A 60,973-nucleotide genomic window follows, 5' to 3' on the forward strand; every position below is an offset into this window, starting at 1 on the left:
GTGGTTTGCTACTGTAGGATACTCTTTAGAGGCGGATTTACTGAGGGAGGTATAATCAATAGTGAGGTGGGATGAGCGGTCTGGATTCAGTGAATTAGTCTGGGATACTGTCGGCTGACTGTTCCCTGCTTCTCTCAATCTGTTACTGTCACAATGACTGCCTCCTCAGCCCCAGCTTTAATGGGATCCTGTGTGTGTGGGGAGTGAGATCTTTACAGGATCCACAGATAATAACCCACATTCCTGTTTGAGTTCCCCACACTGCTGTTTGGGTCCTAGCTATAACTCCCCAGATTCCCTGACTGTTCCAGTCTCCCTGCAAGGTAACTACCCTGGAGATGTCGCCTCTCCTTTGCTTCCTGTCTCAGGCCTGTCCAGGTTGTTCCCATATTACAGTTCAGGTCTCTACATCAATAGTTGCTCCGAACTGTTCTAAAATGGCAACTCCCAGAATGGTCCCTTCCTCAGTTTCACACTCCCATATCTGAGTATATTTTGCCATATCGGTGATCTGCATCGGATTATTTTATCCGGCTTCCTCGATTCCCTCTCCAAATGCTCTCATTTTAGTAATTGAGAGGGTGGGGGCAAATCCATATCGGTAACTGATATAGCTGCTCCTGTATTAATATTTATTAATACAGCAAACACAGCATCAATAAATATTCATGGGCTCTGCATGTGCCTACGTGAGCACATGCCACACACAATGTGAACATCTATCTTCCTCTCTCTGCCTCCGTTCCTTGGCTATGTGCCCTTTCCTGCTTCCCTTGTAACATTGTGGGTCTGATTACCCTCCCTGTATTGAATCTATTCTTCTGTGTTTCTGCGTTTGCCTCAGCTCTCATGACCAATTCAGCATTTGGTTAGAATTATCTCCCACTGGGAGTCCCATGTTTATAATTACAGTTAAATGGGGTCCCATGTCATCTTTTAAACACATCAAACCTATTTCATCATCACACTTTGGGGTTTGGTAATCCCCCGTGTTCCTTACACACCTCAGGCTTCCTCTCTGTATGATTCTTGATATTACCCTTGGCTCCATGAGTCACCAAGGTTATTTTAGACCATTCAGCCTGTCCCCTCCCCAGTGTGTCCCTGCAATATCTGTAAATGCCTGGAGGCACTGGTCAGCTGTGCACTGGGGGGAACCGGCTCACACCCTCACCCTCTCATTGCAGGGACAGCTTCTGCTGTACACGTCAGGGTATCTTGGCCTGAGAGATCTTGGCTGACACCATCATCGGTGAGACTGTGTACCTCAATTAAATAATCCATATTGTCTCAATAAGGCCCATTAATACCATTTCTCTATCAGGCTGGGTGGACATTCACCAACACCTGTCATTCAGCCGGGGAAACGGTTCAGGTTTGGTTTCTGTCAGTTCCCTTTGTTGCTCCCTACTGTCTAGCCACGTTGAGCTTTGATGCCGAGCGGTGCCATGGACACGGCCTTCTGGGCCTTACAGGGCAGTGGGTCATCCCACCCATTGCCGTCCCTCTGTCCATACGTGGGCGCTTCACCATCTAACCCGTTCTACCCAGTGTCACCATCCTCACTGCCTTCTGAGGAGAGCGGGGCACTAGGTACATCCCCCACTGTGACTGCCAGCTGGCCCTTTGGCTTTAAGGCCTCACGTCTGAGAGGCACCACCTTCACTTGTTCCTGTTCCCCATAATAATGTAACACATTCTGTCCTTCCAGGAATAACACAGAACAAAATGTGAATTTGGTTTTACTTGAAATATTTATAACTTGACATTCACTTTACAGATCTATAGAGGTGAGAATTGTACTGTGATTATTTAAGTGAATTTAACATGATCATACAGTGAAAATAACTCTTAACGTCAACGACAATGAATGAACTGAATAATATGTGATCATTTGTACCAGTTCTTGCAATGAAAATTCGATTTTATTTTAATCGTTGTCACCCATTACACCATGGGCATTGTTATTAGGGAATAAAGTAATGGAAGGATATCAGAGAAAATAAATAGACTTTAATTTTAGCTTCACTGCAATAATGAACCAAAACAATATTTGGAAATATGGTTAAACTACATAACAAAGTTTCCAGTGTCATTATTGACATGAAAACTATTTTAGTTTGCAAGTTGTTTGGCTCTAAGAATAACTGGAAATGAAATGTGATTATGAATTGACCATTTAAAATGTACTTTGAAGAGAATAATTAGATATATTTTTGGAGGAAATTAGGGATTAATAGTTTAAAAATGTTTGGAGGTTGACTGGGATTATTTGATTGAGAGAGGCTGCATGATTATAAAGACTAATTCACCTTTTTCATTGCATTGTTGGTTTCACTAGAATCTGTTGTGGTCTAAGCTCTTGTTGTGTGCAATGGACTGTCACTAATAGCTTCATTAACCTGCGAGTCTCAGATCAGGTTTCCTTTGTCTGTAAGTCAGTCTGTAAGTGCGCGACACACCTGCTTTTCTGAGGGGAAACAGAGACTCTTTTCAAAGGAAATAAGTGGCAGTTCACACACCATCGGCAGGGAAGGGTTTTTCTGAAGAATTTCATTGTCTATCTATAAACCGATGGTACCTGTGTTTGTCAGTTTGTGGAGAATTTAGCCCCTTTGTTCTCAGCTGTTTTATACAAGCAGTTGTTTCATTATGTCTTTGCCAAGAATGTTGTTTACTTTCCCCTTTTACTGTGATTGTGCAGGTTAGAATATTCTGTGAATCAATAATGTTCAATAACTGAACATTGAATAGTTTAGACTCTAACAGAGCAGTTGCCTTGTTTTCAGCTAATTATTCATTTTTTTTATTTCCTGGTTGTGTTGAATGTTACAGAAACAGGCTCTGAGCAATGTTTCCATTCACTTGTGTTGGAGTCACTGACAGCCACGTGGTCAGTCAGTTTCAGGCTGATGGATCAGTTTCTCTGTCCTATTAGATGGTGCTCACTTGCTCAGTTTCCGATGGCTCACCTCAGCGTCAGTCCATCAGCTGCTGAAACCCTGCATCCAGCATTTGTTCCCTCTCACCGAGACTATTCCAATACAGTCCCAGCTTGTCTCCCACATTCTACCTCCATTACCTCATGATCACCTCAGATTCTACTGTCTGTGTCCTTGCAGCAAGTTGTGTCAGACACCTACCTCAGTTTTAACCTGATCTACATTATGTTCATGAAGAAAATTTCAAAATTTGGTTCACTGCTTTTAAACCTACCCGGGCCTTCACCCTGTCCTCCCTGTGTAGTTCCACACCTCCCTGGGGTATCTGCACTTATCCAATTCCAGCTGTGTGAGGGTTTCTTACTTTGTTCTCCTCCCTGTTGGTGGCTTTAGTTTCAGTTGCCTTGAACCTAAACTTGGTCATTCTCTTCCCCCATTCCCTTCAACGCTCCTTAATTCTCCCTGTTTGATCAAGGTTTTGGTTCCCACCCTTTGTAGCTCGGGAACAGTCCTGTGGTATCATTGCTGAACTGTTAATGCAGAGACCCAGTGAATATTCTGGGGTCCCTCATTCGAATCCCACCACGACAGATGTGGAACTTCAATTTAATAATCATCTAGAATTATGAGTCTATTGATGAAATTATTCTCGATTGTCAGGAAAAACCCATCTGGATCACTGGTGTCCTTTAGGGAAGGAAGCTGCCATCCTGACCTGGTCTGGCCTACATGTGACTCCTGACCCACAGCAATGTGGTTGGCTCTTATTTCCCCTCTGGGGAATAATGCTGCCCTCAGCCAGTGAATGAATTTTAAACAAAGCTCTCAGTCCGGGGATCATGTGAGAGAGAAGCAGAAGGTGACCATTCGGCCCCTCGAGCCTGCTCCACCATTCAATAAGACCAGGCCTGATCTGTTTGTGATTTGTATTCCATCTTCCGCCAACGTCCCTTAACAAGAATCTATCAATTTGTGTCTTAAAATACTCAGTGAGCCCACCTTCTGGGGCAGAGAGTTCCAAATTTGCACAGCCCTCTGATGGGAAACAAATATCATCATCGCTGTCCTGAAAGGGTGAACCCAATTTTAAAGCAGTTCCCTCTAGTTCAGGAATGACCCACAAGTGGAAACATCCTTTCCACATCCACCTTATCAAACCATTCAGGATGTTAGATACTTCAGTCATGTCACCCCTCACTCTCCCAAACTCTAACTGTAACAAACCTATCCTGTCCAACCGATCCACATTTTATTTCTGTCACGCCGGGTGTGAGTGGGGTTGAAATGTTATGTTATGTTTATTATGCAGTGAATGTGTTGCTTCACTGTGTGGGGTCTAAGAGTCAACATGAGCCATACTAGCTTCCCTGTCTCACTGTATTACATATATCTTACATCACTGTCGTGTTTCCATCCCTCCCTACCACAGCTAACTAAAAAGAATGACAAAGATCGAGAAAAGTTGTTAGAAAATTTGTTGTTGCATAAAAGGTATTTGGTCTGTTTGTACAGATTGCATTGTAATTGTAGTAACCAGTTAATTAAAAGTTACTGACAAAATATTTTAAGAGGATCTACTGTTGGTGGTGGAAATGCTGCTGGTTCATATAAGAGAGGGCTGGGGTGAATACTGTACTTGGTTTTGATGAGAAAGTTGAGCAAGGTCAGATTCTTTTATCTTTTTCAATAAGGGGCAGAGATTGCAGCTAGGACAGTGTGGAGCTGTTTTGATCTTGCAGACATTATAATAATATTTATTTGATGTGATGTGGGTGTCACTGGCTGGGCCCAGCATTTATTGCCCGTCCCTAGTTGCCCTTGAGAAATTGGTGCTGAGCTGTCTTCTTGAGCCGCTGCATTCTACCTGCTGTGGGTATACAGCACAAAACTGTGAGGAAAGGCTGAGGCACTTGGGTCTGTTCTCATTGGAGAAAAGAAGGTTTAGGGGAGATTTGATAGAGGTGTACGAGATGATTAGGGGTTTAGATAGGGTTGACTGTGAGAACCTTTTTCCGCTAATGGAGTCAGCTGTTACTAGGGGACACAGCTTTAAATTAAGGGGTGGTAGGTATAGGACAGATGTTAGGGGTAGATTCTTTACTCAGCGGGTTGTGAGTTCATGGAATGCCCTGCCAGTAGCAGTGGTGGACTCTCCCTCTTTATGGTCATTTAAGCGGGCATTGGATAAGCATATGGAGGTTATTGGGCTAGTGTAGGTTAGGTAGGAATTGGTTGGCGCAACATCAAGGGCCGAAGGGCCTGTACTGTGCTGTATTTTTCTATGTTCTATGTAATACCTTGGGGTGGGGATTTCCAGGATTTTGACCCAGCGACAGTGAAGGAACAGCTATATATTTCCAATTCAGTGTGATTAGTACCTTATCGGGGAACTTGAAGATAGTTGTCTTTCCATCTAGCTGCTGCTCTTGTCCTTCTCGATGGAAGTGGCCATGGGTTTGAAAGGTGCTGGTTAGTGAATTCCTGCAGTGTATCTTGTCGATAGTATACACTGCTGCTACGGAGCATCAGTGGTGGGGGTGGGGGGTGGGGGGTGGATACTTGTGGATGCTGTGCCAATCAAGCGGGCTGCTTTGTTTCGTATGTTATCAAGTTTCTTGAGTGTTGTTAGGGCAGCACTATCCAGGCAAGTGGGGAGTATTCCATCACACTCCTGACTTGTGTCTGGTAGATGTTAGACTGGCTTTCAGGAGACAGCAGTTGAATTACTCTTGTAGCCACCGTGTTTATGTGCTGAGACCAATTCAGTTTCTGATCAATGATTATTCCCAGGATGTTGATCGTGGGTGTTCAATGATGGCAACACCAGCGAATGTCAAGGGATGGTGGTTAGATTATTTCTTATACGTGATGGTCATTGCCTGCGTTTGTGTGGGATGTATGTTACTTGCCCCTTGTCAGCCCAAACCTGGATATTGTCCAGATCTTGTTGTACTTGGACTTGGACTGCTTCAGTAGCTGCGGAGGGAATTAATTATTAACGTTCAATAACCATGGAATTATGCAAATTCCTTTTTCTGTCAAATGTCATGGACTGTATCTTGTTGTCACTCTGATATTCACTTTGGTTATCTCCTTACTCTCTTCCTGATTCAGACACAAATGTTGGATCATCGATCAGGATAAAATTACATCAATTTCTCCTTCTTCACGGTGCACTGATAGATTTTGAAAATCTAAGTGTTGCTAACATCTAATTATTGTTCCGTTCAGTCAGGGGTATATTTATGCTCAGTAAATGCAATAATGGCTCAGTACATGAAGTAATGTGAAGATATGGCAGTGTACAAACTCACAATGATTGTGAATATCAATTTTTATTTTAACCATATAAACACAGTTGGATTGTTTTAATTATATTTGACTTCAATGCTCACATTCATTGTATTTCTGATCACAATAAGAGTGAACTATTTCTTGTGACAAAATTATTTAAAATTCATGTCACTTTTTTATGGACGCAAAATCGAATCAACACCCGTTTGTTCTCTCCTTTACCCATCGCAGTCAAGTTTGAATTGTACAATGCTAGCTTGATACAGCACGGAAACAGGCCATTCAGGCAGCCCGGCCAGGTTCCCTAAACTAAACTAGCCCCATTTTCCTGTGTTTGTTCCATATCCTTCTGGACGTTTTCTATCCATGTAACTGTCTAAAAGTCTTTTAGATGTTATAATTGTACCAGCCAACGCCTTTCCTCTCACATCTCATTCCGTGTGAGCCAAACACACTTTGTGAAAAAAGTTGCCCCTCAGATCCCTTTTAAATCTTTCCCCCTTACCTTAAATGTAATTTACACTGTAGAATCTTTATGACTGCAAAGTTATTAAAAGTTGAGAGGTACTTAGAAGCAGCATAATAACATTCATAGTTTAGTCAGTGAACGGAAGCAAATAAATTCAAGATATTGTGAACATTACAATGAACAACGGATACAAGTTGAGAAAATGTTGGATTGAAAAATAATTCAGTAGACACTTAGATATTTTCTAATCAACTCTGATGTGCTTTGACACATCTCTGTTGAAGTTTAGAATTGAATCCATACCTCCTGGTCTTTCAGTACAGACATTACCAGAGCCCTACATAATGTTCCTATGCAAGAAGGGCAGGACTATAATCACATACTTACGGTGGTTACTCACAGGGAAAACTGCTCAAATATTTATTGTGATAATCAGACTGGGTTGTATTCGACAATTCCAGTGTGTAATGGACTGATAAAAGGAATTAGTAATTCATAAAAATGTTGGAACGAAGCGACAATGATCTTAAACAAATATAAATCTCATGATAATCAAGTAATTAAATATGTTTGAAGCAGTCATTTATGTACTCAAAATTAAACTGCTTTGTAATGCTCATGACTTGGAAGTAAAGCATTAGTCATTCAATGTGACTATTAATCGAAAGATAATTTCCCTCATTTTCACAAAATTGTGATTTCTAAGAATTCAAGATTTATTGTAAAAGAATAGAGCAAACATTTGTTAATTCTGGTTTGTATACACAAGAAACACGTGAAATTAATACAATGTTTAACATGAAAAATACTTAGCTCTTATTGTAATAATTAGAAATATAGAAATGTTAGCATTGAAATGAAATACAATTAATACAAGGACGCAAAAAACTGTGGATACTGGAAATCAGACACAAAAATAGCTGATAACAAATTTAAGAATGATGAGAAACCCTTACTGCAATGTAATTGTACAATATGTTGGAAAGAACTGAAATATTGATGTGAAAACTAGTTAGTCATCTGTTAATTGATAAGACTGATTAATGATCATTTAATTAATATGAGAATTCAAATGAAAGAGAATGAGATAGTTACTATGAGTGTTGGGTGAGAAAACTTTGCTTGATTGCAGGTGTGTTGACCTGAAACGAGTGTAAATATTTCATCATGATACTGGCACTAAGAAATAATAGATTCAACTCTCATGATGGTGTGATAGTTGAAATTACAATTAAAGAATAATTAATGTTGGAACTAAACACTTAAAACGATTCAATATTTTCACAGCAGTTTGTACTAGATATTCAATAAGATCAGTAAACTGAGAAATAAAATATTGGGTTAATTTCAAAACAAAAATCACACCTTCAGAGATTATTCATCAGAATAGTTTTGTCATTGAAAGAAACCTCATTTATTCAAGAATTCTGCATTTTCCTCATTTTCTGTCTTTTTCCCACAGGGATCTGCACTGGAACCCTTCTGTTTGCGGGACAAATATATATAAGTGGCATGGATTAAAATCTAATTTGGTGAGTTAATAAGTTTGCAGACGATACAAAGTTCAGTGCAGCTGTGGATAATGTAGAGGGTTGTCAAAGAATGCAGCAGGAAAAAGATAAATTGCAGATATGGGCAGAGAAATTAAAGGCAAAGTTTAATCCATACAACTGTGAGGTGTCTCACTTTGGGAGCTCAAATATTAAGGAAAAGTAGGTAATGGCAGGACCCTGAACAGCTTTGTTGTTCAAAGGGATCTTGGCGTTCAAGACCATGGCTCCCTGAAAGTGACCATGCAAGTAGATAGGGTGGTCAGGAAGGCAAATGGCATGCTTGCCTTTATTGGTCAGGGAACTGATTACAAGAGTCAGGATGGCATGTTGCAACTTTATAAGACTTTGGTTAAGGCATACTTAAAGTATTGTATTCACTCCTATTCGCCACATTATAGGGCGGGTATGGTGGCTTTGGAGAGGGTACAGAGGGCATTTACCAGGATGCTGCCTGGATTTGGAGACGTGAGAAAAACTCAGGTTGCTTTTTTGTGGAGTAGCGGAGGATGGAGGAAGAATTGATGCAAGTCTATACAATCAGGAGATACGTAAATAGGGTTGACAGTCAAAATGTTTTTCCCAGAGTTGAAACGTCAAAAGTATGTGACATGCGTTTAAGGTTAGGGGAGACAGTTCAAGGGGCATGTGAGGGGCTATTTGTTTTTTACAAAGGGAGTGGTAGGTGTCTGGAATGAACTTCCAGGGTTGGTGGTAGAGGCAGATACATTAGGGCTTTTTAAATGTTCATTTAGATAATTTGGAAGGATATGGACCAAGGGTAGACCGAAGGGGTGAGTTTATTTTGCATTATGTTCCGCACAACGTTATGGGCCAAAGGGCCCATTCCTGTGTTGCACAGATCTTTGAGAGAAAACTCATGTCTAACACATATGACATTTAATCTAATCAATATTTAGTCACTGGTGTCAAAAATAGGAATAAAATAAGTAGAGAATGAACTTGACTCTAATCTAAAGATATATTTTATCATTTGGTATTGCTTTGGTATTTTTTTCTGAATTATCAGCTTTGATGGAGATGTGTTGAAAATGTTTGCAGTTACTGATCTGCTGAACCAAAATGACCCCTTTTAAACTGATGGTTGGACTAGAAACCTTTTAGAAAACTTGAAAATATTCGGTAAGGTGAGATGCACATCATAATTTAATCCTATATTTCTTATTGACAATACTCCAAAAAAACTTTTTTTTTACGTCTATACCAAAAAGATTGATTTTCCATCCCATGCTCATTGGAAATATCTGAATGCCACTCATTTCAACAATCAAAGTAACCGTGGCCTCATCGATTCAGAGATATCTAATGACATTTCGCCAATAATTACTGTTTATTTTGGCACATTGTATCTTCAAACAGCAATGTGAGATTGCTCTGTAATATTCAGTACACTGACAGCATATTAATAATTTAGTTATTGCTAATATCTAATAACTGATCAATCCAGTAAGGGATAGAAAAGTGGAATTATGGCTCAGTACATCAACTGATGGAAAGATATTGCAGTGTTCACTCTCCCAATTATTGTGAATATTGATGCATATTTTGATTTGATTTGATTACATTTTTCTTCAACGTGAAGGCTTATTGTATTTCTGATCTCAGCAAGGGTTAAATATTTTAAAGCTAAAAATATTCAAATTTGTGACTTTTTTTTGTAAACACGAGAAAAAAACGTACATGTGTTTGTTCTTCCCTTTATCAATCAGAGTACATTTTGAATTGTTGGAAGTTGTACATTTGTGGAAGGAAGGGGAGCTGCCTGCAGCTGAATAGTCAAAGTGAATAATTTTTGTTTTGGTGATTCCACCTGGTGCTAAGCATTCTAATTATCTTTTCATTATCAGAAAAAATGCTTTAAACATATTCAGCAGTTGTATTTTTCATGAATTTACAATAAGCGCATGATATATCTATTTATTTTTCCTTCAATTGTCACGATAGTAATTTTTACGTAAGAGCCTATATACTTAGTACCATCATTATTGTGAATTACCATTTCATTCTCAGTCCATTGCATAGAAACAGTCGAATTAATTCCCAGCCCAATTATAGGAGTGGACACTGGTTAGTTTTCATTTGAGTAATCACAATTAATTATAATCCCACCCTTCCTTGGTGGGAACATAATGAAAGGAACCTGTGGAACTCCAGTAGAGTGTCTCCCATGAGACCAGGAAGTGTGCGTTGAGTTCCCATCTTCAACCGAGATGCACCAAAACAGCTTCGAATGGTGATTAGAAAATATCTAAGCAGAGTTTGAATTGCTTTTCAATCCAATTTTGGATTTGCTCTGTCTGTTGTTCATTCCAATAAACACAGAAGCTACAATTTATTATCTTCAGTCATTAATAAATGTATGTATCACATTACATTGTCTCTAAATTTTAGATTTGAGGACACTGTAGTTTTTCAAATTTAAAATATCTAACTAATGACATTCATTTTATTTAATCAAAATACCTTACTACTTCCACTTATCTCACTTTGTGTATGATGGCTTCAATGCATTTTGCTAAGCAATTCTACTCAACATAAAGATTTTGTTGACTTTAAATAGTATCTTTAGCACTCGCTTATCAATCTATTCCTAAATCAAAGAATCATGGAGTCATAGAAACCATACAGTGTTGAAACAGGATACTTGGCTCAACAAGTCCACACTGACCCACTGAAGAGTGACCCACTGAAGAGTAACCCACCCAGACACATTCCCTTACTCTATTACTCGACATTTCTCCTGACTAATGCACCTAACCTACACATCCGTGAACACTATTGGCCATTTAGCATGGCCAACTCACCTAACCTGTAGACTTGGATACTATGACAATGTTATTGAAATCAATGCTCACACAAAACACTATTCATAAAGCCAGACAATGGTCTCATGATCATTTAATTACTGTTCAGTGGAATAATCTGAGTAACTGTCTTATTGTTCCTGAGATCAATCACCACAGTAAGCATCTGATTATCATTCCCTCCAGTAAATACAATGAGTGTCTTCTGAAATTTCTGTTCTGTAATTATCCAAGATACGTATTGCTCACAGCAGTGTTTATTCTTCATTACGAGTGGCCAAGGATCTAACAGCCATTGATCTTGATCTTATTGTTACTGAGTGCAGTAACCACAGTAAACATTTGGTTATAATTCTCGCCAATAAATACAAGAGCTATCCTCTTACTTTTCAGCCCAGCAATTACACATGATACTTGTTACTCAAAGTAGTATTTATTCTTTATTACGATTGGCCAAGAGCACTAACAGCAAGACTTGTCAATAGTCCTGATTTGTACATGTTTTCAAACAGGTTTTCAGTCCAATCATTTCAAAAAAAAGAGTCATTTGACTTAGTCCAAATGTAGATGTAAACATTTTCGGATCATTTCCATTCAAAGTATTTATTTGCTTATTTGGACCAATCTTGAATTTGCTTCTGTAAATTCAATTTACTGTGTTTTCCATTCATGGAAGGACTCGTTAACTGGTCCTCATTTGCATCTTAAATCTGATGCAAATTTGAAATACTGATTACAGTGAAGATTATATGAATTGTGGGCGGCATGGTGGCACTGCTGCCTCACAGCGCCAGGGGCACTAGTCCAATTTCCACCTCAGGCAACTGTCTGTGTGAAATTTGCACATCCCCCCCGTGTCTGTGTGGGTTTCTTCCGGGTGCTCCAGTTTCCTCCCGCAGTCCAAAAAATGTACAGGTTAGGTGAATTGACCATAGTGAAGGGGTAAATGTAGGGAAATGAGTCTGGGTGGGTTGCTTTTCGGAGGGTCAGTGTGGACTTGTTGAGCCAAAGGGCCCGTTTCCACACTGTAAGTAATCTAATCTAATCTATAAATGTGTGATCTCTAAAAGAAAGCCATGGAAGGCAAGATAGAATTCTTGAACAGCCTGTATATTTGAATGAAAAAAACAATTCCTTCCAAAAAACAAAGTTAAATAATCACACAAAACCAGGTTATAGTCCAACAGGTTTATTTGGAAGCGCTAGCTTTCGGAGTGCTGCTCCTTCAACCAACTGATGAAGGAGCAGCGCTCTGAAAGCTAGTTCTTCAAAATAAACCTGTTGGTTCATAACCTGGTGGTGCTTGATTTTTTTAACTTTGTACAGCCCAATCCAACACTGGCACCACCAAATCATTCCAAAAACACTCTACATATGTACCTTTTAACAATTCAACAATCCTGCAACAGGACTACAATTCTCAGTTTATCTATTTTAATAAATATCTAATCAATATCTAACAACTACTGGAAAGCATAAATCATTTTATCTGTTAAAACACAAAATTTAATTATCAATTCATTGTTATCACGGTATGTGAACTATATTTTCACTCTCCAGTGATGTGAAGTGACCCTTGGACAGAAATTATACATTTTAAATTCACCTACAGCCAGATAAATCGGGACAAACACAAAATTAATCAAACTAAGTCAAACAGCAGCGAGAATCAATCAGTTCCAGGATGACCCAAATTTTCTTACACCTTGACTTCCAGCCAATGCCTGAGCATTATATATCTCTCTTGAAAATGTCAACAATGAAGGGTTTTGGCACCAACACATTGAATGCTTTGAATCCAGCTAATAACCACATGTAGACATTTGTCATAAAGTTATTAATCATTAGGCGGCGCGGTGGCACAGTGGTTAGCACTGCTGCCTCACAGTACCAGAGACCTGGGTTCAGTGCCCACCTCAGGTGACTGTCTGTGTGGAGTTTGCACATTCTCCCCGTGTCTGCGTGGGTGTGCTCCAGTTTCCTCCTACAGTCCAAAAATGTGCAGGTTAGGTGAATTGGCCATGTTAAATTGCCCGTAGTGTTAGGTGAAGGAGTAAATGTAAGGGAATGGGTCTGGGTGGGTTGCGCTTCAGTAGATCCGTGTGGACTTGTTGGGCCAAAGGGCCTGTTTCCACACTGTAAGTAATCTAATCATTTTCCAAATCATGGAAAATATATCAAAGGTCTTGAACTCAAAGTAATCACTGCACATAAAGCCATAAGATGGTCTTCAAGGCCACCTGATAATTGTTCAGTGAAAAACCTTTTGTCAGTTTCATGTTGTTCTCAGGATAAGTAAACACATCAGACATCACGCTATCACATCATCCCAAAGATATGCAATAGATACCTTCTTATAATTTACACACCACATATTCCCATGCCAATAATCATACTTCATTATTTGTGACTGAGGATGCTGATAGTAACATGTATCGGGATAAAGGAATTCCTAAATATAGGCGAGTTTTCTGATAAGTTCCCTCCAGTCATCATGTTAAGAAAATGTAATTGTGGCTAAGTACATTGTGAACAGATCCCCATTAAACCTTTTCACGTGTTTACTCAGAGACACGATTGAAAAATTTCCTCTATAAATGCTGTTGACTGTATTTCGCTGTAATACCCATGTTCCTTATCGATTTATTTTCTTTGTAATGCTGACACAAATGTCTGAATATTGATGACATGGAAAATTGAATGGATTATATATTGTATTTCTACAGAAGAAAAGGTGAGACAGCAATTACAGATTGCAGGAGTATCTGAGAATGTTGAATGACAAAACAGTTCTGATCAATAATCACTGCATATCGAATGTAATTTCCAAACCATCATGCCAGCATTCTAGTTCTCAGCTCACTGATACTAATTACTGTGTCATCGATATCAGAGCAAACTCGTTTGGAAATATTGAATCATTTAATGTGTCAGCATTCTAAAATAAATTACCAATTCATTGTTAGACCAACATCACACAATAATTCTGTTTACGTTTAGCAACAAATATCATGAGATTCACATTTCAATTTAAACCATTATTTCTTCGTGCCAATTTTACAAAGGAAAATGGATCTTTTTTACAGGTCAACACATCCATGAACCAAGCAATGATGCCTCATCCAACACTCACAGGAAATATCTGATGCCTTCTCATTTGAATGTTCACAGAAATCATTGGATTAATATTTGGCATTAAAATGAAGATACGTCTAATTGTTTTAGACTCCAATAATTAATGTTCATATCTACATGTTACAGATCGCAATATGAAGTTTCTAATTATTTTAAGTTTGCAGTGACCTGTTTTAAGACAAATTTTTCCTTATATCTAATATTTAATCACTGATAAAATCCAAGTATATTTGGCTTTAAGTGTGGAATTAAGTCTCAGTGACGTAGGCATATTGCACGCTATTGTTCCCTAATGGTAGCGAATGCAGATTTGTATTTTAATACTGAAATCCTGTTTGATTTGCTGTTGTAGGGGTGCCCTGCCCCATCTGGAATAGAATGGCCTGTGTTGGTTCATACAAAATGTCCGACACACAAAAAGACGCAACCTGCTTTAGAATTAGAACACAAGATGGCGGAGGAGAGATAAACTAACAGTTTGCTCCAATCTTGATGAAAGAAAATAATCTTTTGTAAAATCCTACTCCAAGTCCATCAGTATGCCAGTCCAGACAGTAATATTCCAGACAGTAATAAGAACATGCCAGATACAGAAAAACGACCAACCCTGACCTTCATGAATGAAAGAATAATTGTCCCAGTGAATGAATAAACACCAGCTGCAGGATACAGCCCAGTTAACATTCACAGCAGCTATCAGGGCAACAGACAGGGTTCATTTGTCAGAAACAGTTACTATTTTAAAGTTGCTCAGAACATTAAAAAACTTCTAATTGCAGATTCTTGAGAATTGTGGACAAGGCAGAGTGCGAGGCTGGAAGGAGTGTAATAATTAACTTTGTAAACTGAAGAAATAAGATACATTGAGAGATACCAATGCCAGGAGATTTTAGGAACTTTTAAACATCATGAAACGATACGAAGCTGGAGCTATCCATAACAATGTCCATCTGAGATTAGGTGTTCTACAGAATTGGGTGTCTGTATAAGGAGGGAAGGACTGTAACCAAATTGCATGTGGCCATTGTAATACAGCAAGTGTGTAAAATTACTGCTTTTTACTGTACACGTTACAGTGTGTCAAGGACCTACATTCTGAGATTGGCCTTGGGGGATGATCCCTGCAAGGCATTCGATAAGGTCCCCCACAGTAGCCTGTTGTACAAAATGCAGAGAAATGGGATTGTGGGAGATACAGCAGTTTGGAACAGTAATTGGCTTGCTGAAAGAAGACAGAGGGTGGTGGTTGATGGGAAATGTTCATCCTGGAGTCCAGTTACCCGTGGTGTACTACAAGGGTCGGTGTTGGGTCCACTGCTGTTCGTCATTTTTATAAACGACCTGGATGAGGGCTTAGAAGGATGGGTTAGTAAATTTGCAGATGACACTAAGGTCGGAGGAGTTGTGGATAGTGACGAAGGATGTTGTAGGTTACAGACAGACATAGATAAGCTTCAGAGCTGGGCTGAGAGGTGGCAAATGGAATTTAATGTGGACAAGTCTGAGGTGATTCACTTTTGTTGGAGTAACTGTAATGCAAAGTACTGGGCTAATGGTAAGATTCTTGGTAGTGTAGATGAGCAGAGAGATCTCAGTGTCCAGGTACACAGATCCTTGAAATTTGCCACCTAGGTTGACAGGCTTGTTAAGAAGGCATACAGTGTTTTAGCTTTTATTAATAGAGGAATCAAGTTCTGGAACCATGCTGCAGCTGTTCAAAACTCTGGCGCGGCCGCACTTGGAGTATTGTGTACAGTTCTGGTCAACGCATTATAAGAAGGATATGGAAGCTTTGGAAAGGGTGCAGAGGAGATTTACTAGGATGTTGCCTGGTATGGAGGGAAGGTCTTATGAGGAAAGGCTGAAGGACTTGAGACTGTTTTCGTTGGAGAGAAGAAGGTTGAGAGGTGACTTAATAGAGACATATAAGATAATCAGAGGGTTAGATAGGGTGGACAGGTAGAGCGTTTTCCAAGTATAGTGATGGGGAGCACAAGAGGACATAACTTTAAATTGAGGGGTGATAGATATAGGACAGATGTGAGAGGTAGTTTCTTTACTCAGAGCGTAGTAAGGGTATGGAATGCTTTGTTGCCACCTCCAAACGGACTCCACCACCAGGGATATATTTCCCTCCCCTTCCCTATCAGTGTACCGAAAAGACCAATCCCTCCGTGACTCCCTCGTCAGGTCCACACCCCCCACCAATCCAACCTCCACTCCCGGCACCTTCCCCTGAAACCGCAAGAAATGCAAAACGTGCGCCCACACCTCCTCCCTTACTTCTCTCCAAGGCCCAAAGGGATCCTTCCATATCTGCCACAAGTTCACCTGCACCTCCACACACGTCATTTATTGCATCCGCTGCACCCAATGTGGCTTCCTCTATATTGGGGAGACAGGCCCCCTACTTGTGGAATGTTTCATAGAACACCTCTGGGACACCTGGACCAACCAACCCAACCACCCCGTGGCTCAAAACTTCAACTCCCCCTCCCACTCCACCATGGACATGCAGGTCCTTTGACTCCTCCATCGCCAGACCATAGCAACACAAGTGTTAGAGGAAGAGCGCCTCATCTTCCGCCTAGAAACTCTCCAACCACAAGGGATGAACTCAGATTTCTCCAGTTTCCTCATTTCCCCTCCCCCTACCTTGTCTCAGTCAAATCCCTCGAACTCAGCACCGCCTTCCTAATCTGCAATCTTTTCCTGACCTCTCCTCCCCCACCCCATTCCGGCCTTATACCCTCACCTTGACCTTGTTCCATCTATCGCATTTCCAACGCCCCTCCCCCAAGTCCCTCCTCCCTATCTTTTATCTTAGCCTGCTGGACACACTTTCCACATTTCTGAAGAAGGGCTTATGCCCAAAACGTCGATTCTCCTGTTCCTTGGATGCTGCCTGACATGCTGCGCTTTGCCAGCAACACATTTTCAGCTCTAATCTCCAGCATCTGCAGTCCTCACTTACTCCTATGGAATGCTTTGCCTGCAACTGTAGCAGAATCGCCAACTTTAAGTACATTTAAGTTGTCATTGGACAAGCATATGGACGTATATGGAATAGTGTAGGTTGGATGGGCTTCAGATTGGTATGACAGGTTGGCGCAACATCGAGGGCCGGAGGGCCTGTACTGCGCTGTAATATTCTATGTTCTATGTTAACTGGTTGCAGCATAGATAAACATCTTCCAATTCCCAGAGTTCTGCCTGCCTTCTGAGTCTTAATTCAATGGAAAACACTTCTGCAGCTATGACACTTCAGTTCAATACAAACACTTACTTTGTGTAAAATTATTACTTTCAGAGCAATATAATTTCCATGTTAAAATTGTTTTACTTTTATTGTGTGCAAGAAAACAATGTAGGTACATCCATTTGTTCTTTAGTTCAACTAACACTAAATTTTAATTTATTGGAAACACTACACTCGGGTGAAAAGAACGATTCTTCAGATCAAATCTCATATTAAATGGCTGTTTCTATTTTTCAAATCCTATGACCTCCAAAACAATATTTATTTAATTTCATAAGAAGAAAAGAAAACTGCTTTTGAAATGTTGAGATAGTTTCTTTTTCTTCCAACATGAGTTGTCAGTGAACAATAATCCCACAATTATCAGTCATTTGGTACAAAATGACTTCTGGGACCAAATGTCATTAACTCGACCTTTCCTTCACAATAATACTCACTTTCCTGGCCTAATTATTTCTTCATAATTCTGACATAAATGTCTAAACATTTATCATCGTAAAAATTGCATTAATTAAATAGACATGACTCTACAAAAAAAATCAATTGTTGCTGAGTGTTTTTTAATGATTAAAGCCGCCTTTTACATTTTACTTTTCAGTTTATATGTATTAATGAATATACAATCAACATCAGAGCAAAGTGCATTCAAAATATTAAGTCAATTTATCTATCAGGATTTTAGAAACAATTATCAATTACAGAAATTACACAACACTTTAGCTTAGAATTTGTAACAAGCATGTGATTGTCGCCTTGCCCATTATGGTTGGGAACGTTATGAAGGAATCTTGTGCAGCTCTGTTACGGTCTCTGCTACCACACCAGTAGGCACAGTTTCAATTCCCACCTTGTACAGAATTCTGATTCGAAAATATCTAAGAATCAATTGAATTGCCTTTCAAATTAATATTATCGATATGCTTCCATCTGTTGTTCATTCCAATAATCACAGTATTTGTTATTTACTTTCTTCAGGTCACTAATAACAGAATGTATCTAATTCCACTCAATCAATATTCCTTGGAAAATATTTGAGAATGTTGCAATCATAAAGATGAAATATACAAAGTAATTATATTCATTGATTTTGTTTTGTTCTGAAAAGCTTAGTTCGGACAACACATAGAACTTGATTCTCCAGTGCTACAAATATTAGAAGATAATATTGTTCTTCAGTAAAATAAACAAATGCCACTTGCTATTATTTATCAATTTTTAGTTATTGATCTGTTTGTGAATTGTGTGAAATGTTTAGTTTTCCACTCACCTATTTATGTTGAATGCAAGATTGAAATGCTGTGAAAATATCAGGGTGTGTTCATTTGAAAATTGACTTTACATATTTCTCACTTACCTCATTTATTGCATGATGTCTTAAGTGTGTTTTGCTCAGCAATTCTAGTAAATATTTAAAAATGTCTAATCTTAAAAAAGATCCTTCACACCCAAATATCAGTCTGTTCCTAATTCATGTAAATACATCAATTTTATTGAAATCAATGTGAACACAAAACACTGCACATAAAGCAACACAAAGTTCCTTATCACCACCTGATTACTGAGTAAATACCTTATTGTTCCTGAGACTAATAACAACAGTAAGCATTTGTCTACCAATCCCTGCAGTAAGTGCAATTGATATCTTATATTTCAGTCCAGTCGTCAACGATGATTTATATTGTTTAAACCAATAATTCGACTTTATCCTGGACATTGACTTGAATACAAGAACATTGGGAACAAAAGTTTTGTCATTGTAACAATTTTTAAGCTTTTTGTTGTGTGCAACACACAATTCAAATTATAACCATTTTCGTTGAAAATTCAACAAACGCTTCATTTCAAATTCGTGAAATTCCTACATTTTTGCAAAAAGGTATGTTTCATATTAAAGGACTGCTTTTACAAATCATGTGTGCTACAAAATGATTATTGCTTTCATTTCATTGTAAGAAAAGAACAGCTTTGATCACGTCGATTGTTTTTTTTTGCCGTTTCTATTCCGACGTTATTCATCATTGTACAATAATGACAAAATTATTAAGATTGCTTGATATATCATGTGTTGTTGACTACATTGTTCAATTTCCTGGTTACTTTCATAATCTACTAATTCTCTTCCTAATTCTGACACAAATGTTTAAACATTCATCATAATATTAATCATATAAATCAATGTAACACTTCTCTACAAAGAGTTCAGTGGATGGAAATTCGCAATTCTTGTAGAATGTATATTTTTGTGCTAAAAAAGAAGTTGTTCAATAATCACTGCATGGCTCATTGTTTTCTTCAGTCCATAAAACTAGGTCCTATTCCTCAGGTTACTGATCTTAATAAATATTCAATCAACATCACAGCAAAGTGCTTTTGAAATATTGAATCATTTTAATTCTTCACGTCCAACACTAATTATCAAGACATTGTCATTACAATAATGGCACATTTCTTAAGAAAGCCTTTTGAACAATAATAGTAAGATCCACATTTAAATTTAATCCATTGTTTCTTGGTACTAATACTACAGTGTGAAAATGCATTTATTTTGCAGGTCACCTATCCCACAATAGAACCAATGACTTCCCATCCAACATCATTGCAAATATCTGATGTTTGCTCATTAGAATGATCAGCCTTAATCTCAGCCTTAAAATACAGGGAACTGTAATTACTTTTCACTGAATTAATTCCAGTTCATTTCCAGACATCGCTCAGCCCCATAGCAAAATGAGGTTTCTCGTTATTACTTAATACATTGATAGACTTTGATGATTTAATTGTTGTTGTTATCTAATAATTTTTAATATTCATTCAATCCAGTACATTGTGCAAATGTGGAATTACGGCACAGTACTTGAACTACTGTAAAGATTTTGCAGTGTACAATGTCACAATCATTGTTAATATCAATTTTTATTTTACCTGTGGAAACATAGTTGAATTCATTTAATTATATGTCACTTCAATGCTAAGATTTATCATGTTTGGAATCACAATAAGACTTAAGGATTTTTCATGCAACAAAATCAAATGATAAAGAATTAACATCTCTTTATTGTTTCATTCAAAAATAACAATAAATTTTGGATTTTTGTAAGTTATATATTTTTGGAAAGAAGGAATGCTGTCTTCAGTCGAATGCTCGCATTGAATCACTAATTCACAGTATCTGCTGTTTATTCTCTTCGAATTTTCAAGAAAATAAATTAACTAGTTCTGCTGTTTCTAAATTCTTGGATCATATTTGAGAATGTTGTAGTCTTAAAGGTGAAAAGGCGAAGTGATCGTAAGTGATCAGTTTTTTTTGTTCAAAAGAGCTTGATTCAAACATTTCGAACACATACATTGTCATTCTGCAGTATTTCAAACGTGTAAAACAAGTCACTTTCTTCATTTGTAAAATAAATATATGCCACTTCCAATTATTCATTAGTCAGCTAATTACCTACGTTTGTTATTAAAAATTGCAATTCGTCTAAATATTGTTATGACCTTTGATCAAATTAAATTTCTAATTAATGTTTAGTCATGATTTTTTTTTTGTTTTCCATTCACCTATTCATATTGAATGTAAATTTGACATGCTTTGACAATATCGGAGTGTGTTCATTTGAAATATGTCTTTGCATATGTATCACTGATTTTACTTATTGCATATGGTTGCACGGTGGCTCAGTGGTTAGCATTGCTGCCTCACAGCATCAGAGATCTCAGTTTGATTCCATTCTCAGGTGACTGTCTGTGTGGAATTTGGAAGTTTTAAAACTGTTATATTCAGACATCTTAATTTATTTTCTTTAATTTTATTTGCTGTGCAAAAAATTTCAAAAACATCTTAAAACCAAAATTTACAAACCTTGTGTTACAGATAAATGTTAAATAAAATCCATCAAACCATCCCTCACTGAAAACTGATGTGGAAGTGCAATCTCCTGGAGAATCCCTGCTCACTCCTTCCTACCCAGGCTCCATGGCTATATACAGACCTGGGAGTTAGCAGCAGGAGGCCATTCAGCCTTTCAATCCTGCTCCACCATCCAATGGGAAACAGCTGACCATCCAGCTCAGTCTCCTGTTCCTGCTGTGTTCCAATCCCCTTTCATGACTTTACCTCGAAGAACTATATCTCAGTCCTCCTTTGGCTTCACTGCCTTTTGTACCAGTGACGTTGCGGTGTTACTGTGTGGGTGTAGGCAGGGGTAATGTGATGGTGCTGCCTCCTGGAGGATGCACTCAGCGTCCCTCATCATCCTGCAGTAACATCAACTGGGTTTCAGCAACTAGAGATAGAACCCATTTCCAGGATATGGGCATCACTGGCTCAGCCAGCATTTATTCCCCATCTCTAGTTACCCTTGAGAAGATGGTAGTGAGCTGCTGTCTTGTGCCATTCACAGTCCATTTGGCGCAGATAGACCAACAATGCTGTGAGGAGAGTGTGCAGGATTTTGGCCGAGTTATTCTCCATCTGTGGTTCTTCAAATGCTGGGTAACTTAATCACAATCTGCACGTGATTTTTAGATTTCAGTCTGCAAACCTTCACCATCTAGCACCCTGTATAAAGGAATATGTACAGGTTAGAAATTCAGAACAGACAATTCTAGTTTCTGTGGAATATCTTTTTCCCCTTTCTTCCCCCAAAGCTGTAACCCTCCAGCCCACTTACTCTCCCACCATTCTGACTCTGCTACCCCGTAACGTACACGCTCCCCATTCTCATGGAGTTACTGATAAACAGATCCATGCCACCACTTCCCGTCCCTGGTTAGACTCTGCACCCTTTCTGGGTTCACTTCCTTTCCCTTCAGTTGCTGCAAGTCAATAATGTAACAGCAGAATGAAACAAAAGGAAACAGAAAGGGAGGTGTCAGATCCTGGACAGAAGAGGAACCTTCAGTCTGGGAGAATGGGTCAGATCCTTCTTTGTTTCCCATTAGTTGATTCCCACCATTACAATGAATTGGGGATGGAGAGTGGTCCTACGTGGGAGTGGTGACACTTTGACCCCCCAACAGATCAATAATTTAAGTAGACGCATTCCTCCTCCAGCCAGTGTGAAAAACCTTCCACAAAGTATACTTACCCAAAGCACATGTTCCAAAACCCGCCCACATTCTGTACATGTACAGTGCAGAGTTTCCCCACACACGTGTGGTCCCTGCCACAGGACTGTGGGAGTTGTAGCTCCCATGAAGCCACTGGAGTCCTGTCTCTAGAAAGTAAATGAAAAGTATAGACTGGAGGGTGTTGTGTATACGATCCCCATTCAGACAGACAGGACCTGTGGGCTGTCACTGGGTTTTACTGAGACACCTGCTTCCACAACCTGATTTTCTGATGTAAGGAATATAGATTCAGCCAACTGGAGGGTGGGGAGGTTCATAGGAGGAGCAGATTTTAAGCAGAGGTGGCTCAATGGTTAGCACTGCTGACTCACAGCATCAGGGACCTGGATTTGATTCCAGCCTTAGGCGACTGTCTGGAGTTTACACATTCTCCCCATGTCCGTGAGGGTTTCCTCTGGGTGCTCCAGTTTCATCCCACAGTCCAAAGATGTGCAGGTTAAGTGGATCGGCTATGCTACATTGCCCACAGTGTCCATGCATGTGCAGGTTAAACCATTAACCATGGGAAATACAGGGAATGGGTGAGTCTGAATGGGATGGTCATTAGAGGATTGGTGTGGACTCCATGGACGAATACCCTGTTTCTGCACTGTAGGGATTCTATTCTATTCTCATGAAGAAGAATGTACCTATCTCAATGTGCTGTGAATCTGTAGATTTCCCTATTCAAAATGCGGTGGATGCCAGGACAATGAGCAGATTTAATGAAGAGATACTGATGTTGAATTTGCAATGAGATGAAGGGTGAGAGAGAGCAGGCAGGAAAACCCAGCTGAGACCGAGGTGAGCTCAATCATCACCGTATTAAATGGTGGGGCTGGTTCGAAGGGCTGCATTGCCTCTCCTGTGCCCAGTGCTCATCTTCTTACGGTAATAACTGGAAAGCTGAATCCAAACATCATCACCTTCACCAAAGGAGATTTTAGGAAAAAGCAGGATAGTCAGGTGGATTAGTGTTCCAAACTTAGATAGTGAGGAAGCATGTGGGAGATAATGATTTTGCAATTTTAAACTGAGGTGAGTTAAAAATCACACAACAGGTTATAGTCCAACAGGTTTAATTGGATTATGATGAAGGAATCTAGTGTGCTTCCAATTAACCTAAGGGACTATAACCTGGTGTTGTGTGATTTTTAACACACCTCAGTTTAAAATTGCAAAATCATTTTCTCCCACATGCTTCCTCTCTATCTAATACAAAGGTATAAGAATGGGAGCCATACATCGGACAGGCGGGGAGTTACCTGATGCTGCCTGGAGGTGTTCTGCATGTACACTATCCAGGTAACTGCCATGTCTCATCAATAAAGATTCAAAGAAGACCTCTCAGAGTTCTGCTAATGTAGTTATTGCTATCCAGCAGGGTTCAGGAATATGAGTACACAGCAGTCAGTCTTCACAACGGAGAATACGAAGAACATGCCTGTTATTGATAAGGAAACTGAGGAAGATGAGGACAAAGAAACAACTATTATCACGAGAGAGTTGGAGCTGGGCAAGCTAATGGAGCTAAAGGTAGACAAGTCTCTTTGCCCTGATGGAATACATCGCAGTTTGCTACCAGAGATAGCAGGAGAAATAGTAAATATACTTGGAGTCAGAGTCCTGCAGCAGAGACAGGCCCTTTGGCCCAAACTGGCCCATGCCGACCAGAATGTCCATCCACACTAACCCCATTTCCCTGCACTTGGCCCATCTGCTTCTGACCCTTTGCTATCCATGTATTTGTCCAAATGTCTTTTACCTGTTGTTAATGTACCCACCTCAACCACTTCCACTGGCAGCTCAGTCCATATACATACCACCCTCTGCGTAAAACAAGTGCCTCTCAGGTTCCCTTTCATAATTTCTCCTCTAACCTTAAACTGATGCCCTCCACTCCTTCATTCCCTGGGAAAGAGACTGAGTGCATTCACCTTACCCAAGCCTCTCATGGTCTTATACACTTCCAGAAAAGATCCCCCCTCTGTTTCCTCTGCGCTAAACAAAAAAAAAAATCCTCGCTTGTCCAACGTCTCCCTATAACTCAGACCCCTGAGCTCTGGCAAAAATTCTTGTAAATTTCTTCTGCACTTTTTACAGTTTAATAACTGAAACCTACACTGCATCCATCACATTTCCAGTGTTTCCCCACAGCACTGGAACCGACGTGACAACGCCAATGGATTACAAGCCATGATCGATAATTAACTCCTTAATAACAATCCCGTTTTCATAGCATTTTCCATGCTGCAGGTATCCTTGTGTCTTTCTGGTTGCATGGTCAATTAAAAACTTGTCCTCATACAAAACAAATCTGTAGCTTAATTGTTCCTGGGAAATGTGCCATGTTGTTTCAGACTTTTAAAAACAAATTAAATCTCTCTCCACAGTCACCACACTAACATGGACTTGGCTGTGTCGCAGTAATTTTTCCAGTCACACTGAGATTTGAAATATTCGCCCACGGACAGAATACACACCTCTCCTTCCACATGAAAAGGCCAATGATATTCAGACCAGCACGCATCAAGTAACTATCAAAACTGAACATGAAGTTCATTTTGAATTTCTCATCCACAAATCCACCCTTTCAGTACTCTACAACAGAGAAAACAAGTCACCACCGTTAACACAGGATGGAAATTCATAAGACAATTATAGTATTAAATTTTAGTTTCTTTGTTTCCCCCAAAGCTTTGAATCTCAGTCTCACAATTTCTCTCTTCTGTGAACTGAAATCCAAACCAATCTCCTCACTCCTTTCCTCTACACCCAGTTCTAACACTCTCTCCTCTCTTTGAATTCAGCTTCCTAGCTCCTGCCTGCAGAGGAAGAACCAAAAAAAAAGGGCAGCACGATGGCACTGCTGCCCCGCAGCACTAGGGTCCCAGGTTCGATTCCAGCCTCGGGCTCATTCTCTCTGTGTCTGCGTGGGTTTCCTCTGGGTGCTCCGGTTTCCTCCCACAATCCAAAGACTGACAGTGCAGGTCAGGTGAATTGCCACGGTAAATTACCCATTGTGTTAGGTGCTTTAGTCAGAGGGAAATGAATCTGTTTGGTTGCTCTTCGGGGGGTCGGTGTGGACTGGTTGGGCCGAAGGGCCTTTTTCCACACTGTAGGAAATCTAATCAAATCAATGAGTCTGACTCAGAGCCTCCCGGGTGTTGATGAATCCTCCCATCTCCCAGGGTTTCCTTCCTGGTCAGACCCACATTGATGTTTTTCCCCCCAATCTGGAACCGCTTAATTATTTCCCCCACTCCGACCTCTAATGAGAACCATCCTGCACACACTGGCCAAATCATATCTGGTTGAACTAAAATGAAACAGATTAGAACTCTATTTACAGGCCCACCCCTGTCCCTTTCCATAACATTCCTGAATCTTCACAAGAGTTCTGATAACTTTCTGCAAAATGCTTCCCCATTGATACTTTGACCACTCGTCAGGTTACCAGGGGAGGGGCCAATCCCCTGGGTCCTGTTTTCAGAGGGAGGAAGTTGGCAATGACAGATTAACCCCACACACCCACAGCCTCCCTGGCACTGACCCATACTGCACATATGCCAACAATTAGCCAGCACCGTGCCTGTGCATTGGTCTCCCCTCTTACAGCACACGCTCCAGATCACACAGGAGCATGGGTGATTGACAGCAGCTGCTGCCCAATAGGGTGAAGGGGCGGGGCTGCAGGACTGGGACACTGGGATTGTAAACAATGAATGAATGTGGAGGGACACGGGGAATGGACAGGTCAGTGAGGGACAGGAGCAGTGCAGCAGCAGGAAGGGATCCTGGACAAACTGAGCAATGGGAGAGTCTAACAGGAGAGAAACTACAGGAAGGTTCTGTTTGGAGGCTCAGGCAGGGACAGCTGGGAGACAGTATGGCCTGGTGGCTTGGGCAGGTTTCCTAATCAGCCTTTTCAAAGATGCTGTTACTCAACTCTGACCCCAATCCTCCTGGTCCAGAGGCAAGGACACTACCACCATTTCCTGGTGGGCTAGTGGAAAGAAGGGAAGATGTTCTCAATCTCACTCACATGGAAACTCTATGAGCTCCTCCCACTTACTGTCTACGGTGGGGATGGAGGAGACAGAGCAGATGGGAAGGGGCAGGGATATAGGGACTGCCTTTCTAATGGAACTTACCGGTGTTGGTGATATTAACAAGACTCAATACACAGTCACCAACACAAAGCTGGTGTACGGGAACTTTATCCAGAATATTAACACCTATAGGTGGGCGACGCTGACCCCAATGTAGAGTTAAGTCCTGGATATTAATAACAGCTTTGTGCGTGGAAGACTCAGTTTTCTGAAGAAGTAACAGAGAGGAAAGATGAGGGCAGAGCGGTGGACATGATCTACATGGACTTCAGTAAGGCGGGCGACAAGGTTCCTCATGGGAGACTGGTTAGCGAGGTTAGATCTCAGAATACAGTACAACTAGCCATTTGAACACAGAATTGGCTCAAAGTTAGAAGACAGAGGGCGGTAGCAGATTGTTGCTTTTCAGATTGGAGGCCTGTGACCAGTGCAGTGCCACAAGGATTGGTGCTGGATCCATTCCTTTTCGTCATTTATATCAATGATTTGGATGTGAACATAAGATGTATAGTTTGTAGCTTTCCACATGACACCAAAACTGGAGGTGCAGTGGACAGTGAAAAAGATTACCTCAGAGTACAATGGGATCTTGATCAGATGGGCGGATGGGCTGAGGAGTGGCAGATTGAATTTCATTTACATAATTATGTGGTGCTGCATTTTGGAAAAACACATTTTAGCAGGTCTGATACACTTAATGGTAAGGTCCTGGGGAACGTTCCTAAACAAAGAGACTTTGGAGTGCTGGTTAATAGTTCCTTGAAAGTAGAATCGCAGGTAGATAGGTTAGAGAAGAAGGCAGTTAGTCTGCTGTCCTTTATTTGATGGCATTCCAAAATTGGCCGAGACAATAGAAACATGATCTCCCAATTGCTATACTCAGTGCACTGCTCAATAACAGCTGGCATACCAAACCCTACCTTCACTGACCTGGCTACCTTTAACCCCACTTTCAAGGAACTATCAATCCACACTCTAAGTTCTACTTGTTTGTCAACACTTCCCAGGAACTTGCCATTATGAGGTTGAGTTCTATCCTGGTAACGTCTTTCTGAAATCAGGAAGAATACAACTGAATGCAGTATTCTAAAGTTGACCTCACCGATGCCCTATACAGCTACAACATGACCTCCTAACTCCTATACTCAGTAACAGAATCCCTACAGTGTTGAAAGAGGCCATTCGGCCCATGAGACCTAACCAACCATCAAACAATTTCCATGTTTCCGAGGATTTCCCACAGCTATTCCACATCTTTGGATTGTGGGAGGAAACCAGAGCACCTAGAGGATGCCCACGCAGACACACAGAGGGAGAATGTGCAAACACCACACAGAAAGTGGAATCGAACCAGAGTCCCTTTACTAATCAATGCCCTAACCAAGAAAGGTCAGCGTGCCAAATACCACGTTCAACACCTGATCTCCCTGAAACTCTACTTTGCAGAAACTATGCAGTTGTTCTGAGCCCTTCAGAGAGATTGCAGGGGACGGGGAGAAAACAGGAACAGGGTTGATCTACAGATCTATGGAATAACGCTCCATCCCGCCTCTTCCGCTCTGTTGCCCCCTGTCTGACCCCCCCCACCGTGTCCGCCTCCTCAGACCAACTGCCTCCCTTTGTCCACCTCCCGAACCGTACTCCCCTGTCTCCCCCTACCCCCCCACCTCCCCCCGGATGTTCCCCACCCTCCTTGTCCCCTAGTTCTGGACTCCACACCACAGGAAAAGACCTTGTCTATTTACCCTACCCATGCCCCTCCTGATTTTATAAATCTCTATAAGGTCACCCATCAGCCTCTGACGCTCCAGGGAAAAAGCCTATTCAGCCTCTTCCTGTAGCTCAAATCCTCCAACCCTGGTAACTTCCTTGCAGTTCTTTTCTGACCCCTTTCCATTTGGAGAATATCGTTTTGATAGGAAGGAGAACAGAGTTGCTTGGAATATTCCAAAAGTTGCCTAACCAATGTCCTGTGCAACCGCAATATGACCTCCCAACCCCTATACACAATGCTCTGACCAATAAAGGAAAACATACCAAAACCGAAGCAACTGCAGATGCTGTAAACCATAAAGACAAAAAAGGTTTCTGGAAAAGCTTAACAGACCTGTAGCATCTGTGAAGAGAAATTCGAGTTAACGTTTTTGAGAAAAGGTGACCAGACCCGAAACTTTAGCTGATTTTTCTTGACAGATGCTGCATGACCTGCTGAGCATTTCCAACATGTGTGAAAGTTTAAAGGGAGTTGTGTCAGGCAGGTTTCTTGTGAAGGTGGTGGTAGGTGACTTCAACATACTCTCCTGGCAGATGGTAAAAGCAGAAACAATCACAACGTTCAAGAGGCATTTGGGCAGACACATAAGCAGGCTAGGGTTGGTAGGGATATGGACCATGTACAAGCAGGTGGAATTAGTTTGGAATAGCATCGTGATCCACACAGACATAGTGGGCCAAGTATTCGGGTGCTGTACTGTTCTGTTTTATGGGACTAGAATGTTTTTTAGAAAAAAAATGATTGATGAGGGCAGAGTGGTGGACATGATCTACATGGACTTTAAGAACACATTCGGCAAGGTTCCCCATGGTAGACTAGTTAGCAAGGTTAGATCTCATGGAATACAGGGAGAACTAGCCATTTGGAGACAGAACTGACTCAAAGGTAGAAGGCAGAGTGTGGTGGTGGAGGGTTGCTTTCAGACTGACCAGTGGAGTGTCACAAGGATCGGTGCTGGGTCCACTCCTTTTCATCATTTATATAAACGATTGGGATGTGAACATAGGAGGTATTGGTAATTTTGCACATGACACCAAAATTGGAGGTGTATTGGAGAGTGAAAAAGGTGACCTCAGAGTACTCCAGGACCTTAATTTGATGGGCAAATGGGCTGAGGAGTGGCAGATGGAGTTTAATTTAGAAAAATGTGAGGTGCTGCATTTTGGAAACGCAAATTTTAGCAGGTCTTATACACTTAATGGTAAGGTCCTCTGAGCATTGCGGAACAAAGAGACCTTGGAGTGCAGGTTCAGAGCTCCTTGAAAGTGGAGTCACAGGTGAAGATAGTGAAGAAGGCTTTTAGTATGCTTTCCTTTAATAGTCAGAGCATTGAGGATAGGAGTTGGGAGATCATACTGAGTCTGAAAAGGACATTAGTTAGGCCACTTTTGGAATATTCCGTGCAATTCCGGTCTTCTTCCTATCAAAACAATATTGTGAAACTTGAAAGGCGTCAGAAAAGATTTGGAGGATTTGAGATACACGGAAAGGTTGAATAGGCTGCTTTTCCTGGAGCGTCAAAGGCTGAGGGGTGACCTTATAAGAGGTTTATAAAATCAGGAGGGGCAGGGATAAGGTAAATAGACAAGGTCTTCTCCCCTCAATGTTGTGGGAGGGGGTGATGAGTAGGGGGAGAAAAAACAGAGGGGGGAGGGAGACACAGTTATTTTATAGATCTACATCTCAACCACATTCCTGCTTTCTCCCCATCCCCTTTAATCCCTCTGAAGGGCTCAGAACAATTGCATAGTTCCACGGAAGTAAAGTTTCACGGAGATCAGGTGCTGAAGGTTGCGTTTGCGACACTGACCTGTATTGGTAAGTGCAGTGATCAACAAAAGGAACCGGGTTCGATTCCACTCTGTGTGGTGTTTGCACATTCTCCCTCTGTATATTTGTGTGGGCTTCCATTCTGTGTCTGTTTCCATTCCAGACACCTCTATGACTCTGTTTTGCGAAACGTGAAGGGTTTCAGAAAATATCTCCAAGGTTATTGTTCGGATTGTGGAGTTAAAGGGAGAGGCTGAATAGTCAGAGTATAGAGATGTCCAGCATGGAAACAGACCTTTTGGTCCAACCCGTCCATGCCGACCAGATATCCAAACCCTATCTAGTCCCACTTACCAGCACCCGGCCCATATCCCTCCAAACCCTTCCTATTCATATACCCATCCAAATGCCTCTTAAATATTGCAATTGTACCAGCCTCCACCACTTCCTCTGGCAGCTCATTCCATACACATAGCAGAATAGGCTGAGACTTTTTCCCTGGAGCATCAGAGACTGAGGGATTACCTTATGAAGGAGCACAGACAGGATGAACAGTCAAGATCTTTGTTTCCATCCAGTGTCAGGGAGTTCAAAACTAGAGAACATTAGGTTTAAGGTGAGAGGGGAAAGAGTGAAAAGGGATCTGAAGGGCAAACATTTCACTCGGAGGTTGCTGTGTGTCTGGAATGAGCTGCAACAGGAGTAATGAATGCATGGAGGGTTACAACATTTAAAAGGCATCTGGAGGGGCACATGAATAGAAAGTGTTCAGAGTGATATAGGCCAACTCTCCCAAATGGGACTGGATCAGTGTAGAATATCTGATTGATATGGATGAGTTAGATTGAAGGGTCTGTTTCCTTGCTGTAAAACTCTATGACCCTAAGTGCCTCAGCAAAATGGTGGAAATCTTCAATAAAAACAAAAAGTACTGGAGATCCTCAGAAGGTCAGGCAGCATTTGAATTGATGACAGATGTAGGAAACACTGCAGAAGTTTTTAGATGACCACAACAGGCATGTGTGCTTGCTGACCGGTATGGATAAGATGGGGACATTGTGTTCAACAGTTTTATACCAGAGACTCTGACCCCATTTTATTCTGTATTTCTCTGTGACTCCCTCTTTTCGGAAGCTGGCAGGATGGGAAGCAGTAGAGGATGTAAATGATGTGTGACCTTCCTAGTGAGAGGATTCGAGTACAGGAGCAGGGATCCCTTTCTGGAAGGGCCTTGGTAAGACCACACCTGGAGTACTGTATACACCTTGGTTCCCCTTTCCCAAGGAAGGCTCTCCCGGTCATTGAGAGACAGTAAAGGAGGGTCACCAGACTGAGCCCTGGGATGTGGAGATAGTTAAGGGCTGCAGATGCTGGAAGTCAGAGTCTATACAATGTGGGCCTGGGGAAGTGCAGCAGGTCAGGCAGTATCAGAGGAGCAGGAAGGTTGATGTTGTGTGTCGGGACCCTTTGTCAGTCGTGATGAATAGTCCTGACCCGAAACATAAACTTTCCAGCCCCATCGTATTCATGCTGGTCATCAAGCACCTATTTATTCTAGCCCCACGTTCTGGCACTCAGCGTGTAACCGATATTGTAGTGTTCTGTGTGATCATCTCAATACTTCTTCAAGGCTGCAATGTTTCCTGCTCCTGTCACCATTTCAATTGATGCCAGACCTGCTGAGGATCTCCAGCATGTTTTGTTTTTATTGTAGATTTCCACCATTTTGCTGAAACATTTGGAGACAGATTTTATTGACTCTGATTCCTGGGATGACAGGACTGATGGATGAAGAGGGACTCAATCCTCATTTAATCCTCCTTTCCTTTGGCTTTCTGAGCTGCTGACTACATCACTAATATTCTACCACCCGTTCCCTGACCCGAATCTGACCCATCTAAGCCTACACTTTAGTTCCCATTGCCCTGCCAGACTAGTTACAACCTCACCAAGGGAAATGCAAAAGCCCCCACCAGAATTGTCTCAGCTCTACCCAGGGGTAACCTGTCAGGGTGGTATAAGTCCCACCTAACCCGAAACAGTCCCAGTCCCTGAACAATCTAAACCTTCTCTGCTACACCATTTCCCCAGCCACACATCCAGCTGATCTGCCCTCTTTTTCCCTCTCTCACTAGCACATGGTACTGGGAGCAAGTCTCGCATTATTACATTTCAGGAACTACATTTTACTGTATCCCTGATCTCTCTGTATCCATCTTTCAGGCTCGGATCCCTTGTTTAGCGATGTCGTTGGTATCTGTGTTCTACAACCACTAGCTTTACCCTCCACACACCATCCTGGATTCATGTCTTTGGCCACAGAAGTGCCCACCCTAACCCTGACCATTGAATCCCCAGTCACTATAGCCGTGTTTCCTCTCTTTCCTCCCGTACTGTGCAGCATAGCTATCTGTGGTGTCATGAACCTAGCTGTTGCTGATTTCTCCTCAGAGACCACCCCACCTGGTCCCCCCAAACAGAATCCGAAGTGCTATACAGCATCTGTTTGACAAAGGGAATAACCACTGAGGACTCCTGCACTCCCTTCCTGAGCCTTTTACTTGATCTGATGCTCACCCATTCCCTTTCTGCCTGTGTAACCCTCACCTGCAGTGTGACTAACTCACTAAACGTGCTGTCAATAACATGCTCAGTATTACAGATGCTCCACAGTGAGTCCACTCACAGCTCCAGGTCTGAAAAGCAGTTTCCCAGTAGCTGCAGATGGGAACCCTTCCTGCACACACAGCCGTCAGGGACACTGAAAGCGTCCGTTATTTCCCACATCGTACAAGAGGAGCACACCACGGGTCTGAGGGCTCCTGTCACAACATCGCTCTAGATTCATCTCATTACTCCCATTGAGAGAATTTAAATGAGTGAACATTTCACTTCAAACATGTCCATTATAATTAAAAATACACCTTTACTTAAGCTGATATATCATACTTTAAAAACTTAAATACTCCGCAGGTGTCACTTACAAACTGGCTGTTCCCATTGGGACCAGGTGAGTTTCTGAACGGCCAGAACTAAAACTGAGTTTCAGTTTCACCTTCTCCTTGTCTCACTTCACTCTATTTTCATCTAACTCCAAAACACACTCATTGAGCCAAGCAGCCCTCACAGTGCAGCCCTGTTATTTTCATTGTCTGCTCACACCTACACTGCCCTCAACCTCCTGTCCTGTTCCAATGCGTCTCAATGGGAGCTCAGGAACAGCATCTAATCTTTCAGTTCAGCCCTTTGTAACCCCAGAGTCAACATGGACCTCAGCAGTTTCTGAATGAACAGACAGTTGTCAGAATCTGGAACGTTCAATCTGAAATGTTGTTGGAAATTGAGTCCATGAGGAATTTTAATGGGAAGTTTGCAGGGAATTGGAAGTAGAGAGTATACAGGTTAACATCATGGAGTGGATGATTGGGACTAAATCTGACAGTTCCTGCAAAGAGACGAGGTGTAATTTGGATAAATCTGTGCTCTCTCTTAAGACAATACCTCCTTCCACAGCTGCAGGGCCAAGAATTGAACACAAACCCCAAGGGTGATCCAACTATGAACTTGAAGATCTTCCTGCTATTTGCTTGACAAAAATATTGGAGATATTTTCCCACAGACCGAACAGACAAACCTTTCTCCTTCCACAGTTAAATGCCAATGGTATTCAGATCCTGATGACTCAGCTGACTGTAGAAAATGGTTTTTGAGATTCCAGTCTCAATTATTCTCAATATCCTATAAAAAGAATTCACAAAACAAAGATCACAGTCAGTGCAAGATAAATAGTAAAGGCACACACTTCTCTTGGTATGTTTGATGTGTAAATGCTCCTCTTCAAATCACCCCTCCCCCACCCAGGAAGAGGACATGTCCGAGCGCCTCGCTGTACCTTAGCACCAAATAAAGATGGTGGCCAAAACCCAGGACCTCTCACTGCCCGAGGCCCAAGCCATCTTCCCTTTTGCTGCAAATGTGGGACCAAGAGTTTCTAATTCAGACTAACGACCTGCACAGAGTGTAAGTAAACCCTCCCAATCTACACTGAAACATTTCATCCGGTTTCTGCTGCCGCCCTCCCCTTTCCCGTTTCCTCCCTCTGCAAACATCAAGGGTTTAAAGTCTGGTTGAAGATTTGTAGCTCGGGTGTCCGTTGTTGTGGTTCTGTTCGCCGAGCTGGACGTTTTTGCTGCAAACGTTTCGTTCCCTGGCTAGGGAACATCATCAGTGCTATTGGAGCCTCCTGTGAAGCGCTGCTTTGATGTTTCTTCCGGTATTTATAGTGGTTTGTTCTTGCCGCGTCCGGGTGTCAGTTTCAGCTGTAGTAGTTTGTATGTGGGGTCCAGGTCGATGTGTCTGTTGATGTCCATCAACAGACACATCGACCTGGACCCCATATACAAACTACTACAGCTGAAACTGACACCCGGACGCGGCAAGAACAAACCACTATAAATACCGGAAGAAACATCAAAGCAGCGCTTCACAGGAGGCTCCAATAGCACTGATGATGTTCCCTAGCCAGGGAACGAAACGTTTGCAGCAAAAACTTCCAGCTCGGTGAACAGAACCACAACAAACACCAAGGGCCATTCCGGGTCCCATGACCCTTCCTCAGAACCGACGGTAACTGGGAACATTAGAATCCCTACAGCGTGGAAACAGGCCCTTCGGCCCAACAATTCCACACCCACCCTCCGAATTTTATCCCACCAGACCCATTTCCCTTCTCTGTTACTCTCCATTTTCCCGGACTAATGCACATCCCTGAACACTACGGGAAATGTAACTAGATCAATTCACCCAACCTGCACATCTTTGGACTACATGAGATAGGGGTTAAAGAGTAAATAAGAGGTGGGGACAGGGACCAAAGAGAGACAGGAACATTTGGAAAGACAAAGGAGTGCATAACGATCCGGATGGGAGGGTGGAAAACTGTTAATGGAGGAGACTGGAACCTGGTAGCATCTCAGTGGAGGGGGTGGAAATGGCGGCTGATGATCTACATTCTGCTGCAAAACAGACCCTGAGCTTCCAGTTGCCTGTTACTTTAACACACGAGTCTGTTCCCTGGCCAACATCTCTGTCTCATGCTTACTGCAGTGTTCCAGTGAAGCTTGATGCAAGCTGGCAGAACACTCCAGAACATATCAAATGGCTTCCGATTTCAAGTACTGCAATTTCCCCTCCCATGTGGTCAATAATACTCTCCAGTGTATCTCCTCCACCTCCCACACCAATTCATTTGAATTCCATGCCTCCAACTACAACAAGGATGGAATTGCCATAGTCCTCACTTTCCACCCAGATACAATGCATCATCCTTTCCCATCTCCAGCACTTGCAATCAGACTCCACCACCAGAGATATATTTTCCCTCCGAATCCCTTTCAGCTTCCATAGAGACCATTCCCTCTGTGACTTCCTCATTAGATCAATGTTCCCCACCAACCCATCTTCCACCTCCCAGCACCTTCACTTTCCACTGCAAGAGGTGTAAAACCTGTGCCCACACCTTCCCCTCACCTCTGTCCAAGGGACCACAGGATCCTCCCACATTCGGCAGAGATTTCCCTGCCCACCCAAACACCTCACCTATTGTGTCCGTTGCTCTCGATGTGGTCTCCTCTACACAAGTCAGGACGCCAACTTGTGGAATACTTCAGGGGACATTTCTGGGACACATGCACCAACCAATCCCATCACCCTGAGGCTGACTACTTCAGCAACACTCCCTCCGCCGCCACGCTATCAAGGGCATACAAGTCCTGGGTGTCCTCCACCCCCAAATCCGAGCCACCCGACGCCTAGAGGAAGGACACCTCATCTTCCATCTTGGGACCTTTCAACCACACAAGCATCAACGTTTCCTCATCTCCCCTCCACCACCTTACTACAGATTTAACCCTCCAACTCGGCACCACCCTTTTGAACTGTCCCACCTGTCCATCATCCTTTCCAATTATCCATTTCACCCTTTCACCATTACCCCACCATCTGCAACCACCTATTGCCTCCCTAGCTCCCTTCCCCCAACCCCAACACCCCTCCCTACTTATCTCTCAGCCCTCTTCCCCCACCACCTACATTTCTGATCAAGTGCTTATATGCCCAATATGTTGATTCTCCTGTTCTCCTGACCTGCTGTGCTTTTCCAGCACCACAGTTGAACGCAAGCTGGAAAAACAACACCTCATCTCCCACTTGGGAACCGTGAAATCCTCTGGCTTCAACATCGAATTCAATAATTTTAGGTCCTGAACTCTCCCACGACTTAGTTTATTTGCCCCCTATCCGACATACCAGGCCTTGTTATTTCATAGCCTGCCATTACACACGACCTATGGTTTAGCCACTAAAAGTCCTCATAAACAGCTTTTAACCCTCCCCCAGCTAGCTTGTTATCGACTCCTTTGTCCAACTGTTCCAATCTCTCTCTTTGGACTCTATCCCCTCCTATCATTTACACCCTAACCCCTACCTTCTGCATATAAACCGACATCGCTTTCGCAGTAACATCAGTACCTGAGGGAGGGTCACCAGATCCAAAATGCGAACTGATTTCTCTTCACAGATGCTGCCAGATCTGCTGAGCTTTTCCAGTACCTTCTGGTTGTTGTGTGTGATTTACAGCATCTGCAATTCTTTTGGCTCTAATTTACCCGGAGTGTCTATTTCAGGTCTAGCAGACTGAAACAATGTTTATCAATCTTCCCAGTCCATACTAACTGCATCTCTCTCCCAGTCCCTTCACACTCACTGAGTCCCCCCAATACAGTGACACTGCGCCTGCAAAGCTCATGGTCATGTGTTGGTCCACTAGACCCACCCCTCACTCACTCCCATTGGCTGGAGGATCACACCAACTCTCCAATTGGTCTGAAGCTGTGTCAATCAGCCAGGCCCCATTGTGACATGAGTGTTGGGATCCTCCCAGGGGCATCGGAGGCTGAGGGGCGACCAAATAGACATTTATAAAATCATGGGGGGCATTGATGGGATAAATAGACAAGGTCTTTTCCCTGGGGTGGGGGAGTCCAGAACAAGAGGGTATAGGTTTAAGATGAGAGGGGAAGGATTTAAAAGGGATCCGAGGGACAATTTCTTTCACACTGAGGTTGGTGGCTGGATGGAATCTTCTGTTGGGAAGTGGAGGAGGTTGGTACAATTATACCATTTGGCCTCTGGATGGGTATATGACTAGGAAGGGTGTAGACGGATATGTGCCAAGTGTTGACAAATGGGACTAGTTTAGTTTGGGATATCTGGTAGGCATAGACCAGTTTAACCAAAAGGTTTGTTTTCATGCTGTACATCTCTACGACTCTGCCCTGTGATGAGCTTCATCATTCAGTGAACGGGGTAGTATCACTGAGCACAGGGGCCATATCCTTCTCAACCTTGCCTAATCACATATCCAATCAGATGCCTTTTAAATGTTGCATTGTACCAGCCTCCACACTTTCTCTGGCAGCTCATTCCATACACATACCACGTTCAGCCTGAAAATAATGCCCCTTACATCCCTTTTAAATCCATTCCCTCACACCTTAAAAGCCTGTGCTCTCTGGTTTTGGACCCACCTAACGTGGGGAAAAGATCCTGGCTGTTCACCCTTACCATGTCCCTCACGAGTGTATCAATCACGGAGGTCACCTTTCAGCATCCGATGCTCCAGGGGAAACAGCCCCTTCCAATTCAGCCTCTCCCTATATCTCAAACTCTCAACCATGGCAACATCGCTGTGCGCTTTTCCTGAAGCCTTTCAAGTTTCACAACATCATCCCTATCGTGAGGAAACCAGAACTGAAAGCAGAATTCGAGAAGTAGCAGAATCAATGCTCTGTACAGCCACAAAAAAATGTCGCAACTCCTATACTCAATGCACTGACCAATAAAGGCAGGTGCTCCAAACACCTTCTTCACTACCCTGCCCAAGATTCCACTTTCAAGCAACTGTGAACCTTCACTCCAAGGTCTCTTTGTTCAGCAACACTCCCCAGGACCTCCCAATTAAGTGAACAAGTCCTGCCCTGGTTTGCTTTTCCAAAATGCAGAATATCATATTTATCTACATTAAACCCATCTGCCACTCCTTAGCCCATTTGATTGAAGTCCCATTGTACTGAGGTAACCTTCTTCACTGTCCATTACACCTCCAATTTTGGTGTCTACTGTAAACTTACTAACCATACCTCATATATTCACATAGAAATCACTGATATAATTGACAATAAGCAGTGGACCCAGCACCCATCCTGACAGCATGTTTCTCACACAGGCCTCCAGTCCGAAAAGCAACCCTCTACTACTACCAAAAGAGAAAATGCTGGAAAATCTCAGCAGGTCCAGCAGGACCTGTAAGGAGAGAAAAGAGCTGACATTGAGTCTAGCTGACCCTTTGTCAAAGCTGAGCGGTGCATGGCCCTGAGTGTGGCTTTTAGGGTGCTGCGAGAACAACAGTTGGAAAAATGTTGTACATCGTGCAAGTATCTATAATCCTGGAGGCTGCATGCAGGATGGAATCTGAACTGAAATCCACGTGGACTAAGTCAGAGGAGAAGACAGTCACTGAGGAAGGAAATATGGCTGTGGAAGCGAGTCTTATAAATAACATGTCCAACACTGAGAGAAAAGAAAAGCAGTGGAGGTGGACAGGGGGGAGAGAGACAAATGAAAATCCTGTCGGAGAACACAGCAATACTTTTTCAGGGTAGGCATTCCTGGAAGAGAGGTGGCAGTGGGTTAAACACTGGATAAAAGGAAATTACTGCGCATGCTGGAATCTGAAACCAAAAGAGAAAATGCTGGAAAATCTCAGCAGGTCTGGCAGCATCTGTAAGGGGAGAAAAGAGCTGACGTTTCGAGTCTAACTGACCCTTTGTCAAAACTGATTACAGGTATTTGCACGATATACAACATTTTTCCAACTGCTGTTCCATTCACTACTACCCTGGCTGCTTAGCAAGGTTAGAGCTCATGGAATACAGGGAGAACTAGTCATTTGGATACAGAACTGGCAGAAAGGCAGAAGACAGAGGGTGGCGGTGGAGAGTTGTTTTACAGACTGGAAGCCTGGTGACCAGTGGAATACTACAAGGATCAGTGCTGGGTCCACTTCTTTTGTCATTGACATAAATGATTTGGATAAGATGGAAGGTATAGTCAGCAAGTTTGCAGATGACACAAAAATTGAAAGTGTAGTGGACAACAAAGAAGGTTACCTCCGAATACGACAGGATCTTGATCAGTTGGGCCAATGGGCTGACAAGTGGCAGATGAAGTTTAATTTAGGTAATTGTGAGGTGCTGCATTTTGGGAAAGCAAATCTTAGCAGGACTGATACACTTAATGGTAAGGTCCTGAGGAGTGTTGCTGCACAAAGAGACTTTGGAGTGCAGGGTCATGGCTCCTTGAAAGTGAAGTCGTAGGTAGAGAGGATAATGAAGGAGGTGTTTGGTATGCTTTCCTTTATTGGTCAGAGTAATGAGTACAGAGTTGGGAGGTTATGTTGCGACTGGACAGAACATTGGACATTCCAAAAAGCCACTTTTGGAATATTGCGTGCAAATCTGGTCTCATTCCTATCGGAAAAATGTTGTGAAATTGAAAGGGTTCAGAAAAGATTTACAAGGATGTTGCCAGAGTTGGAGGATTTGACCTATAGGGAGAGGTTGACCAGGCTGCGGCTGTTTTCCCTGAAGCGTTGGGGGCTGAAGGGTGCCCTTATAGACGTATATAAAATCATGAGGGGTGTGGATAGGACAAATAGATAAAGTCCTTTCCCTTGGGTGGGGGAATTCCAGAACGAGAGGGCATAGGTTTAGGGTGAGAGGGGAAAGATATGAAAGAGACCAGAGAGGCAACGTTTTCATGTAGAGGGTGCTGTGTGCATGGAATCAGCTGCCAGAAGATGTGGTGAAGGCTGGTACAATTGTAACAATGATAATCCATCTAGATGGCTATATGATTAGGAAGGTTTGGAAGGATATGGGCTGGGTGCTAGCAGGTTGGACTAGATGGGTTAGGGTAAGTGGTTGGCATGGACGGTATGGGCTGAAGGGTCTGTTTCCATGTTATACATCTCTATGATTCTATGACATTCTAGACAATTCTGTATCCAAATAGCAAGTTCTCCCTGTAATCTACAGTGTCTAACTTGCTAACCAGTCTGTTATGTAGAACCTTGTGTCTTCCTGAAGTCCAAGTTAGTGACTTCCATGTACAAAGCCTTGCTACCTCTCCCTAATCATTTCTTGCCTTTCCAATTACAGGTAAATCATGTCCCTGAGAATCCCTTCCAACAACTTCTCTGCCACTGACTTCAGGCTCACCGGTCTATTGTTCCCTGGCCTTTCCTTCACACCTTTCTCAAATTATGGCGCCCATCTTCCAGCACCCCCTGTGACTATCAATGACACAAATATCTCAGCGAGGGGTCCAGCAAACGCTTCCCTAGCTTCCCACAAAGTTCTGGGTTACACCTGAGCAGGTCCCAGGGATTTATCCACCTTGCTACCGTTTAAGATATCCAGTACCACCTCCTCTGTAATATGGACACTTGTCACGTTATCACTATTTATTTCTCCAAACACTCTCACTGCCACATCCTCTTTTAGTAAAAGAATCTCTCCCATCTCCTGCGGTTCCACAGACAACCTTGATGATTTTTGTGGGTACCTATTCTCTGCCTGGTTACTTGTTTGTCCTTAGTGTATTTGTAGAATCGCTTTGGATTCTCCTTAAACCTATTTCCTAAAACTATTTCATGCCTCCTGGTTTCCCTCGAGTATACTCCTACTGCCCCTACTGCTGTGCAGAGGGAGCTGGGTGTCCTTGTGCATGAATCACAGGAAGTTGGTTTGCAGGTACAGCAGGTAATTAAGGCAGTGAAGGGAATATTGTCCTTCATTGCCAGAGGGATGGTTATGCTGCAGCTGTACAGGGTGCTGGGGAGGCCACACCTGGAGTACTCTGTACATTAGCAAGGATGTACTGGCACTGGAGGGAGAACAGAGGAGGGTCACTAGTTTGAGTTGGGAGTTGTGAGGGTTGGTGTATGTGGAGAGATTGAGAAAAATGGTTCTATACTCATTGTAATTTAGAAGAATGGGAGGTTGGATACGAATGAGGGGAGTAGATAAGATAGAAGCAGGGAGGCTATTCTTCACTGGGGGCAGGTCAAACTACAGAGCATAACCTCAAAATAAGGGGGAGCAGATTTAGGACTGAGTTCAGGAGGAGCTTCTTCAGCTAAAGGGTTGTGAATCTGTGGAATTCCCTGCCGAGTGCAGCATTTGACGTGATCTTCTTGAATGCCTTTAAGGCAAAAGGTAGATTTGGGAAAATGAGAGGAATTCAGGGTTATGGTGGGAGAGCAGGAAAGTGGAGCTGAGGCCATGAAAAGATCAGCCCTGATCTTATTGAATGGCAGAGCAGGCTAGAGGGGCCAGGTGGCCTACTCTTGCTTCTCTTCCTTATGTTCTTATGTTGCCACTTTCCAGCCATCCCTTTCCCTGGGAATAACATCCCAAAAACAAATTTTGAAAGTTCTTGCCTTGTGCCATCAAAATTGGCCTTTGTCCAATTTAGAAACTTAACCATTAGACCTGGTCTATTATTTTCTGTAACTATTTTAAAACGAGTAGAATTATCAGAGAATCCCGACAGTGTGGAATGAGACCATTCTGCCCATCACATTGATACTGACCCTCAGAACCACCTAACCTTCACCTGTAACGTTGCATGTCCCCGAACCATCCAACCTGCACATCCCTAAACACTGTGGGCAATTCAGCCTAGATAATCCACGCAACCTGCACATCCCTGAACACTGTGGGTAATTCAGCCTGGATAATCCAACCTACCCTGCACATCTTTGGACAATGGGAGGAAACCAGAGCACCTGGACGAAACCCACGCAGTTAACCCCAATAAGGTGGATCATCCTTTTCTTATTTCCCAGTTCCACCCAAATAACTTCACTGGACGTACGCCCAGGAATATCCTCCCTAAGCACAACCATAATGCTACTCCTAATCAAAAACTCCACTCCTCCTCTCTTGTTCCCCCTTTCTATCCTTGCTATAGCATCTATACCTCAGAACATTAAGCTGCCAGTCCTACCCATCCCAGAGCCACCTTTCTGTAATACCCATGATATCCCAATCCCATGTTCAAAACCATACCCTCAGCTCATCTGCCTTCCCTGTCAGGCCTCTTGCATTGAAATGAATGTAGTGTAAGTGTTCAGTCCCACCTCGTTCTGTGCCTTGCCCTTGCCTGCCTTGACTATTTGACCTCTGAACTGTACCAGCCTCAGACATACCTCTTTTCTCACGATCTGTTTGGGATCACACCCACTCCCTCATTGGTTTAATGCCTCCTGAGTAGCACTAACAAATCTCCGTGCCTGGATATTAGACACCGTCCAAATCAGGTACAATCCATCCTTATGCAGGTGAACTCTACTCAAGAGGAGATGATCCAAAAATGTGAATCCTTTTCCCCTGCTTCAGCTCCTTAGCCATTCATCCAGCACCTCCTCCTCTGTAATATGGACAATGATCAAGGTGTCACCATTTATTTACCCACATTCTATATACCTCATGTACTTATTCATAGTAAACACTGATGCAAAATATTTGTTTCCCTATCCCGCCCATCGCCTGAAGCTCCACACAATGGCTGCCTTGTTGATCTTTGAGGGTCTCTGTTTTCTCCCTAGTTAGCCTTTTGTTCTTAATATATTTATAAAAGCCCTTTGGATTTTTATCCTTCACCCTATTTTCCAAATCTATCTCACATCCCCTTTTTGCCTCCTAATTTCCCTCTTAATTATACTCCTACTGCCTTTGTACTCCAAAGGATATTTTGGATTGGAATAAATGCAAAATATTACATCTTGATAAAACAAACGAGGGCAGGACTTACACTCATTAAAATTTGGGCCTCAAGTAGTGATATGGAACAAAGAGTCTGAGGGCTTCCCGTCATTGAGGTTTGTGTTACATGTAGACAGGGTGGTTATGAAGGTGGTCAGCACGTACCTTCGTTGCTCAGACCTTTGACAATAGGAATTGGGACATTATGTTGAGGTTGTACAGGATGTTGGGGAATTCTCTTCTGGAATACTGTGCCCAGTTCTGGTTGTGCTGTTATAGGACAGATATTATTAAATCGGCGCGGGTTCAGAAGAGATTTACCAGCATGTTGCCATGAATGGAGGGATTGAATTATAAGGAGAGGCTGGATAGGCTGGGAATTTTTTCACTGGAGTGCAGGAGGTTGAGGTTATGAAAGGTTTATAAAATCACAAAGAGTTTAGATAGTGTGGATGGACGGTGGAGAGGGGGGATTCAAAACTCGTGTGCATTCATTTTGGGAAGTGATGAGAAAGGTTTGAGAAAATACATTAACGATTTTTTTTAAAATTACACAGGTGGAATGAACTTCCAGAGGAAGTGGTAGCTGTAAATACAATTACAATATTTAAAAGACATTCAGAGAAGTACATAAATAGGAAATATCTGGATGGATGTGGACCAAGCAGAGGCAGGTACAATTAGTTCAGTTTGGAATTATGGTCGGCATGGACTGGTTGGCCCACAGGGCCTGTTTCCTTGCTGTATAACATTATGACTCTAATTCTCACTAACTCTAAATTCCTCCATCCTCAACTCTCCCGATCACTGTCACCTCATCCAGCTTTAAAACTCTTCTTTATTTATATAATACCTCTCTAGCCACAGAACACTCCGTATCTCATGTCCTCCAGTTTCTCAAATCTCTGTGATATGTGCCTTTCTTTAGTCCCAGCCTTGAGGATGCCCTCATTCACTCCGATTGGTTGGAGGACAAACTGGTACGACCTGGTCCTCCAGTACTGCCCTCTGCCCCCTATTGGCCTGCGCTGACATCAATTATCCGGGGCCCATTGTGAAGTGAGTGGTTGGCTCCTGCCTCTCTCTGCCCTGGGATGAGCTTCAACAATCACAGTCAATGGGGCAGTATCACAGAGCACAGGGGCTGGGGGCTATTCAGCCCATTGGGGATGTATCCTCTCCCTCTGGAGATGCTGCAAATCTGTCCCAATTCCCTTCCCATTTGCCCATAGCCCCCCAAATCTTCCCTTAAAATGTAAAATTCCAAATCTGTTTATGAATAACTGCTGAGTCTGTGTCCAGCTGCCATTCAGACTGTTCCAGATGCTCAGAACATACTGAATAAAATAATGTTCACATAATCACATATTACTTGCCAATTACCTGAAAATAGTTACGAAAATTGTGACATTGTTAACAATTCCCCTCTCTCTGCAGATTAAATATCCTCGAAACAAATTTGCAGTTGGTCAAAATCACTGCTTAACTTTCTCAGCTCCAAGAACAATTATCTGTGCTTCTGCTAGCTCTCCACAAAAGAGGAATACACCTTATTTTCATTTATTAGTGTCATAGAGATGTACAGCACAGAAACAGACCTTTGGTCCAATTTGTCCATGCCAACCAGGAATCCTCAACAACTGGAGCCCCATTTGCCAGTACTTGGTCTGTATCATTTGAAACTCTTCCTATTCATGTACCCAATTGATGCCTTTCAAATGTTGTAATTGTATCAGCCTCCACTACATCATCTGGCAGCTCAGTCCACACACACACACACCACACACAGCTTGAAAACTTTGCCCCTTAGATCCGTTTTAAATCTTTGCCCTCTCAACTTAAGCCCATGTGATCTTGTTTTGAACCCACCTAACCTGGGGGGAAAGACCCTGGCTGTTCACCTTATCCATGCCCCTCATGCTTTTATAAATCTCCATGAAGTCACCTTTCAGTCTTTGACTCTCCAGGGAAATTAACCCTGGCCTATTCAGCCTCTCCCTGTAGCCCAAATCCTCCAATCCTAGCAAAGTCTTTGTAAATCTTGTCTGAACTCTTTCAAGATTCACAACATCCTTTCCAGAATAGGGAAGTTTGAACTTAAAACATAATTCCTGAAATGGCGTAATCAATGTCCTGTCCAGCCTCAATTTGACGCCCCAGCTTCTGTACTCAATGCATTGACCAATAAATATAAGCATACCAAACACTACCTTCACTAGTCTGCCTATCTATGACTGTACTTTCAAGGAACAATGAACCTGCTCTCCATGGTCTCTATGTTCCGCAACATTCCCAAGGACTTTACCATTAAGTGTATAAGTCCTGCTCTGATTTGCCTTTCCAAAATCCAACAGCTTACATTTGTCTAAATTGAACCCAGTCTGCCATTCCTCGCCCCAATGGCCCATCTGGTCAAGATGCTGTTGCCTTCTGAACTAACCTTCTTCACTGTCCACTACACCTCCAATTTTGGTGTCTTCTGTAAACCCACTGACCATATCTCATATATTCACATCCAAGTCAATTATTTAAGGACCCAATATCCATTTCTGCAGCACATTGCTGCTCACAGACCTCCAGTCCGCAAAGCAACCCTCCATCACCACCCTCTGCCTCCTACCTTCAAGCCAGTTTTGTATCCAAATGGCAAGTTCTCCCAACATTTCATGTTATCTAACCCTGCTAACCAGTCTGCTTTGTGGAACATCGTTCAGTGTCCATATAGACAACATCCAGTCTGCCTTCATCACTCATCTTTGTCACATCTTCAAAAAAACTCAATCAAGTTAGAAAGAGAGAATTTCCCACACACAAAGCCATGTTAACTATCCCTAATCAATCCTGGTCTTTCCAAATACATGTAAATCTTGTCCTTCAGAATCCCTTCCAACAACTTACCTACCACTGATGTTAGGTTGATTGTTCTCTTGTTCCCTAGCCTTTCCTTACCACTTTTTTTAAATAATGGCACCCATCTTCCAGCACCTCACCTGTCACAAACAATGATATAAATACCTCAGGGAGGGGCACTGCCATCACCTTCCTAACTTTCCACAAATTTCTGGGATACACCTGATCAGGTCCCAGGGATTTATCCACCTTGCTACTGGTTAAGACATCCAGTACTTCCTCCTCTATAATATAGACACTTTTCATGTTATCACTATTTATTTCTCCAAACTCTCTAGAATAGAATAGCATGGTATTTCTCCCACCTCCTGTTGTTCCATAGATGGCCTTGTTGATCTTTAAGGGGTCCTATTCTCTGTCTGGTTTTTATTTTATCCTTAATGTATTTGTAGAATCTCTTTGGATTCTCCTTCAACTATTTCCTAGAGATATTTCAAGTCCTCTCTTTGCTCTCCTGATTACCCTCGAGTACATTCCTGTAAAAACGTGATCCTGTACTCCCAATTCCTCCGCCTCTGCCATAGCTGCTCCCAGGAGAAGCAATTCCACTCCAGAACATCCCAGAAAGGTTTCCTCTTTCAAGGACCACATTTCCCTCCCACTTGATCAACAAAGCACTCGGCAACGCATATCCTCCACTTCCTGTACCTCTGCCCTCCCCCCACCCCTCCAACCACAATAAGAATATAATGTTGTTGTGATTCTGTTCGCCGAGCTGGGAGTTTTTGTTGCAAACGTTTCGTCCCCTTTCTAGGTGACATCCTCAGTGCTTGGGAGCCTCCTGTGAAGCGCTTCTGTCATGTTTCCTTTGGCGTTTATAGTGGCGTGTCTCTGCTGCTTCTGGATGTCAGTTGCTGTCTGCTGCAATGGCCGGTATATTGGGTCCAGGTCGATGTGTTTGTTGATAGAATCAGTGGATGAGTGCCATGCCTCTAGGAATTCCCCGGAGGAATTGTCTTTAGGACCCAATATACCAGCCACTGCAGCGGACAGCAACTGACAACCGGAAGCGGCAGAGACAAGCCACTATAAATGCCGAAGGAAACATGACAGAAGTGCTTCACAGGAGGCTCCCAAGCACTGAGGATGTCACCTAGAAAGGGGACGAAACGTTTGCAACAAAAACTCCCAGCTCGGCGAACAGAACCACAACAACGAGCACCCGAGCTACAAATCTTCTCCCAAACTTTGAATAAGAATATAATCCCCCGGTCCTCACCGGCCACCCAATAATCTCCATTAACCTCTGCTATGTCTGCTACCTACAGTCAGACCCCACCACCAGGGATGTATTTCCCTCCCCAGCGCTTTCTATATGCCGCAGAGACCATGGGATCTTTGGTGCTGATGTGATGCCCCACAGATACCTCAGTCACTCACCCCTGCCAAATGGCCTAGTGAGATTATCACTAGATGGATAATCCAGATAACGTTCTGGGGTCCAGGGTTTGGATCCAGTCACAGCAGGCAGTTGAATGTGAATTCAATAAAAATTTGGAATTAAGATTCTATTAAAGACCATGAATCCATTGTTGATTATTGTAAAAAAAACCTCATCAGATTTGCTAATATCCTTCAGGGAAGGAATCTTCCATCCTTACCTGGTCTGGCCTACATGTGACTCCAGACCCACAGCAATGTGGTTGACTCTTTACTGCCCTTTGGGCCCAGTCAGTGACACCCTCATCCTGTGAATGAATAACAAAGAAGGTCAAGTCTTGTACACAACCATACTATTCTTACAGATAAGTGATCTCTTAGCAAATTTACTTCTCAACTCCCTGCTGACTATTGGGGAAGGGGGGGGGGGGGCAATAGTACCATCCCAATAAGGAGATCATCCCTTTCTTATTCCTCAGTTCCACCTGTATAACCTGCCTGGATGTATTCCCAGGAATACTCTCTTGAAGCCCAGCTGTAAAGTTATCCCTAATCAAAAATACCTCTGCTCCTGCTCTGTTGCCCCCTTTCTATCTTTGCTATAGCATCTATACCCTGGAACATGAAGCTGCTGGTCCTATCCATCATTAAGTCATGCCTCTGTAATTGCTGTAATATCCCAGTGCCATGTTCAAAACCATACCCTGAGCTCCTCTGCCTGACCTATCGGGCCTCCTGCATTGAAATAAATGCAGTGTAACTGCTCATTCTGTGCCTCGCCCTGGTCTACCTTGACTGTTTGACGTCTGACTTAGCTCTTCCCTCACTCTCTCTCTCTGGGTTTACCCACATTCCTTCACTGGCTTAATGCCTCCTGAATAGCACTAGCAACTGTTCCCTTCCAGTGCCAGTACAATCCATCCTTCTGATGGAGGTCAATTCTACACCACAAGAGATTCCAATGAACCAACAATGTGAACTCTTCTATTCCTATGTCATTGATACCAATAAACAACAGCCTCCCCTCAAAATGGTTATTCTCCCCTTTAAGAATATTCTGCTCCCTCTCTGAGACATCCTTATACAAAAATTACACATTCGAATAATAAACCTTACACTCATCAGGTCATCATAAAAGGATTACATGACACATTGAGGGTTTGGGGAGACCTTTTGAGAGAATGCGATGATTCAAAGGAGAATTTTAAGCAGCAAATGGGATTGATCTGGAACACAATACTCACACACACACACAATGCAAATATCCAGATCCTGATGTATTGAGTAATGCAGAGATTGGCAGAATATTTACTGAGATTACCATCTGAATGTCCACCTGTAATACCCTGCAATACAAGTTTATAAAATCTGTCACTATCAGTTCAAGTGAGAAACTCACACCATTCCCTCCTCGTGGCCCAGGATTACTGTACATATTACCCCTTGAGGACATCAGCAGTCAATTCAAGGGGAAATCTGTGGGTTTCTAGGAGATTCCGCCCTGGGATCTCATGTGACTGAACACAGCAGTTCTTTGGCACATTGGAGAAAATGATCCAAGCGTCAGTGAGATTTGGGAAACAGGAATTACTTTCTTTTCTTTCATTCCGTGCTGCCGCTCTGCCTCATCAATGACATGGGTGTGAAAGGCAACGATGGGCAAGTTGTCTCCATCCTGACCAATGGGTAGGAAGATCCTCTCAATCACTCCAAAGTGTATCCCGAAAAAGATAGAAACTCTGTCTGCTTCCCACTGCGCAGTGCTCCCAGTAAATATTTGGAAGAATGGGAAGGGGGGATATCTCCTAGAAAAGGCATAACTGTTAAGGTCGAAGAGGATTATGAAAAGAGAGAGATGCACAGGAGAAGGGGGCAACAAGTTGCCAGATGGGGATTAACTTGTGAAAATGGGAAGTTGCTCATTTTGTAAGAGATAATAAAAGAACAAAGTACTATTTAAATGGTAGAACGCTGCACAACAAAGGGACCAGGGGTAATTGTTCAGGAAACACAGAAAGCTACCACACAGTTACAACAGGGAATCAGGAAGGGGAATGGAATGTTTTGTTTCAAAGGTTTTCAGTATGAGAGTTTGGAGTATATTCCTGAGAGTAACGTGTGGAAGTGCTGGTGAGACCACCGTATCTGCAGTATGGAGAGCAGTTTTGGTCCCTTTAGATAAGGAAATGTGTCACTTTATTGGAGGCATTTCAGGGAAGAATCAATGAGATGATCCCTGGTTTGGAGGGATTATCTTTTAAATAAAGGCTGAAAAGGTTGGGACTCTACTCACTGGATTTTGGAGAAAGAGAGGTGATCTCACTGAGACAGATGGGATTCTTAAGGGGTTTGACAGAATAAATACAGAGAGGATGTGTCTGAGGGTAAATACTGGGAGGGGAGTCTGAAACCAGATTCTGAGTCACGGAATCAAGGGTTCTGTTTTGGATTCAAGTTTAAGGCGACACAGACACGGGTAAGGGGTTTCAGTAGCAATGGAGCTGGGGTGAGGTGGAGAAAAGCAACGTTTAAGAGATTGGAATTCCTGGTGTTTGTGATTGTGTGGATGTCTGACCAGAAGGTCACCTTGGGGTCAGATATAACAGCAATATTGTGAAGAGAGTCATCCTGCCTCAGAGTTCCCAGTAGGAGGGAGGGGCTCAGCAGAAAGGTAAAGGTAAGGCAATGGGTTTAACCGTGACAATGTTTCATTGGAGGAAATTGCACCTAATCGAGTAGTGGGAGGGTGGTAAGCAGTTTGATAACTGAGTAACAGTGGAGCAATGGAGAGGGATGATGGGGAGGGAGAGCTGGGCATTGTCAGTGTACATGTCAAACCTAACAGTGTTTTTGGATGAAATCACCTCCTGGTACTATGTAGGTGAGATACAGGAGAGACCAAGGATAAATCGTTGAGGGACACCAAATGCAAGGAATTCAGAAAGGAAAGGGAGAGTGGAGATGGAGCAGGACTTTCCAATAACGGTGAGGTCAAATATTAGTTTTTTCACAGAATGGGAGAGAAGGACATAACGAAAAATGTCCAACAAACAGAACAAGGAACAGTATCTATGAATTGGCGAGGGGGAGTGATGAGGAGGCAGCGGAGGAAAGAGAGTTGGCAAGTGAGTTTAGCGAGATGAGGATAAAGGGTCAAGTTGAGCTCTGATAAGGCTTGACCCGAGACTGGAGAAAGAAGTAAGTTTAGGACAAAAATCAGGAACACCATGTGAGGCAGTTTGGCTCGGCGGGCTAGTGGGAGGGAGGGAAGCAGCAGAGGCAGCTGATCGGATTATCTCAGTCTTAGTGACAGAGAAACTCCATGTGCTCCTTGCTCTTGTTGTTGGAGAGAAGGATGGAGGAGACAGGATGATGGACAGTGTTTTACAAAGTAACAAAACCAGGGTTAGTGATATTTAAAATGAGTGAACAAACCTAATGTATTTAACTTTTATCCAAAATATTAAAACAAACGACTGAAGTCCTGGTTCGAATCCCATCTTGGCAGATGTTGGAATCTGAATTCAAGAAAAAATAACTGGAATTAGGAATCTCCTGATCTCCATGGAACCATTGTCAATGGTGAAAAAAAACTCCTGCCAACCTGACAGTTGCCCAGCCAGCTACTCACTGTATTAATCACTGCAAAGTCTCAACAAAGGAATGGAACTGGGTGGCCCACTCGGTATCTAACAAGGCACCAGAAAATACAACCACAGAATCAGCCCGCTCGATGGTGCAATGTCCTCCAGACTAACATCTGGAATTTGGTGCCAAAATATGCAGAGCTGTCTCACAGACCAATCAAGGAACAGCCTGACATACTCATACTCACGGAATCAAATCTTACAGACAATGACCAGATACCACCATCACCATCCCTAGATATCGAGAGTGTGTTGCTGGAAAAGCACAACAGTCAGGCAGCATCCGAGGAGAAGGAGAATCGATGTTTCGAGCCTAAGCCCTTCATCAGCCTGACCTGCTGTGCTTTTCCAGCACCACACTCTCGACTCTGATCTCCAGCATCTGCAGTCTTCACTTTCTCCTGAAATCTCTGGACATGTCCTGTCCCACCAGCAGGACAGACCAGGCAGAGGTGGTGGCACAGACAGGGAGGATTTGCCCTGGGAGTGCTCAGCATTGACTCCGGACACCAGGAAATCTCATGGCTCCTGCTGATTACCACGTACCGTCCTCCCTTGGCTGATGAATCACTTCTCCTTCATGTTGAACAACATTTGGAGGAAGCACTGAGGCAATGAAATGGTGTCAAACGTACTCTGGGTACAGGATTTCAATGTCCACAATCGAGACTAGCTCTGCAACAGAATTACTGACTGAGCTGGTCAGGTCCTAAAGGATATAGCTGCTCAACTGAGTCTGCAGTGGGTGGTGAGGGAACCAACAAGAGGGAAAAACATACTAGATCTCATTGTTATGAATTGATCAACTGCAGATACATCTGTCCATGACAGTATCTGCGAGAGCGACCATCACACATTCCTTTTGCAGACAAAGTCTTGCCTTAAAGTTGAGAAAAACCTCCATTGTGTTGAGTGGCACTATCACCGTTCTAAATGGGACAGACTTTGAAGAGATGTAGGATCTCAAACTGGATCTCTCTGAGGCACTGTGGGATATCAACAGCAGCAAAACTGTACTCCAGCACAATTTGTAATCTCGTGGGTTTGTAAGTCCGGCTATCACCCATCACAATAGACAGTAAAGGAGGGCATGCCATGAGCAACACCAGGCATACCTAAAAATGAAGGGCCAAACTGGTGAAGCTACCAAACAGGACCATCTGCATTTCAAACAGCATCAGCAGCAAGCAACAGAGCTAAATGATCCCACAACTAATGGATCAGATCAGAGCTCTGCAGTTCTGCCACACCCAGTTGTGAATGGTAATGGACAATTAAACAACTCATTGCAGGAAGCACCACAGATATCCCCACCCTTACTGATAGAAAGGTCTCACACATCCATGCAAAAGATAAGATGACAGCATTTGCAGCAATTTTCAGCCAGATGCAAAGTGGGATGATCCATCTCGGCCTTCTCCAGTGTTTCCTAACATCACAGATGTGAGCTTTAAGCCAGTTCAATTTAGTTTGAATAATACCGAGAAATGGTTAAGTAGTGTAAAGGCTGTGGGTCCTGCCAATATTCTGGCAATAATACTGATAGCTTGTGCTCCAGAACTTGCCACCCACCAAACCACGTACCGCTCCAGTACTGACATCTACTGACAATGTGGAACATTGCCCAGGCATGTACAACACAAAAACACAGGGCAAATCCAACTCAGGAAATTTCCCTCTGTCAGTCCACACTCGATCAGCAGTAAAGTGATGGAAGATGTTATCAACAGGGCTACCAAGCAGCAGCTGCTCAGCAACAGCCGGCTGAGTGACTCTCATTTTAGGCTCCACCAGGGAAACTCAGTTCCCGATATGTTACCGCCTGATTCACAACCTGACAACCAGCTGAATCCCAGAGGCGAGGTGAGAGTGACAGCTCAGTTCCACTCCAACACCACTATTTCTAGCTGATTCCACCCTCACCTCAGCTCATATACTTAAACTCTCATCCATTGTGTGTTATCTCCAGACTTAATTATCCAAACACACTCCTGGCCAGCCTCCCAAATTCAACCTTCCTGTAATCTCAAGGAAAAATTGCAAACTCTATTGCCCATGTGCTCACTTCTTCCCAAACATGTTCATCTGTCAAAAGGATCCTATTCATAAGCAGCAACAATTTAAAATTCTCATTCTTGATTTGATTCCTGGCTGTGATTATCCCTAGCTCCCTGCACCACACATCCTTTGAGACCTCGACAACTCATTTTCTTTGAGACTCCCAACAACTTGGTAACTCATTACTTCAACTGTGTGGCTGATTCTACAGTTGCCAAAGCACCATGATCTGGAATTTGCAGACAAAACCTCACAGGTCTGCTTCCCACCGTTAAGACATCCCTCAAAATCTGCTTTTTGGCAATTGTTTTGGACACCTGACCAAATATCTCTATATCTGGCCTTATATCTAAAGTTCTCAATCGTATTTTTGTGAAATTATAAGCATGATGATAAAACAACAAACTATTTTTGATTTGGACATTATCTTCAAATCATCACTGTTGCTGTAATGAATAATCTGTAATGTCTCTTACCCAACCACATTGTGGGAGCACCTTCACCACACAAACTGCAGCTGTACAAGAAAGTCAAACATCACCCTCTCCCCAGGCAACAGGGCTTTGGCATTAATCACTGGGATCTGTGGAAGGAGAAATACACATGATGTTTCAGGGAATGCAAAACGGGTTACAGGGAATGAAAATGGTGCAGAATTTGATAGTCAGAAATGGAAGGAAAATACACTTGCTTATTGGAAAAAGGAATTCTTGTCAAAAATATTCAAGAAAAAAGTAATCTAATGATAGAGCAACACATGGTCAGGGGCTGGGCCACAGTGAAAAACTCATTTACAAATGGTCTATAAAAGTAATAATACAGTATTAAACAGACCAAACATACCCCCATGGTTGGAGACTGAGGAAGCTAGACATTGACAAAGTGGTCCTGAGGGAGCCCAGAGGTGAATCAGAGCAGGATTGGCTGCTGTCATCACAATGTCTCTGTACCAGAGACAGGCTGCACATGCGCCTGGCTGCACCTTGCCCCCTACAAAGATGGCGGCCGCGCACGTGTCCAGTGAATCGTCCCGAATAAAGATGGCGGCGCTCACTCAGGCCTGACGCTGAGGCCATTCCTCATTTTCAGCAAACACGGGGCTGGGACGTTCAAACTTGTGTTTTCCGACGTGCACAGCTTGTTTGTAAAACCTCTCCGCTCATAACAACACAGTTTTTTCTCCAGTTTCCCTGTTTATTTCTTTCCTTACCCTATTCTTCCTCTCCATAACTTCCCGAGCATTTATTACAGCGACTCTGCGCCGCGCGCGAGGGTGATCACATGGTTCACAATAGCTCCGCCCTTCATTCACTTTGATTGGTTGGAGGACCGACATCCAGCTCTACCCACTGTCCTTTCATTGGTCCGGTGCTGACATCAATCACCCGGGGTCACTGTTGGTTGGAGCATGCGCAGTGTGTCCTGCTTTTGCCAATATGTTGGGTCATGTTTTCTGCGGATAACAATGAGCTCTGCAGTAGATTTCCTTTACTCATGGAGGGCATTGCCTTCCTACTCATGACTGTATAGCTGTGATTGATGAATCAATGCCATCTGAATCAGTACATAAACACCCCATTTTCACAACATCTGAGATCTTTAGCACATTGTATCACACTCTTCTTTGGAGACAATGAAATCATGAAACGGAGCCTCAGGGAATCGGAGCAGGAGGAGGCAATTCGTCCCTTTCAGCTTGTTCCCCCATTCTGTCAGATCATGGCTGGCCAACCCAGACCTCAACATCTCTTTTATGCTTGATCCGCATAGCCCTCAACTGCTCAATATTTCAAAAATCTATCTCCCCTTTTTAAAAATTATTTAAGATAGAATCATAGATTCCCTACTGTGTGGAAACAGGCCCTTCAGCCCAACAAGCCAGAACAACCCTCCAAAGAGTAACCCAACCATTCCCCTCCCACATTTAACTTTCACAATTGTTTGTGTGAGAAAATTCTTGCCATTCACTGAGAGAAAAAAAATCTTTAATTTTTCTAAAATGAATGTTCCCTTGTGCAATGTCCCCTAGTTTAAGACTTCATTGGTGCAAGAAGATCTAGTCAACATCCACCCTGTCAAGCTCCTCAGAATCTTGTTTCCATAAGATCACCCCTGCTTATCTATTGATAGGTCAACCCTTTCGTCCACGAAACAGCTAAGTGAATCTTTTTTGAATGGTCTCCGATGTTGGTTTATCCTTTATTAAATATGGGAGCTAACATTGGATACAGCACTGCAAGTTAGGACTCAGCAACAGTCAGCGTGGTTAACCAATCCTCAATCCATGCTAATACATTACACTGATACCATGAGCTCCTAAATTGTGCAATTAACTTTTATGTAGCATATTATCACATGCATTTTTAAAATCCAAATACAGAACATCATTGGATTGCCCTTTATCAGCCCTGCTTGTTATCTCCTCAATGAACTGTCGCAACTTTGTCAAATATAGTTTCTCTTTCACAAAACCCAGTCGACCATGTTTGATGATAGGCTTTCCTAACTGTCCTGCAATTTCTTACTTTAATATTAGACTCTGTGGATTCTTTCAGTAGATTTGCTAAGTGTGATTCCCCTCTCTTAAATCCATGCAGACTCTGTCCAATCCAGTCACTGTTCAGTGAGAAACTTGACTATGTTTCAATATAGTAGTAAAAAATGAGGTCTGCAGATGAAGGGCTTATGCTCGAAACGTCGAATTCTCTATTCCTGAGATGCTGCCTGGCCTGCTGTGCTTTGACCAGCAACACATTTGCAGCTGTGTTTCAATATAGTTAGTAAATGTATCTATTTATCTTTAAAAATCAATTACTTATAAAATGCTGGACCCATGCAATACCAATGAATTCGTGTCTCTGAATTTGGGTTATAATGTTTTTTTTTCTGTTAATTCCTTTTCGTACTGTGTTAGGCAGACAGCACCAAGTGATCACTCTTAATTGTGGGTAACTTTGAAAATAATATATATTAAAAATGACATCCCAAAATGCTGCCTCATTATTGTGCAAGGAGGATTTTATTCAATAGTTTGCTGATAAAATTGAACAGCTTTTTGCTGCAATTTGGCCAGACTACAAGTTACACCAAAGTATCAGTGACTCACGTTTAGAGTGTTCCCAGATATCGCACAGCTGCAGTATTTTGGTTTGCACTCACCTATATGTTGTTCTCACTTGTTTCTTTGTGAAAGATTACAAAATTAACTTGGATGAATGAAGTTATGATTTCTTTAACCAATGTTTGGAGAAAAATAAGTCAATATTTCAAGTGCTGATAAAGTAAAATAAACTGATATTCAATAGAAAGTGTTTAAGATTGATAGATTCTTGTTGCCTCAAGGAATTAAGGGCTACGGGAAAACGCTGGTAAGTGGAGTTGAAATGCCCATCAGCCATGATTGAATGGCGGAGTGGACCCGATGGGCCGAATGGCCTTACTTCCACTCCTATGTCTATGGTCTTATGGTCTAAGATGGATATGGAACAAATGCTGGCAAATGGGACTAGATTAATTTAGGATATCTGGTCAGCATGGGCAAGTTGGACTGAAGGGTCTGATTTTTGTATTGTACAACTGTGACTTCATTCTCTCAATTATTCAAGAAGTTGAATACTTCGAGGAGGAAAAGGAGAATTTATGCAGAGAATGCACTTGAAATGCTGACTGAGGTATATCAAACTCACATTGTTTCATCACCTTTTCCTCTGGGCTCTTCAATGAACAAACTTGTTTTGTTCTCTGAATAACTATGGATCATGTGATTTGTTTTGCACAAAATATTTCGTTAGGATCGAGTGAACTATTAAGAAGTGTTCATGTTTAAAGTTTAGGCAGCTTGATTGTGAATCTCCTCTTGGCCTGAACACCACTTTCCTGCCAGCCCTCCTTAACTCTTCAACCCATTACTGATTAAAAGTCTGTGTGTCTCTTATTTAAATTTACTTCATGTCCCAGAATCCACAGTGTTCTGAGATAGGGAAATCCCCAGGTTCCCCATCCTCTGAGAGAAGTAATTCCTCCAACTTTCCCTTCATTGTAAACTTAGGACGACTCGTTGTAGATTGAATCATCTTCTCTGTCTCTACTTGGTCAATCCCTTGACCATTTTATAGACCCTCAATGATACCACCTCTCATTCTTAGGCTGCAATGAATATGAATGTAAATAGTGGTTGTCGTTCAGCTTGTAGCATTTTGATAACTGTGGCAGAGGATGTTTGTTCAAAACTGAGCTCGACAGTTAATGCTTTTCAAATAAGAAATAGTTGACGAGATTAAGTACATTAATATGTTGGCGTTTTGTTTTTAGGAAGACTTACTGTTGGGAAGATTTGGTTAAGGGAATATTGCAGTCAAAGCTGTGGAAGATTAACCTCCACCCATGTGTGAGGTAGTACACTGTGGTCAAAAGAATAAAGAGACCACTTCCTCTTTGGAAATATGTCCTTAAATAGAGCAGAGGGATCTGGAGATAGCAATGAGTCACTGGCAGCAAATGGCACCAGTTTGTGAGGTTAAATAGAAAAGTAGATCATGGGTTTATTTCTGGGACGACAGAATGGAAATGTGTTCGATATGTGTAGAACCATGGACAGATCACCCTTGGAGCACTGCAAGCAGTTCCGATCTTCATATTGTAATATGGATGTAGAGGCAGTAGGTAAGATAAAGAAAATTACTGGAATTATATTCAAACTGAATTTGAATTCATCAAGTAAGATTGGGCAGTCTTGTCTCATTGTAAAAGAGTGACATGGTCCAGTTATGTTTGATTGGGTAGACATGGAAAAGATGTTTCTGCTTGCGAATGACAGAATCCACTGGATCTGTGGATATAATTGTAATCACTATTAAATCTAACAGGGAATTTGCAGAGGGCGACAAAGTCTTGACCAAAAAGGTGTTTGAATGTGGAACTTACTTCATCAGGAATAATTGAAGCAAACAACAGATGAATTCAAGGAGGAGCTTGGAATACAAGAAATCAAAGAAAACTATGTTGATGGGTTTAGGTTGGGAAGGAAGCCTGTGTAAATCACAGATACTGAGAACCTGTTTTTGTGTCCTGAAACTATGCATCTGTGTTGTTCTGTGACATTTCTATAGGAGCAGCAGCGGCAGCAGTAAACAAGACAGCTCACCCTTACCATTCTTGGAGAAAAGCAGAACCTCTGGCCACACAAAAGGGAAATAGCTCTATTGAGGAGGTGGTTCAAACAGTGGCCAACAACTCAATCTGCAGAGACAGTGTGCCTTCATTACCTGGTGAGAAAGGTGAATTCTTTAACCAGAAATGATGTTTTGTCCTTCCAATGATCTCATGACTTAAGCAGGGAAATGTGTCTCTTCAGTTAGATGATTTGAATCAATCAAATCCTTTGCTACGTTAGCACTCCTTCCCTACCCAAAGGATATGTGGGTCAAATAGGCACATGTCTTGCACTGCTTTAATTCAAGATTCCTTTATTCAGTCATGTGCTTAACCTATTCAATCCAAGTTCCTTGTGTTTCCCTTGGATCTGTGGTTGTGCACAAGGAAACTTAAACAATGTATGATTCAATATCAAAATTGTGTTGAATCAATAATTGTAACCCCACTCTGCTCCTTGAGCAAATAGTTAATCCAAGGATTCTAGCTCAGCCCTTAACTTCAAGTTCAAGTCCTAAACCTTTCAGTGAGCAATGGAAAATAACAAAGAACAATGTCAATCATTTATTGTCTCTCCAGCCTCGGCTTCTGTTGCCACTGAATACTCCCTTAGTATTCATTGGCGAGCCAATGACTAAAGATGAGATTGAAGAGAAATCCTTCCATCCCCTTCTGCCATCACCGCTTTAATACGGTTAAGAAATGCAGCCAGCAGGATGATTTAGATGACGTAATGCGAGACCAATTGGCGTCTGCTATGGATTAGGGTGAGTGGTGTTACCAATTAGTGGGATCTCAGTGCTTGGAATAGTTGCTCCTCTCCATGTTCGAGGTATCTTGCCATGAGATTCAGATGGAGAGGACGAGGACCATATGGTGTAACAAGTGTGAGCCAACAGTTGGGCAGGGCCTGTGTTTCTGAAAAGAAAAGTGAGTACCACTCGGTCACAATGTGCTCAGAGTTTATAAATCATGAAGGAGAATAAATACTTGACATTGTCAATCTTTGTGATCGAGTTCCCATATAGTGAAGACAACGATTAATATTTATTGGGATTCCTTGCTCCCCCAATCAGATAAACACAAGGCAAATTTGACTGTGAAGAATGTCCCTGAATTTACACCTTTCTACTGTTCATTGAAGGTAATAAGTTGCAAAACATATTTTTGCAGAGGAATTTGATTTGAGCAAGAGACATTTGTGCAGATAATAAGAGGTATTCTAATTGGAAGGATATGTTTAGTGATATCCTGCACAGATCAATGTTGGAGATCTTATTATTCACTATTCATAATGAAAGGAAAGCCACATTCAATGACAGCGATTCCAAGTGTCGGTAGATGGAAGCACAGCATTAGAAAGCAATCTTGATAGATTCAGTAAATGAAAAAAAACGACAGATGAGTTTGTGTTGGCAAGTGAGAGGTTGGATCAAAATAGGATATTTTGTGATTGTGAAAATAGAGAGAGAGTGGACTCCAAAGAAACTACGTGGGATTGATCCAGCTGTATAGTTCACGAAAATGTCTCAAACAGGTTCAGGAAAGTGACCAAGGGCCCGGTGGAATGTTGACATTGATCTCGACAGAAGACGAGATACCAAAGGATTAGAAGTCATGCTTCAGCAAATCCGAACCTAGTTAGACCAAGCTGTCAGGGCTGGGCACCATGGCTGAAGGAGAGTATCCCTCTGAGGGGAAGTGCAGTGTAGATTTACTGAAGTGATACTTGGATTCCAAGGCTTAACTTAAGAAGAAAGATTAAACAGATAAAGTGTTAGAGTCAGAACATTGAGGTGTGATAACGGGGAACACTTTTATACACAGAAATGATAGTTTGATAAAGTTCCACAAACAGCGATTGATTGGAAATTATTTGCAAATTTTAAATCTGAGATTGGTAGATTTGGAATGAAAATGCTGAAGGATTATGGTACAAAGACAGTGATTTGTCATGATGATGAAGATGACCATGATTTGGGTGAATGGTGGAATAGGCTCACGAAGCTAAATAGCCTCCTCGTGTTCTGATGTTGATGTAACCGTGGCTCCCTAATTCTCTGCAAGTGCAACTCCTGTTGTGTTTTTGGTTATTTATCAGAACCTGGCAGCAAATTAGTGACTGGAGTCCTGACCAGGAAATTCTCAGGATGAGGGACTTTGCCGGTCTTAATGTGTTTCACAGACGATGAAATGACATAGCCAGCACTCTCCATCCGTCTCTCCATTACTCTCTACCCCCTCTCTCCTCCCCTCCCGCCCCGTCCCCCCACCCTCTATCGCCCCCCCGGCACACCCCTCTTAACTCCCCGCCCCCCCTTCGAACCCCCACTCGCTCCCTTCGCCCCAACTCGGTCACCTCGTCCCCCTTGCCCCCCCTCACTACCCTCTCATCCCCCGCCCCCTCAAACCCGCTCACCCTCCCTCTCGCCACCCTCGGAACCCCTCTACCTCCCCAACCCCCCGCGCCCCCCCTCGCCCCCCCCGCCCCCTCGCCCCCCTCGCCCCCCCCACTCGCCCTCCAATTGCTCCCCTCGCCCCCCTCGAGCCCCCGCCCCCCCTCGACCCCCCTCGCCCCCCACTGGCCCCCCTCGTACCCACTCACCCTCCAATCGTGTCCCTCGCCACCACTCGCCCCCTCTCGCCCCCTCTCGCCCCCATTCGCCTCACCACCGCTCGATCCCACTCGCCCCCTCTCGCCCCC

The 60,973-nt window shown here is 42.7% G+C and overlaps 1 long non-coding RNA gene across 1 annotated transcript; it reads right to left on the bottom strand.

Moving 5' to 3' along the window:
* Window positions 1-21,334: 21,334 nt before the first annotated feature.
* Window positions 21,335-54,382, bottom strand: LOC132810134 (uncharacterized). The gene is made up of 6 exons (XR_009642739.1): window positions 54,329-54,382; window positions 53,595-53,701; window positions 50,849-50,931; window positions 47,635-47,721; window positions 33,871-33,974; window positions 21,335-22,029 (listed from the first exon to the last, which is right to left on the bottom strand). It is a non-coding gene; the product is annotated as an uncharacterized LOC132810134 (long non-coding RNA).
* Between the last annotated feature and the right edge of the window lie 6,591 nt (window positions 54,383-60,973).

The sequence above is a fragment of the Hemiscyllium ocellatum genome, unplaced genomic scaffold (assembly GCF_020745735.1).
Source record: "Hemiscyllium ocellatum isolate sHemOce1 unplaced genomic scaffold, sHemOce1.pat.X.cur. scaffold_152_pat_ctg1, whole genome shotgun sequence".
Lineage (NCBI taxonomy): Eukaryota > Metazoa > Chordata > Chondrichthyes > Orectolobiformes > Hemiscylliidae > Hemiscyllium > Hemiscyllium ocellatum.